This window comes from Pinus tabuliformis, chromosome 3_2 (assembly GCF_031772625.1).
Source record: "Pinus tabuliformis cultivar Carrire ecotype Pingquan chromosome 3_2, CPIR1, whole genome shotgun sequence".
Classification (NCBI taxonomy): Eukaryota; Viridiplantae; Streptophyta; class Pinopsida; order Pinales; family Pinaceae; genus Pinus; species Pinus tabuliformis.
Genome location: NC_142302.1, coordinates 1,242,907,374 through 1,242,979,462, shown reverse-complemented (window position 1 = coordinate 1,242,979,462; position 72,089 = coordinate 1,242,907,374). Strand labels below are relative to the sequence as shown.

Sequence of the window (72,089 nt, the reverse complement as noted above, 5' to 3'; positions counted from 1 at the left end):
TAATTTATTGTTCATGTGGGACATTGCAAAAAAATATTATGTTAGAATAATTACATGTCAGAAAAGGATACCGTATCCATCCTCCCTCTCATTGAGGTAGTAACTACAAGCCTAAGCTTGTCTCATACAACAACATTGTCTCAACATAAGGAGATATCTCAGTTCCAACATCATACATGATTTTTATCCAATCAAACCCCACTCTTTATTGTCGCAATGTATTACTGTCATATTCAGAAACTACTCCAACAACTCTCCAAATAGCTTCCTCAGCTAAATTTCCCAACTACTAGCCATGCTAGAAACAATGTACTCAACCTCAGTTGTTCTTAAATCTAGAAACTTATATTTCATGCTCATATTATGGCAAATCCCAAGATAAATCATCACCCAGATGTGCTCTTTTTTTCAATAATGCTGTCCAGCCCAATCAACATTAGTCCATCAATGCAATCGTGCATCTCATGTAGTATATCTTAGACCAAAAATGATCGTCTCTTGCTAATATCTCAAAAAGTGCTTGTTGGCAACCCAATGTGTATGAAGCGACTTAATCATGAATTGACTCAAGTCATTCTCTGCACATGGGTGTTACAAGGAACATCAACACTTATTCAGTTGTCGGTTGCCAATTCAGGTTCAATAATAACTTTGCATAACTTCTTGAAATTTAATTCTATCGGGGTGTCCAAGGATTTGTATTCCATAACTTTACGACATGTTTTCTTTTTCGAAACTTCTATTCTTTGAAATTATTGCATCATGCCAAGTTCTCCCATCTCAATCTCAGAGGCCAACTCCCTCTTACTTTGATCATCAGAGGCTTGCTACCTACCAAGAATAGATCATCGACATATAAAACCAAAATCAAAGGCATACCCTGGAGCACTTTTGAAGTAGAGGTTCCAATCGACACATCTTCTAAGCTTCACCAGGTAACTATCAATGTGGACATGCCTGGCTCATGATGCTATACTATACAATGTTTTCTGCAAACACAATACTAACCAAACCAATATGCTCAGCCTCAAACAAATTAACACTGTGAAATCAAAATCAACTAGGATTGTTTATCAAACCTTAAATGCCAAACCAAAACTAATATAAAAGAGATGAAATTTCTTGCCAGTATCATTGTCAAACTCTTCAGTCCATGATCCAGGAAGATATCGCACCCAAATATTAGGTTACAACCTTATCTATTGCCATATCAACAATTTTCATTAGGAAATATCCAACTTCATCAGGCCATGCACATAATCATAGTATGAATTATTTTTATCCCTATATGTGAATGCATTCACCAAGGATAAGTCATATAAGTTTTATCCATTCATTGTGAGATCATTGCATATTGAATCATAATTGTTTACACTTAAACCAATGCGTCAAGTGCCAACCAGTGCAATAGTTGAGGATTTTTATCATTAAGCAGCAGTGAGAAATTATAAGTAAAATAAATATCGCCAAACTGGCGAATCTATCTAAGAGAACTAGTAGAAAAAATTATCTGAGGGATTTTACCCTCTCTTCGATCAATCTCGGCACTGTCTGACCTCTGAAAAGTTATCCCTCCAAGCGGTCTACGTAGGCTTTGTGTCACCCTAGCGCTGCCTGCCACACGAACTACCTAAAATGACTGTCGATCTAGTCATCATGCCTTCTGCTAACTGGGAAAATGCTTCTCCAACCCTCTGGAAAATATTTCTGGCCTTTGGAACTAAAAATTTCTTCCCCTTTAATTGGATTGAACTTCTCTTCTTAAGCAATTGTGTAGTCCCTATGTTGCTTCCTTGAAGAAAATCTCGACCTCCTCTTTCTAACTCTCCGAAACTGGAAAAAATCCTCTTGACTCACTGCTTCTGCCCCTCTCTGTCTCTGCTTCCCTTCTCTAGATCAAACTCCTCTAGTAACTATTGCTACTCTCTAGAGAAATCGAACTACCCAAGGAAATCGATCTCAAGTGTGTTCCTCCATCTATCCATAGACTTCTTATAATCTCATTATGGGATTCCAACGACCAAGATTAAAACTTGATCAATGACTGAGATTATTTACTAGTTGATCCGTGTGAATTTCTAGAGAAATCTCATCTTTCTCAATTAATTATTGTTAATAATAATTTCCCTAAGTCGAACTTAGGAAAAAATTAATTACTGATTAATTAACTTAATTAAGGCATCTCTAGGTGGATTTTCATAAAACCTTTTCTGGGTTTTGGAGTCCTAGTGTTTCTTACACTCTCTGACAACTGTCGAGACTAGAACAACATTTGATGCTATAAAAAATAACACTCCCTCTTAGTGAAGATGGTGTTCTAGTGTTGCATTGCTCCAACACCCTATCTCTGCAACATCCTCCATACGTTGCTGATCACTGGCCACTATGACTGGTACCTCTGCCTACCAACTACTGCAAAACTTTGATGTTGCATATGTGTTGTTGCTGACACTGCTATACTATTTCCAAATCTGCATCTTCACTACAAATCCCTTTCATATGTTGTTGCTGCTACTGAAACTATTGAGAAGCATCTGAAATACTGAATCAACTGTGTCTTTGTGTGCATCTGTCTCCTAAGCATTTGACTGCTACTAGCCTATGCATTGTCCACTGAGGAATCTGTGTTGTTTTTTACTTTGCTACTAAGCTTCATGCTTTGCTATCAACTCTGCTTTGCACTCCTCAGCACCTGACTGCAACTAGTCTGTAACTGTCACTCTGGAATCTCACTGCATTAATTGACACTAATTCATCCTACCACTGAAAATTGTGGGCCCCTGTAACAAAGTGATAATCCACGAGGAATCCGCCTCAATGGACCTTGCCCAAACCTCTACGCTACTCTGGGACTATAACTCCATATCAGCCCACCTCACTCCTAGAGGTATATTTGCAAACATGCCAAAATCTTCCTCCAGCCTGGAGGACAACTTGTCTATCTCTACAGATGTTTTCGCCTAGTCCAACTTCTCCTCCTTATCCTTCTTCCTTTGAGTACACTAAGTACTATAGTGGCCAAAATCCCCACACTTGAAGCACTTGACCTTATATAGGTCGTCATTTTCCTTCTTCTCCCCATGTCCTTGGGTGAGACTCTTTGATGCAAGGGCCACATTTTTTTTCTCCTTCTCATCCTTCAAACCCATATTGTTGCTTTCGCTAATGGAGGTCTTCACTAGAGCTCACCTCATCTCCTCCTGCTATAGGTCTGATCGCATCCTGTCACACCCTAGTAATGTATCTCATCCAAAAATTCCTTGCACAAAGATTTCTCATTCCTCGAAGACATTGTTCAGAGCCAAACACACAAGCTTTGTAGGTTGAGGTGCTTCCCCAACAGCTACAAGCTAATCCTAAATTTCCTTAATTCTGGTGAGAAAGGGATCAATGCCTTCAGCCTTATGCATCCTAAGGTTTCTCAGCTTCTCCTTCAGGAACATCTTCCGTCGCTCAGAAGGATTTTGATATAGATGAGCGACAACATCCCACATCTCCTTGGAAATATTCTTGCCAGATATATGTGATGCTATATATTATCCCAAAATCCATCCAGGATTATCCGCTTGGCCTTTTCCATCTCTTTCTTGTACTCTCGAATCTGATATGCATCGGCCGGTACTGCCACAACATTTTTTGCATATGTCTTCAAGGCAAATTCATCTAGCAAGAAGGACATCTCGGCCTTCCAGATGACGTGGTTGGAGGCTCCCTCCAACCTATCCTAATATCTAATCTCAGTTGTGGCCATCTCTGAAACTGTATTGGAAATATCCCTCTTTCACATTCTCAGTTGTTGAATCTTCTATTCACACTCCCTTATGAAGTGAGAAAATTTGCTTGCAACTACTACTGATTGCAACCGGAAATTTGGATTTCTAGACTAGAAACCCTCTGAGAGAAATTCCCTCTGTGTGTGCACTTTCGCTTCCACACAACGTTGATTTTTCTCTAGCAATTGTTGCAAAACCCTTCTGCGCCTAAACAAGGAATCTTCTTAGTGAAAATCTGAGCCACTAGTGCTCCCGTTGAATGCAGGAATCACTCAATCTGGCAAGCCATTTTTTGCTCCAACCCTGCATTGAAAAATCAAACTGCTTAAGGAACTCACACTATTTGGCTAGGCACTACGCAACCCCGAGAAAATTTGTCCTTCTGCTCCCTTTGAACAATGATTTTTCTTCTTTTGCTTTAGATCTTCCTTGTCTAATCAAAATCGCTCTGATACCATGTGAAAAATTCACTATTGGAATTTTATTGCAGCAACTAGCATTAATTCTTCTAACTGTAAATTAATTTAACAGTTTATTGCTACAAGAACAACGAATTAATCACACCGCAATATTCACAAATAAAAATATTGCAGAAGATAAATTGAAATTTGAGAAAATACTAGTGCACACACACAAAAATATAACATTGTTATTTTTGGACAAAATTCCCTAAAAAAATTCAATGTGGGAAAAACAGTGCAACAACTGAGGGTTTTTATTACTAAGCAGCAGTGAGAAATTCTGAGTACAATAAATATAGTCAAACTAGCGAATCTATCCAAGAGAAATATTGGCAAAAATTATCTGAGGGATTTTACCCTCTCTCTGAGAAATCCCAATAGTGTAACCTCTGAAAAGCTAGCTATCCAAGTGGTTTGTGCAGGCTCTGCGTCACATTAGTGTTGCCTTCCACACAATCGACTGCCAATATAACCGTCCTACCTGCTACTGACTGGGAAAATGCTTCTTCGGCCCTCTAGAAAATCTTCCCGGCCTCTGGAACTGAAAACGTCTTCCCCTTCAGCTAGATCAAACTGCTCTTCTAAAGCCACTGCAAAAGAGAAAACAAGAATCAATCCAATCCATCAAAATAGAAATCCAAATAGAATAATAAATCAAATAGAAGAAAGAATAACAACAAGAAATTAGATTATATCAGTGATCCAGGTCCGGGTGTGACGAAGGATCCTTCCAAGATCTTTTACTTTCGTGATGTGTTAAATTGCGTTTTTAAACGAACATAAATGAATACATTTGCATACTGTAAAGAAGAGGAACATGTCAATCATCAACACATGAAAACATAAGCCGTTGATAACAAAGTTCGTCTAGGAGGGACTATGTCTCTGGGCCCCAGTGTCAAGATGTTGTAGGCTGTTGCATTAAGTGTTGTCAATAGTGATGATGTACATAGAGGTGATGTTGCTATCATACAAGGAAATATCCCTCATGAAGGAGTGGCTCCAAGAGATGTTCCACTACAGGAACTCTTAGTCAAAAGGCTCCTATCAGTATGACACAAACTCATGCATGATGAACATCCCGTCAACATGGCATAAAAGGGATCTCAATGCAAACATGCATGACAACATCCTGAGTATCCCTTCAACATACAACAAAGGGACCTCAAAACATAACATGACAAATCATGACAACAAGTACATCACATAGACAATTTCGCATCACATCAAGTAGGAATCATGAAAACAAGTAATAAATAAGATCCCTCATCAACATCAAACAAGGATCCATGCAGCACAATGCATAGCAAAATAAGTACATGAACACACTGCATTTACCTCACAACCAAGGGCCATCTGAAGAAGCGGATGTCAAACTGCTGAAGTTGTTCGTGCCATTGATTTCACAACATCAATCGCATGGAAATGACTGCTCGCACATAAATGTTGACACCTGCATTTCACTTAGAAAATTTGCTGAATAATAGAATGAGAAAATGAAAAATCTGAATGCACCATCAGATTTGTGACGTCGAATAGTGCAAAATCGACTGTCAAATTTTTGAATTCTGAGAAATTGAGAATCTAGGGCTCAAGGAATCTTTTAGATTCCCCCTAGATTCCTCAAAGATTCTGCTCCATGGGTGAACTGGAAATCTGCAACTCAAAAGGCGACTCTGACCTTGCCATTGCGATCCCTACAGAAAACCATGAAAAATGACTATAAACTTGACTATATTCCAACATGGAGAAAAATTACCTCCTCAAGAAAATTTCAAGGATCATGGTTCCGCTCCCTGATTCTGCAGCAGTCATGGTTCCACTTGCATACTGAGAAATGGCCAAAAAATTCAAAACTATGATGGAGAAATGGATAGCGCCATTGCATTTGTGGCGTCGAGAAGTGCTGAAACCATATAAAATTTGTCAAAATCTGACAAAGTGAAAATTTCACCCCTCCTGCAAAATGATGCCTCGAACTGTGTGCTAAGATTCTGCCTCCTCTATCTCAAAATCCGTGCCCACTCATCGTTCCTCCATCTGTCCCCAGGTGCACTGAAAATACTGGGTTTATATAAAATTTCTATGGACAGACTTAACAAGGAAGTGGTTTAGGTGGCTTGGTATGATCTTTGTAGAAATTTGAATAATATAACACTTATTCACAGAGATTATCCTGATTATACACTATTTGCGGAATGCATGCATAATACATAAGCTCCTCTACCATTGATCATTAATTTTGTGGAATTAAAAACAATCGCATGCGCACATTGAAACATCAATCACACATATCAACACAGTATGTAATGGGGAAAGCATACAGCTGAAAACCCCCAACTATCTGTATATTATAATGATAGAGAACATGTAAAAATACATAGTACAATACTCCTCACAAGTACTCAGTACTATCTCCACATGCTACACACAAACTAGCTCAGATCTGAACAAGTCACGGTTCAAATCTCCTCCACTGTTTGCCTGCCTCTACTGCGCAATCCAAGTTGAGAATAGATCAGATCCAAGTTCGAATTCCCTTTGGCTTGTACTGCACAATCCTCATTGGCAATCTCAATCAATGATTGTGCAAATCTCATGCACAGCTATAGTCACAATTGATAGTAGTCTCACCATTTCACCCACCTCTAACACTTGTCTCCACTAAACTGTCCATGCACTGAGTTGACTGATGTATTCTTTAGTTGATTTATGAGTTAATAATTAGTGAGTTAATTAATAATTAATTCACATCACTCATCACTAGTGTATTTGGTGGTTAGACTAAATACAACTAGTTCAACTAAGTCAAACTGAACACAACTCCATCAACTCCTCAATCAACTCCACCAAACTCAATCACTTGAGTTCTAACTTAAGTCCATCATGCAATAGCTCAACTAACCCATAGGAAAAGCATATTTCCTTCTGGCAGTTGCATGTGCCACATCCGTAGCTCGAACTGAAGTGCTGCAAGAGGATAAGATAATGTTTATAGTCCAAATATTATTAAGAGCTAATAATATTCGACTGTTCTATTTTTTGACTGGCAGTATAAAAATAGACTCCGCCCATATGTCTAAAAATAGAGGTCCATCTATTTTTACCAACATGACCAATCATCCATAAATAGCATCCTGCAACTCATGGACCATGATCCATATGTCTAAAAATAGACTTTGTGCCAAAAATAGCCTGCGGGCCCACTTAGTGAAGGCGACTTATTTTCACTAAGCTCCATCATCTTGTTGCATTTTCAACACTCCCTCTCAACAAGATATGGATTATCTGCAACCCTTATCCTGCCTCTGTGGTATTCGAATTTGCTCCTGGTGAGCGCCTTCGTCAAGATATCAGCATCCTCCGTGGGAATGTATGAAAGTAAAATGGTTCTCCGCTGCACACAATCTCTGATATGATGGTACCTGATGTTGATGTGCTTGGATCTATCATGAAATACTAGATTAGCCGAGAGTTTAATGCAACTCTAGTTATCACAAGAAATCACAATAGGCTCCAAGTGTGACCCGAACAACCCGACCAGGATCTTCCTCATCCATATAGCCTCGCATGCAGCCAAACTTGCTGCCATATACTCGACCTCTGCTAAACTGAGTGCCACGGATCTCTGCTTCCTGCTGTACCAAGAAACTGCTGTCGACCTGATACTGAAGATCCCTCCAGATGTGCTCTTCTTGTCCGTTGGGCTCCCTGCCCAATCTACATCCGTGGAGCCACATAGCTTCACCTCATCCTCCTATCTGTACCACAATCCATATCCCGATGTGCCTATGAGATAACACAATACATGCTTGCCTGCCTTCCAAAAGAGCTTGGTTGGCTTAACCATAGCTTGTGAAAGCTGGTTAACAGCATAGCATATATCGGGTCGTGTATTGACCAGATACATAAGCGACCCCACCAATCGTCGATAAACAGTGGCATCCACTACCTCCGCTGAAGTAGCATCCTCCTTCCTCCAACCTCCAGGAAGAGGAGTATCAACAGGCTTGCAGCCATGCATGTTGAACTTCTCCAGTATCTCCCAGGCATACTTACCCTGAGAAACAAATATTCCATTACTGCGCTGCCAAATTTCCAATCCCAGGAAATAATGAAGGAGGCCCAAGTCCTTCATCTCAAACTCTCTAGCAAGATCCTGCTTGCATGAAAGTATCAACGGCTCATCTCCCGTCAAAATCAAATCATCTACATAAAGTACAATGATCAGCAACTTAGCCTCCGGTCTTGGGACAATCTCCCATGAACTGTTTCTGACAATCGAATCATACTCTTACACCATGGCATCTACCCATGTGGGATCCTCCACAGCTTCCTCGAAAGAGGATGGATCAGTCACGAAACATTTGCTCACAACAGCCATGTATCCAGTGTACCGATCAGGTGACTGTCTCTGTCTGCGTTGTGTTGTAGGTGGTCCTACAACCTTCTCTGCATCTTGAGCCAGTCGCTCAGCTTCTGTAGTGCGCTTTCGCCCTCTAATGGTTGGCGTTGCAAGAGTGGTCTCTTCCACTCCATGAACTTCATCTTGTGGCTGATCCACATCCTGAAGCTCATCCTTAGGAACTAATAGCTCCTCATCTGCATGCAATTGTGCCTCCCTCTCAAGTGAACACTTCATGGCTTTCTCCTCCTGAAATTTGATATCCCGTCGCACAACAGTCTTGCGACTGTCTGGAAAATACACACGATAGTTGTGGGGCGTATCAGTGTACCCCACAAATATCCCAACCTCTGCGGTCGGCTCCAGCTTCTTCCTGGCATCCTTCATCACATGCATGTAAACAGGAGAACCACAAATCCTCAAATGGGAAATATCAGGCCTCTTACCAGAATAAGCCTCCTCGGGTGTGCTCATGCCAAGTATCTTGTGAGGACAACGGTTCTGCACATATACTGCAGTATTGCATGCCTCCGCCCACAAGTGAAGGGGTAGGCCCTAATCATGCAACATTGCCCGTGCAACACCCATGATCGTTCTGTTCTTCCGCTCAGCAACCCCGTTCCGTTGTGGGTTATGGGGAGCTATGAGCTCTCTTCGAATCCCTTCTGCGCCGTAGAAGTCCTTGAACTCGCTAGAGATGAATTCACCACCATTGTCACTCCTAAGAGCATTCACCTTCTTCCCCGATTCCTTCTTGACCAGTGCTTTGAACTCACAGAACTTTGAGTATGTCTCGCTCTTCTTCTGCATGAAGAAGATCCAGCACTTTCGAGAGAAATCATCAACAAAGATCACATAGTACTTGTGCTTTGCTGTCGAAGCTACTGAGAAAGGTCCACACACGTCTGTGTGAATTCTCTCAAGGATTTTCGTGGCGCGACTATCCTTCTCGTGAAAGGTGGCTTTCACAAATTTTCCCAAAGTACACCCCTTACACTGATCTGACTACGCAAGAGTGCCTTTAGGAAGCCTAGTATAAATCTGTTGTAGTATCTTCAAGGCTCCATGGTGAAGGTGGCCCAATCTCCGGTGCCACAGCTCGCCATCATCCCGGCTCACCAATCCTTCTACCTTGCATGCCATTGCTGCGCAGCCATCTACATGCAATTGATAAAGGTTCTTGACTCGAACCCCTATCTTCCGGGTTTCTCCAGTTGTCTTACTGCGCAGGAAAGCCTTTCCCTCGCTGAAGACAACATCATATCCCTTGTCTTCTAACATCGCCACAGAGATAAGATTCTTCTTCAATCCTGGAACATGCATCACTTCCTTCAATACGAAGGGTTTACCAGACTCCCTCTCAAAGGAAATGGTACCGATACCGGTCGCACTGTATCTACCATCATCGCCCATCTCGATGTGCACTCCAAGATCTTTCTCATCCAGATCAGAAAACAAATCTCAATCTCATGTCATGTGAAAATATGCACCACTGTCCAAGAACCATATCGATCCCATCATACTTGATACCAAGCATGCGATCAGCGAAAAATCCAGCTCAAACTGCAAGGCTAAGGCCTCTCCCACTGCAGATCCAGCGACTTGCTTATTTTTCTTCTTCTGCGGACAATTTGTGGCATAATGTCCGTGCTAGTGACAGTGAAAGCACTTCACCTTAGACATGTCCTGCTTCTTGCCTTTCGCACCGAAATGAGAAGCTTTCTTGTTCTACTCCTTCTTTGCTTTGGCAGCCAAAGCGCAATTTTCTTCATCAGATGCCTTTGATGAAGATCCGTCCCTGGTATTCCGCCTGAACTCCTCTTGCACAAGATCAGACCAAAGTCTCTCCCATCCTGGAAATTTCTCCTTACCATTGACAGAGTCCTGATAGGAATGCCAACTCTTCAGAAGACCAAGGAGAGCCAAGCTCACTAAGTCCTCATCATCGACAGTCACCCCCACACTTCCCAGCTCATCCCGGCATTGGGTGAACTTTGTGAGATACTTGGGCATACTGTCTCCTTTCTCACACTTAATGTTTCTGAGTTTATCCTTGAGCACCAACATCCTCTAGTCACTCTTGCTTTGGAATAAATCTGTCAACGCTTTCCACATCAAGTATGGAGAAACCTTTCCATGCAGGCTGGATACAATGTGATCCTTCACGCCCTCCAACAGAATCCTTTGACACTTTGTTGTATTCTTTTGCCAAGCCTCAACTTGAGCAGCATCAGTAGGCTTTGGGACCTCAGCATCTATGAACTCCTTCAACCCATTTTCATCTAACACTGCCTCCATCCTATCTTTCCATGCAATATAATTCGAGCTGCCTTCAAGGGCATACTCCAATCGCAATCCGTTGAAAGACATTTCAACTTCGACACCAAGAAAACACTGCTGCAAATTCGAATTCCACCAGCTCAAAACTCAATCGCTTCTGATCTAAAATTCGTGAGAACAAAGTATTTCTCGTACAGAGATTGACTGTATGGGAATTTACCGGATATCTCACCTTCCAAAAGAAGGATGAATCCACAGGCTACCTGGCACGATTACAGACTCTGCCTAAAGAAATAAAATGTAATCACTTTCTGAATAATAGATCTGATGATCAACTTCGCTCTGATACCATGTAGACATTTGAATAATATAACACTTATTCATAGAGATTATCCTGATTATACACTATTTGCGGAATGCATGCATAATACATAACCTCCTCTACCATTGATCATCAATTTTGCGGAATTAAAAACAATCGCATGCGCACATTGAAACATCAATCACACATATCAACACAGTATGTAATGGGGAAAGCATACAGTTGAAAACCCCCTACTATCTGTATATCATAATGATAGAGAACATGTAACAATACATAGTACAATACTTCTCACAAGTACTCAGTACTATCTCCACATGCTACACACAAACTAGCTCAGATCTGAACAAGTCACGGGTTCAAATCTCCTCCACTGTTTGCCTGCCTCTACTGCACAATCCAAGTTGAGAATAGATCAGATCCAAGTTCGAATTCCCTTTGGCTTGTACTGTGCAATCCTCATTGGCAATCTCAATCAATGATTGTGAAAATTTCATGCACAGCTATAGTCACAACTAATAATAGTCTCACCCTTTCACCCACATCTAACACTTGTCTCCACTGAATTGTCCATGCACTGAGTTAACTGATGTATTCTTTAGTTGATTTATGAGTTAATAATTAGTGAATTAATTAATAATTAATTCACATCACTCATCACTAGTGTATTTGGAAGTTAGACTAAATACAACTAGTTCAACTAAGTCAAACTGAACACAACTCCATCAACTCCTCGATCAACTCCACCAAACTCAATCACTTGAGTTCTAACTGAAGTCCATCATGCAATAGCTCAACTAAACCATAGGAAAAGCGTATTTCCTTCTGGCAGTTGCATGTGCCACATTCGTAGCTTGAACCAAAGTGCTGCAAGAGGATAAGATAATGTTTATAGTCCAAATATTATTAAGAGCTAATAATATTCGACTATTCTATTTTTTGACTGGCAGTCTAAAAATAGACTCCGCCCATATGTCTAAAAATAGAGGTCCATATGTTTTTACCAACATGACCAATCATCCATAAATAGCATCCTGCAACTCATAGACCATGATCCATATGTCTAAAAATAGACATAGTCTAAAAATAGACTTTGCGCCAAAAATAGCCTACGGGCCCACTTAGTGAAGGCAACTTCTTTTCACTATGCTCCATCATCTTGTTGCATTTTCAACAATCTTCGAGTCATAAGGAGGAGGTTGGGTGTTCAAACCTAGACCCCTCCATTTTAATACATTTCTTGTTTAAAAAAAATTGCATTGATGTGTTTTTTGGGCGGGTTCGGGTTTGCATTGGGCGGCCCGCCCCTTGACTCCCGCGGCGATTTGTATTATTGGTTGGCGCGGTGCATATGCATTGTACATTGTTTTCATTTAAGGTGGTTCGTTGGGCCACCCGTGGTGCGGGCCAACCACATGGCCGGGCGAGTTCGATTCCTGCCGACCCATGTATATGGCATATGTATGTTGTGTAATGGAGCTGTGTGGGGTGGTGGAGGTGGTGGCCCACCACCTCCCTTATATTATATTATTTTATTTTTTTTAATTTTAAATAAATAGGCCCTTTTTAAAAATTCAGATTTTAGGCCGAAGGAGATAAACTAATGAGGCGACAATTTCGCCCGGAATCTAGTCGGAGTTGGCCGGATTCTGTCTGCCGGAAAAGTTCAAATTGTGGCCTCCTTAAGCCTGCCCAGTCAGCAAAAGTCAACACAAACTTGACTGCCTCTATCTCCTTCATCTGGACTCAGATTGATGAACTGTTCGCACCACCGTGATCAAGATGACGAGATATACGCTCTGGTTCTGGTTTGAGCATAATCCAACACTTTGATTTTTGAGCTTTCTTGAGTCCTCTTTGTCCTGTGTGTGTCTCTGGAGCCACCTGGATCAATCCTCCCCACTGAGGAGCTTTTGGTCCTCCAAAAGCATGAAAAACAATCTGCAACCTTTCTGTACCTTGTCTGCATCACAAGCGTCCTGAAAGGCCTCGTTCCATCTCCTTCACCTTTGTTCTTCGGAGCCTTAAGCGATGAGCCGACACCTGCAACCTCTACAACCTGTAGTACATTGTTTTGCAATTTACATGCTTGATTTTCATGACCAACTAATGATCCAAGCGTCCCACACTTGCCACAAGTTTATAACACATACTCGGTTGTCAAGTTTACATCAAGATGGACACAATACCCGAGCTACGAAAACAAGGCCAACATATCATTGTTGCTTCAACAAGTGATGGAAAACTAATCATCATTGCAACACATGATTTACAAACATAGGGCCAAACACTATTGTTTCGACAAGTGATGGAAACACAACATCACTTTCAAAGTTTAACATGAAACCCAAAATAATATCAAACATCATTGTTGTTGAACAAGCGATGGAAACATATCATCGCTTTTACATTTTAAAATGCAACAAATGATTTACAAAAGCATGACCATGAAATGCTAACATATCTAGAAACCATTTCTCACTTATCACGGTGAATGGGTCACCTCCTTGTGGCACATTTGATGGTCAAACAACTATTTCATCTAGTTCATGTATCAACACTTTTTCTTTAAGTTGCTACTCTGGATGGAGCCTCCAACATGTGGCTCTTTGATGACCACTTCTGTCGCAATGACTGCAATAGGTTTTCTTCCTCCAGATCTGCTTAACATGTTTCTTTACATGTTGTTGAGAGGGTCCTTCATGCCTCATCCTTTTGTGTGCTGCCATTCTTTTTCAACACTTAGAAAATGTATGGTTATGTAATCCACAAAAGGTACATGTTTTTCGATGCCATGTTTTACGTTCATCATTAAAAACATGATTGTAATCGAAATGAACATTCAAAAATCGAAACTGGTTATACCTTTCCTTGCCATTTTTGGTGTAAGTATGGCGATGAGAGCGTGCCTTATCCTTTGGTGTATCTCAAGCTTGAAAATTGAGGTCTCTGCACAACCTCCAATGGTTGAGTTATGCCTTGTTACTAACACCAAGTTCCTTTTCCTCCTCATGCCTCGTCCTGGTAAGGAGCCTCATGTTTTTCCCTGTAATTGGGATCTCCACATCTCCAACATAAATCATACTATGTGACGACGAAACTGAAAAGAAATCAACATATTTTAGCTCCTCTGTTGATTTGGAAAGCACTGATGAGGGTTGCTCATCATCTGTTGGTGGTGGTTCGCTAACTGTCGTGGTGCATTCCCCAACTTCCTTTCTGACATACCCAAGTCCTGCCTGACGGGGTAATTCTTCTACTTTGATGGGGTTGACAATGCCTTGGCCATTAACGCCCAAGCCTTTTCCTTCATACCCCATTTTCTTCAATAGTTTAGAGCCAATTCCTGTGGTATGATTTTCAAAAACAACGAAATCATCATCAGGAAACATACATGAAGATGGAGAACTACTTTTTACCTCACATGGGTCATGCTACAGTTTTTCCAAGGCCTCGTCCTTTGCTTGCAGCTGTTGTAGCAAACTTTGTTTTTCCTCTTTCTCTTCATGTAGAAGCATCTTCAATTCAACGTTCTTTGTTTGAAGATTTTGGTTGTTGTGCTTCAGTTCTTCCAGGGCCTCTTCCGTGGCTTGCAACTGAAGCTGCAATCACTCCTTTTCCTCTGTCTCTTTTGTAGAGTTTCATACATTATCTCTACCCTTTTGGAAATTTTGAGCATGGTCTCGTACATCGCTTTTTCATCCTCTGTCATTGCACGTTCCATTGTTCACGCTGCAATTCACATACACATAAAGACCGCTCTGATACCACTTGATCCAGGTCCGAGTGTGACGAAGGACCCTTCCAAGATCTTTTACTTTCGTGATGTGTTAAATTGCATTTTTAAACGAACATAAATTAATACATATGCATACTGTAAAGAAGAGGAACATGTCAATCATCAACACATGAAAACATAAGTCGTTGATAACGGAGTTCGTCTAGGAGGGATTACATCTCCGGGCCCCGGTGTCAAGATGGTGTAGGCAGTGTTGTCAATAGTGATGATGTACATAGAGGTGATGTCACTATCATACAAGGAAAATGCCCTCACGCAGGAGTGGCTCCAAGAGATGTTTCACTACCGGAATTCTCAATCAAAAGGCTCCTATCAGTATGACACAAACTCATGCATGATGAGCATCCCGCCAACATGGCATAAAAGGGATCTCAATGCAAACATGCATGAAAACAACCTGAGTATCCCATCAACATACAACAAAGGGACCTCAAAACATAACATGACAAATCATGACAACAAGTACATCACATAGACGATTCCGTGTCACATCAAGAAAGAATCATGAAAACAAGTAATAAACGAGATCCCTCATCAACATCAAACAGGGATCTGTGCAGCACAATGCATAGAAAAAGAAGTACATGAACACATTGCATATACCTCACAACCAAGGACCATCTGAAGAAGTGGATGTCAAGCTACTGAAGTTGTTCGTGCCATCGATCTCACAGCATCAATTGCATGGAAATGACTGCTCGCACATAAATGTTGACATCTGCATTTCACTTTGAAAAGTGGCTGAATAATAGAATGAGAAAATTAAAAATATGAATGCACCATTAGATTTGTGATGTTGAATAGTGAAAAATCAACTGTCCAATTTTTGAATTCTGAGAAATTGAGAGTATGGGGCTCAAGGAATCTTTTGGATTCCTCAAAGATTCTACTCCATGGGTGAATTGGAAATCTGCAACTCAAAAGGTGACTCTGACCTCGCCATTGCGATCCCTGCAGAAAACCATGAAAAACGACTATAAACTTGACTATATTCCGACATGGAGAAAAATTACCTCCTCAGGAAAATTTCAAGGATCATGGTTCCGCTCCCTGTTTCTGCAGCAGTCATGGTTCCACCTGTGTACTGAGAAATGGCCGAAAAATGTAGAACTATGATGGATAAACAAACAACGCCATTGCGTTCGTGGTGTCGAGAAGTGCTATAACCATATAAAATTTGTCAAAATCTGACAAAGTGAAAATTTCACCCCTCCTGCAAAACGCTGCCTCGAACTGCGTGCCAAGATTCTGCCTCCTCTGTCTCGAAATCCATGCCCACTCCTAGTTCCTCCATCTGTCCCCAGGTGCATTGATAATACTGGGTTTATATAATATTTCGATGGACGGACTTTAACAGGAAGTGGTTTAGGTGGCTTGGTATGATCTTCGAGTTATAAGGAGGAGGTCGGGTGGTCAAACCCCGACCCCTCCATTTTAATACATTTCTTGTTTTAAAAAAAGCCGCATTGATGCGTTTTTTGGGCGGGGTCGGGTCTGCATTGGGCAGCTCACCCCTTAACTCCCGTGGTAATTTGTATTATTGGTTGGCGCGGTGCATATGCATTGTACATGGTTTGCATTTAAGGTGGTTCATTGGGCCGACCACGTGGCCAGGCGGGTTCGATTCCTGTCGGCCTATGTATATGGCATATGCATGTTGTGTAATGGAGTTGCATGGGGTGGTGGGGGTGGTGGCCCACCACCTCCCTTATATTATATTATTATTATTTTTAAATTTTAAATAAATATGCCCTTTTTAAAAATTCAAATTTTAGGCCGAAGGAGACAAACTAACGAGGCAACAATTTCACCCAGAATCTGGTCAGAGTTGGTCGGATTCTGTCCGCCGGAAAAGTTCAAATTGTGGCCTCCTTAAGCCTACCCAGTGAGCAAAAGTCAACACAACTTTGATTGCCTCTATCTCCTTCATCCAGACTCAGATTGACAAACTGTTTGCACCACCGCGATCGGGATGACAAGATCTACGCTCTGGTCGTGGTTTGAGCATAATCCAAACACTTTTATTTTTGAGCTTTCCTGAGATCCAGGTTCGGGTGTGACAAATGAGCCACCTGGATCAATCAACCATTAGACCAACTATCAAAGCCAGACAAGAAAATTGACAAGTTTCCGTTGAGGCCATCAAAGCCATTAGATAAGTCGCTAAACCGTTGCTTAGAAGTTAATAAAATTACTTGTTAGGTGGGGGATTTGACCACATGAGGAAAGTGGGAAATTACAAAGTTCAAACCTCACATATCAGTAGACACCTCTCCTAAAAATGGGCCTTAGTTTGCGTTGCTTCCTAGAGAAAATATCGACCTCCTCTTTCTAACTCTCTAGAAATGGAAAAATTCCTCCAGACTCACTACTTCTACCCCTCTATCTCTGCTTCCATTCTTTGGCTCGAACTCTTCTAGCAACTGTTGCTGCTCTCTAGAGAAATCAAACTGCCCAAGGAAATCGATCTCAAGTGTGTTCCTCCATATACCCATCGACTTCTTTTAAGCTCACTATGGGACTCCAACAACCAAGATTAAAAATTAATCAATGGCTGAGATTATTTCCTAGTCGGTCCATGTGAGTTTCCAGAGAAATATCACCTTCCTCAATTAATTACTGATTAATTAACTTAAATAAGGCATATCTAGGTGGATTTTCCTAAAACCTTTTCTAGGTTCTGGAGTCCTAGTGTTTTTTACCCTCTCTGACAACTATGAAGACTAGAACACCATTCGATGCTACAAAATCTAACATTCTGAGTATCAACCAAATACGCGATCAGGGACATGATCTCATCTTTCATTCCAAGGATTGTGAGATAAGGAGATCATCTTCAGGAAAATTGGTAGGAAGAGGAGTAAGAACAATAGATAATGTATACATTCTCAGTGAAATTCAAGAAGAGAGATGTTACATGAGTCAAGCAAATGAAAGTTGGTTGTGGCACAAGCGTTTGGGACACCTAAGCTTTGATAACTTGGTGAAGATTAGCAAAACTCAAGTAGTAAGAGATATCCCCAAAATCTGAAACCAAAAAATGCTATTTGTGCACCATGTCAACATGGAAAGCAAACCAAGACCAACTTCAAATCAAAGGAATGTTTGACATCAAAGCCTTTGGAAATCATTCATGCATATCTATGTGGTCCAACCAAAACTCCAACTCTACAAGGAGAAAGGTACTTTATTTTATTTATAGATGATTATAATAGAATGGTGTGGGTATTTTTCATAAGATATAATTCAGAAGCACTAGATTGTTTTAAAACTTTCAAAGCAATGGTTGAAAATTAAAGTGAGTTGAAGATCAAATGCTTAAGAACAGATAGAGATGGAGAATTTACCTCAGGAGAATTCAATGAATTTTGTGAAAAATATAGAATCAAGAGGGAACTTTCTATTGTCAGGACTCCACAGTAAAATGGAGTAGTAAAAAGAAAGAGTATATATGTACAAGCTACAAGAACAATGTTGTTGGAAGTTGACTTACAAGATAAATTCTGAAGGGAGTCACTTAGGGAAATAATCTATATCATGAACGTAGCTCAACTCTGAGTAAACAATGACAAAAAATCATATAAATTATGGAAAGGAAGGTTTGCCTCTATGAAACACCATATAAATTATGGAAAGGAAGGCTTGCTTCTGTGAAACATGATAATATTTTGAAGCAAATGTTTTATGAAGATTAATGATGATTCACTAGGAAAATTTTACTCATGTATTGACGAAGGAATTTTCCTTGGATACTCATTAAGAAGCAAGGCATATAAAGGCTACAACAATCGTTTGCGAAAGATAGTTGAAATCATTGATGTAAAGATAGCTAAGGATCTTCCTGAAAAAATAGTTATTCAAACCAATGAAGAAGACCCTATTCTTTCAGATCCAAAGGAAGGTATTGCAAAAGAAGAGGAGTCAGAAAATCAAAAGGAGGAACCATCTCAAACACCATCCAAGTTAAAGTTTGTACAACAACATCATCTAGAAGACCAAATATTTGGAGATGTGGATGGAGGAATACAAACCCAAACAAAGATGACAAACACACCAAAAAGGAGTGATATCACCTTACTATCCCTAGTTGAACCAAAGGATTTCACCCTAGGAAAGATCCATGATCCAGGTCCGGGTGTGACAAAGGACCCTTCCAAGACCTTTTACTTTCTGATGTGTTAAATTGCATTTTTAAAAATAACAAAGTGAATACATCTGCATGCTGTAAAGAAGAGGAACATGACAATCATCAATACATGAAAACATAAGCCGTTGATAACGGAGTTCGTCCAGGAGGGACTACGTCTCTGAGCCCCGGTGTCAAGATGGTGTAGGCTGCTGCATTAAGTGCTATCATTAGTCATGATGTACATAGAGGTGATGTCGTTATCATACAAGGAAAAATGCCCTCATGCAGGAGTGGATCCAAGAGATGTTCCGCTACAGGAACTCTCAGTCAAAAGGACTCCTGTCAGTATGACACAAACTCACGCATGATGATAACGAGCATCCCGCCAAAATGGCATAAAAGGGATCTCAATGAAAACATACATGGCGACAACATGAGTATCCCATCAACATGACGACAAAGGGATCTCAAAAAAAACATGACGAATCATGACAAAAAGTACATCACTCAAATCATCAAGCAGGAATCATGAAAACGAGTAAGAAACAAGATCCCTCATCAAACATCAAACAACGATCTGTGCAACACAATGCATAGAAAAATAAGTACATGAACACACTGCATATACCTCACATCCAGGGGCCATCTGAAAAATAGGATGTCAAACTGCTGAAGTTGTTCGTGCCATCGACCTCACGGCGTCGAATCACATGGAAATGACTGCTCGCACGTCAAATGCTGACACCTGCACTACACTTAGAAAAGTGGCTGAAAAATGAAATGTGAAAATGGAAAATCTGAACACACAATCAGATTTGTGGCGTCGAATAGTGCAAAATCGACTGTTAAATTTCTGAATTCTGAGAAAATGAAAATCATTTGGCTCAAGGAATCTTTTAGATTCCCCTAGATTCCTTAAAGATTCCCTCCTCCGGGTCCTATGCAAATCTGCTACTCAGATCAGGAAACTGACTACGCCATCGAGTTCGTGTCACCGAGAGGTGTAGGATCGACATAAAATTTGTCCAATTTGGACACTGCAAAAATTTCACCCTCTTGGAAATTTTGCTCAGTGATGGTTCCACTTGCATTAAAAATTAATTAAAAAATATTTCCTCTAATTCCATCCCTGCTCCTAGTTCCTCCATCTGCCTCTTGGGCGCACTGAGCAAACGCTGGGTTTATATTAATTCTTGGGCAGATTTAACCAAGAAGTAGTTTGGCATGATGGTAATAAAGGCAATTTGTTGAGGAGGGGTCAGGTGGTCAAACCCCACCCCTTCCTTTTTAATACATTATGGTTTTATTAATGTTTTAAACCGAAATGTATTTGGGGGTCGGGTCCGCATTGAGTGGCCCGCCCCATACCCTTTGTAACAACACTTGAATGGCGTTATTTAATGGGTGCATACAAGTTGGTTTAACACATTAATGGGGGGTGCTCGTTGGTTGGGTCATATCACATGGGGCCGCCTGGTGGGGTCCAGCCCACATGGGACAGGCGGGTTCGATCCCCACTGGCCTCACATAAATGTGATGTGTTGTTTGGTGGGGTGTTGGCTGGGTCCATTGGAGGTGGCCCGTGCCCACCCCAATCTTAGTTAACATGTGATACGGTGTGGGTTGGAGGGCTCGACGGGGTGATGGCCGCCGAGCCACTTTTAATTAAATTTTGTTAAGGGCGGTTGGGCCAGCGGAGGTCATGGCCCGTCGGCCTTTTAACAATATATTTTTTTTGTTATGTAGTTTTAGGGTGGCGGGGGTGGTGGCCCGCCACCTCGTTTATAATTTTTTTACTTTTATTAAAATAGATGTGTTTCTCAAATCTTTAGAAAATAAGGGATATTGGGAAAATTAACGAGGCCACAATTTCGACCATCTTCAGGAGCTAGGTTTCATGCTACGGGGTCGTTCAAATTGTAGGACACTTAAACCTGGCCCACAACCCAACTTTGCACAGAACTTTGACTGGCTCGTTCTCCCTCATATGAGCTTGGATTGATGAACCATTCACATCGCCACGATCAGGAACACGATGTCTACGCTCAGGTCCTGGTTCGAAATCATTCTAATCATTTTGATTTTCAGGCTTTCATAAGCCCTCTTTGTCCTGTGTGTCTCTGGAGCCACCTGGATCAATCCTCCCCACTCAGGATATTTTGTTCCTCCAAGAGCATGAAAAGTAACCTGCAACTTCTTTTTACCTTGTTTGCATCACAAGCATCCTAAAAGGTCTCACTACCATCTCCTTCACCTTTGTTCTTTGGAGCCCTAAGCAATGAGACGAAACCTGCAACCTTTGCAACCTGTAGTACATTTTTTTACAAATTACATGCTTGACTTTCATGACCAACTAATGACCCAAGCATCCCGTACTTGCCACGAGTTTATAACACATACTCGGTGGTCAAGTTGACATCAAGATGGACACAATACCCCAGCTACGAAAACAAGGTCAACATATCATTGTTGCTTCAACAAGTAATTCAAAACATTTCATTGCAACACACGATTTACAAATATAAGGCCAAACACTATTTTTGCTTTCGACAAGTGATGGAAACACAACATCACTTTCACAGTTTATCATGCTACTCAAAATAATACCAAACATCATTGTTGCTGAACAAGTGATGGAAAACACATCATCACTTTTACATTTTAAATTGCAAAAAATGATTTACAAAAGCACAACCATGAAACACTAACATATCTAGAAACCATTTTTCACTTATCAATGTGAATGGGTCGCCTCCCTGTGGCGGTTTTGCTTGTCGAACTACTACTTCACCTGGTTCATGCACCGATGCTTTGTCTTTAAGGCGCTGCTCTGGATGGAGCCTCCAACATGTGGCTCTTTTATGGCGACTTCTGTTGCAATGACTGCAATACATCTTCTTCCTCCAGACCTGCTTAACATGTTTCTTTACCTGCTGTTGAGAGGGTCTTTCACACCTCATCCTTTTGTGTGTTTCCATTCTTTTTCAACACTTAGAAAATGTATGGTTATGTAATCCACAAAAGGTAGATGTTTTCCGATGCCAAGTTTTACAATCATCATTAGAAACATGATTATAATTGAAATGAACATTCGAATATCGAAACTAGCTATACCTTTCCTTGCCATCTCTGGTGTAAGTATGGCGATGAGAGCTTGCCTCAGCTCTTTCCCTGCAATGGCCACTACCATGGGATGATGGTGATGTGTTCCCATCATTCCCTTTCCTCGATGATTTTGATGATGTCTCGGAAGAATCTGACACCTTCAAGCATTCTCCTTCGGTGTATCCCAAACCTACCAATCGAGGTCTTTGCACAACCTCCAATGGTTGAGTTATGCCTTGGTTATTAACACCAAGGTCCTTTTGCTCCTTGCACCTCATCTTGGTAAGGAGCCTCATGTTTTCCCTTGTAATTGGGATCTCCAATTCTCCAACAGAAACCATACTACGTGAAGATGAAACCGAAAGGAAACCAACATATTTTACCTCCTTTGTCGATTTGGAAAGAACTGATGAGGGCTACTCATCATCTGTTGTTGGTGGTTCACTAACTGTCGTGGCGCATTCCCCAGCTTCCTTTTAGACATACCCAAGTCCTGTTTGACAAGGTAATTCTTTTACTTTGATGGGGTTGACAATGCCTTGGCCATTAACACCCAAGCATTTTCCTTCATAACCCATTTTCTTCAACAGTTTGGATCCAATTCCAGTGGTATGATTTTCAAAAATAGGGAAATCATCATCAAGGCACATACATGAATTTAGAGAATTATATTTTACCTCACATGAGTCACGCTGCAGCTTTTCCGAGACCTTGTCCTTAGCTTGCAGCTCTTGTAGAAAACTTTGTTTTGCCTCTTTCTTTTCATGTAGACGCATCTTCAATTCAACGTTCTCTATTTGAAGATTATGTTTGTTGTGCTTCAGTTCTTCCAGGGCCTCTTCCGTGGCTTGCAGCTAAAGTTGCAATCGCTCCTTTTCCTCTGTGTCTTTTTGTAGAGTTTCATATATTATTTCCACCATTTTGGAAATTTTGAGCATGGTCTCGTACATCGCTTTCTCATCCTCTGTCGCTTCACATTCCATTGTTCACGCTTGCAATTCACATCCACGCAAAGACCGCTTTGATACCACTTGATCCAGGTTTGGGTGTGACAAAGGACCATTCCAAGACCTTTTACTTTCGTGATGTGTTAAATCCCATTTTTAAAAAGAACATAAGTGAATACATCTGCATGTTGTAAAGAATAGGAACATGACAATCATCAACACATGAAAACATAAGCCGTTCATAATGGAGTTTGTCCAGGAGGGACTACGTCTCCGGGCCTTGATGTCAAGATGGTGTAGGCCATTGCATTAAGTGTTGTCAATAGTGATGATGTACATAGATGTGATGTTGTTATCATACAAGGAAAAATGCCCTCACACAGGAGTGGATCTAAGGGATGTTCCGCTACAGGAACTCTCAGTCAAAAGGACTCCTATCAGTATGACACAAACTCATGCATGATGATAACGAGCATCCTGCCAACATGGCATAAAAGTGATGCAGGAGCATCTGGACTTAGCCAGCAATGTGAAGGTTTGTTCACATGTTGTGGCTAAATGAGTTGAATTTCATTGACCTGAGTGGTCAAAAGTTAGTTTTGGTCGAGAGGGTTGGATCTCTCGAAAATGATCTGTAATTCATTATTGTAATAGTTAGGAAATTGTCTTATTTTAGACTAAGGGATAAATTTGTTAGCATAGGTGTGTAATAGAGCTTGAAAATAGAGATTTGACTGTTAGATTGATTAAAAATAGAGATCGAGTTGTTCGTACAGTTAGAATAGGATTTGATTCATAAAAAGAAGAAAATGTAATGAAGAAGGATTAGCTGAGATGATTGAGGATTGAGCGAGAGGCGAGAGTTGAGTGAGAGAGAGGGTTTTGAGATTGAAACAGAGGTCTGTTAATTTGTTGTAATCGAGCCAAGAGGGTCGAGACTCTGTAACTATTATTTTATTGAAGAAATTGATTCAGTGTGCGACTATGTGTCAATTTTGTTGAAAACTCTTGTTTACCTCTGTGTATTTGCGTTCTGAAGCGCATCCAGGTATTTTCTCTATTTTTCATATTTTAATTATAATCTCAATGTTTATGGGTTAATCGCAGTCATTAATATTAATAATGGGGGTAGAAGAGCACAAAAAGGTTGATCGTGGTTGAAGGCCCGTGCTCCATCCTAACCATCGATCTAAAGTTCAACTGCTTACGTCATAGGCAACAGCGAGGTTAGGCCTGTTTGATAATCTGTGTGTTGGTTGTAGACCCATAGGCCATAGGATCTGATTGATTATGTTATCCAATGGATATCGGGGTTTAAAGTGATAGGAGTTTATGTCTAAACCCGGACCCGAATTTCTATAGATCAAGGTTTATAAACCATATCAGCTTCGTGAGGCAGGTAAGTGTCGCGCAAGTTTCTTGTGCGATATCACTGTCAACCGTTGGATGACTCCTGAATAGCTGACCATTGGATTATATCGCATTGCATCGTTCATGAGTGAATGAACCTTGGCCGGGAGAAATTTCAATTTGCGATGTCATTGCCGACCGTTAGATCTGGGGAGAGGAGATCAATGACACAGAGTGAAGCGCCTGTCTTCTAAAGGGAAATTCAATGCGAGAAGTCAACATGGGACCAGTTGTTGTTCAATTGTTGTTCAGTTGTTGTTCAATTACTGTTCAATTATTTTTTAGTTGTTGTTCAATTGTTGTTCAGTCATTGTTCAATTGATGTTCAGTTGATGTTCAATTGATGTTCAATTGTTGTTCAGTTGTTGTTCAATCGCTGTTCAGTTGCTGTTCAATTGACCTCCTGCATCAAAAAGGGATCTCAATGCAAACATACATGGTGACAACATGAATATCCCATCAACATGACGACAAAGGGATCTCAAACAAAACATGACGAATCATGACAAAAAGTACATCACTCAAATAATTCCGCATCACATCAAGCAGGAATCGTGTAAACGAGTAAGAAACAAGATCCCTCATCAAACATCAAACAAGGATCTGTGTAGCACAATGCATAGCAAAATAAGTACATGAACACATTGCATATACCTCACATCCAGGTGCCATATGAAGAAGAGGATGTCAAAGTACTGAAGTTGTTCATGCCATCCATCTCACGACGTCGAATCGCATGGAAATGATTGCTCGCATGTCAAATGTTGACACCTGCACTCCACTTAGAAAAGTGGCTGAAAAATGAAATGAGAAAATGGAAAATCTGAACGAACCATCATATTTGTGGCATTGAATAGTGCAAAATCGACTGTCAAATTTCTGAATTCTGAGAAAATGAAAATCTGGGGCTCAAGGAATCTTTTAGATTCCCCCTAGATTCTTTAAAGATTCCCTCCTCCGGGTCCTCTGCAAATTGGTTGCTCAGATCAGGAAACTGACTACGCCATCGGGTTCGTGTCACCGAGAGGTGTAGGATCGACATAAAATTTGTCCAATTTGGACACTGCAAAAATTTCAACCTCTTGGAAAGTTTGCTCAGTCATGGTTCCCCCTGCATTAAAAATTAATTAAAAAATATTTCCTCGAATTCCATGCCCGCTCCTAGTTCCTCCATCTGCCTCCTGAGCGCACTGAGCAAATGCTAGGTTTATATTAATTCTTGGGCGGATTTAACCAAGAAGTAGTTTGGCATGATGGTAATAAAGGCAATTTGTTGAGGAGGGGTCGGGCAGTGAAACCCCGCCCCTCCCTTTTTTAATACATTATGGTTTTTTAATGTTTTAAACCGAAATTTATTTGGGGTCGGGTTGGCATTGGGCGGCCCGCCCCATACCCTCCGTAACAACACTTGAATGGCACTATTTAATGGGCGCATATGAGTTGGTTTAACACATTAATGGGGGGTGCTTGTTGGTTGGGCCGTATCACATGGGACTGCCCGATGGGGGCCGGCCCACGTCGAACCTGCCGGCCTCACATAAATGCAATGTGTTGTTTGGTGGGGTGTGGGTTGGGTCCACCGGAGGTGGCCTGTGCCCACCCCAATATTAGTTAATATGTGATACGGTGTGGGTTGGATGGCTCGGCGGGGTGATGGCTGCCAAGCCACTTTTAATTAAATTTTATTAAGGGCGGTTGGGCCGGCAGGGGTCATGGCCCGTAAACCTTTTAACACTATTTTTTTTTTGTTATGTAGTTTTGCGGTGGCAGGGGTAGTGGCCCGCCACCTCGTTTATAATTTTTTTGACTTTTATTAAAATAGATGTGTCTATCAAATCTTTAGAAAATAAGGGATATTGGGCAAATTAACGAGGCCACAATTTCGACCGTTTTCGGGAGCTAGGTTTCATGCCCTGGGGTCGGTCAAATTGTAGGACACTTAAACCTGGCCCACAACCCAACTTTGACCAGAACTTTGACTGGCTCGTTCTCCCTCATACGAGCTCGGATTGACGAACTGTTCACATTGCCGCAATCAGGACGACGAGATCTACGCTCTGGTCCTGGTTTGAAATCATTCTGATCATTTTGATTTTCAGGCTTTCATAAGCCCTCTTTGTCCTATGTGTGTCCCTGGAGCCACTTGGATCAATCCACATTGGATAAAGGCAATGGAAGAAGAGATGAACCAAATTGAAAAAAATGGAACATGGGAACTAGTACCTCATCCAAAGGATAAGAATGTCATAAGAACCAAGAGCGTGTATAAGAACAAAATTAATGAAGATGGACAAGTTATCATAAATAAGGAAAGATTGTTGTGCAAGGGATACACTCAAATTGAAGGAATTGATTGTGAAGATAATTTCACTCTTGTTGCCATATTAGAGGTTATAAGGGTGTTTTTAGCATTTGCTTGTTCTAAAGGCTTCAAAGTCTATCAAATGAATGTGAAATCAACCTTTCTAAATGGAGATCTTAATGAAGTATACATGGAACAACCATAAAGGTTTTACTTGTCAGAAATAAAGACTTTGTTTGCAAATTAAAGAAGGCATTGTATGGATTAAAACGAGTTCCAAGAGCTTGGTATGCTAGAGTGGATCAATATATTCAACAATATGAATTCAAAAGAGGAGTTGTAGGAAGCAATCTTTACATGAAGATGGACACAGACAATCTGTTGATCACACTAATATACATAGATAATCTTTTTTTTGGAGCAACAATGATGAGATGGGTCACAAATTTGCCCAAGAAATGTCAAAAGAATTCAAAATGCTAATAATTGGAGAGTTGTCTTTCTTTCTTGGACTTCAAGTAACTCAAATCGGTCATGGAATGTTCATAACATAAACAAAGTACCTCAAGGAGATGCGATTTTGGATGGAAGAATGTGTTGTTGTAAGAACACCTATGATTATAGGTTGCAAGCTGAGTAAGGACGATGAATCTCCTATAATAGATGCAACTCTATACAAATCAATGATTGGAGGGTTTTTATATTTGACAACTTTATGACCAATCATCACGCAAGCATCAAGAATGGTGGCAAGATTCCAATCAATCCCTAAGGAATCACACATCCAAGCAATGAAAAAAATAGTTAGATATCTAAAGGGGACCCCTGATTTGGACTATAGTACCCTAAGAGCACAAATCTTACCTTTACAACATATACCAATGCAACTTGCGCAGGAAGCATTGATGATAGAAATTGCACTAGAGGAAATGCATTCTTCTTAAGAGATTGTCTTGTATCTTGGTTAAGCAAGAAACAATCATCTATATCTCTCTCCACAACTGACGCCATGTATATAGAAGCAACAAATTGTTGTACACAAATCTATGGATGAAGGAAACATTGAAGGATGTCAAAATATAAACAAATCAACCTATCACCATCTATTATGACAACACTAGTGCAATCAATCTCTAAGAAAATCCATTCATGCATTCAAAAAAAAACAAAATCCACTTTGTCTAAGAACAAGTTGCAGAGCAGAACATCAAAATGGAATATGTCAACACTAAGGAATGAATTGCGGACATCTTCACAAAACCCCTACCTCGAGAAGCATTTGAATGTCTTCGTCAAAAGATGGGGGTTATCTCTCTTGCATCACACTAGACTATCCCTTTGCTATTGATGTAAAAGGGGGAGCAACATAATGACAGGGGTAGTAGCACAATGACAAAGGGAGTAGCACAATGAGAAATGTTTCCATCAACAACAAAGGGGTAGATTGTTGGAGAAATTAATTGTTATTGATGTCAAAGGGATTCCATCCAAGGAAGAAATTGCATAGGCTTAAAGAGGACTTTAAGCCCTTTTCAACAAGTACTTGCCTCTTAACTCCTGGTTGAAGAGAATTTGATTTTTTAAGTAAAAAACCATTTATTTCAACCTTTGTCAAGTCAGCATACCTAAGCACATGTCCGCCCCTCACCCCGCTCCCGCCCCCAATAGACTTGTCAGTGCAATGTCATGAGGTTGTACTAGTATATATTCAAGTCATTCAACCACCATCTTGGTGAAGCAAACAAAAAGGAGGAGCTGAGGCTATTCGAGAATGAAAAAGGAAGTCTAATGGTTCATATCTCATGAACCCTATGGCAATGTGAAGGAACATTGATTCACCCTCTTAGTATTTCCAACAATTTCACACACCATTATATACATCGCAACACATACAAATATCATATTTTCAATACTATAATATAAGGGTGAGAGTGATCATATTGTTGTAATGAATGAATTAGCTAAATCAATATAAGTAACAAGCAACGAATTTTTTATATATAAAATACTAAATAAAAATCAAGTTATTTTTAAATATATTATTTTATATCATAATATATAATAAAAAAATATAAATTAACTTGTAAAATTCTTTTATTCTTGCCATCTCTATTAGTAATTTTACTTAAATTTCTGCACAAAAATTAATGTAATTAATATACGAGAGTCTTTTGTTTATAATCCTACCCTACACAAAAATTAATGTACAACAGTCTTTTGTTTATAATCCTACCCTACACAAAAATTAATGTACGATAGTCTTTTGTTTATAATCCTACCCTACACAACTTAAGTCTTTTGTTTATAACCCTACACTACACAACTTAAGTCCCTACACAAAAATTAAATGTACGATAGTATTTTGCTTATAACCCTGCCCTATACAACTTAAGTCTCTACACACAAATTAATATATGATAGTCCTGTGTTTATAACCCTACCTTGCACAGTAATTTGATTACTTAAATCTTTACACCACAATTTACACAATTCAAATCTTTACACAACACAATTTGACTATTACAGATGTAGATACCCTATCCAGGCCCTATCCCTTCTGGGGATAAGCAGGGAGTTTAAACCTATAACATTTCAAAAGGAAATACACTTTTAACCACTAGAGACATGTAGCAGTTAAAAACATTATTCTTCTTTTATTGAATATTAAACTTTTACAAACATGTAAAAGTAACATTTCTGATAATCATAAAAATTTATGAACGTATGAAGTAATCTTCATGAAAATTGTATGTTAAGTGTTAAAATGATCAACAAATGTACATTTTCACCCCTACCACTTATTCAAGTATTACACTGCTATTAAAGTAGAATGAAAGATGATACTGGAGATGTATATTTCTGCACACAATCACCATTTGTCGTATGCAAAATACAAAAAACAAATACACAACTTCACCCTTATCATCATATGAAAATGCAATCATCCACTCTAAAAAGAGAATGAAAATGCAATGAAGATGTATATTTCTGCACACACTCAATCACCCTAAAACAAATATACACCTTTCACCCTTATCATCCACTCTCCAGAGAGAATGAAAATATGATGGCATGAAGACCCGTTATCATCCACTCTCCAAACAGCTCTTCAAAAGGTAAGGTAAAGGGAGACCCCTTTATCATCCACTCTCCAAAAATTAAAAGACAATGAAGATGCGATGATATGAAGATGGAAGGTCTGCATTGAATAATTACAACACATTTCCACAATGGTCACAAATGATCGATATTGGACGGACGCCCACAATAATTACCAACACACTTCCAGAGTGACGGGACGGTGAAAGTATGAAAAAAATATTGTAAACATTTTGCCCATAACTTTGACACATTATTTTCAAAATATGCTTAGCACATACTATACCTATGGGATAACACCAAGTAATTACTATAAAAAAAATGGCCTATAGTATAAAGAATCGCATATCGTTACAACTATTTCAAGTATACTCTCACTATTGCTCCGCTCCAACTATTTCAAGCATAATCTCACTATTACCACACTTCCTCTTTATTACAGTCATGTCCCATAACACCATGTAATTACTAATAAATAAGCAATAGCCTATAGCTGCAACTATATCTACGTATATTCTCACTATTATCCCACTTCCTCTTAATTACAGTCATCCATTTAAATAATTCAGCATATAATGATGTCCTTCACAGTGAAGGGATATAATAAGAATACCAAAGATTATCACCAAAAAACCTTAAATTCAATCATCCCTCTCCAAAGACCTAGCACAAGCATAACACCTTACATAGGAAAATTTGATGGTCATGTCAAATTTCAGAAATGCCAAGACCAACAACGAGTACTGAAATATCATCATGGCTCTCTCGGTCTAATGCAGCTTGAACGAGTGCCTTTGCAGCTGCTTTTGCACTAGACTCTTTTCTTGCTATTTTCACTGCTTCCTGGCTGTTCATAACGTGCCATAAACCATCGCTAGCAATTATGAAAAATTCATCATCAGCTGTTAATTCACCTTCCCATATGTCAGGCTCTACTGTTATATGTGCCTTGAGGTTATAATCACCAAATGCTCTCGACATTGCAAGCTTTCTGTCAACACGGTAAACGCCGCCCAGAAACTGCTTGCTCACCTCTCCTCCTTTTGATTCAACCTGCACAGTTATGAGTGCTCTTATGAATGTCATCCTCAGAGACGAGATGCATAAATGTATCCTTTCACCGGTAAGGTGTCAACCAGGATCTCATTTGCACTGTGATCTGCCCCACCTAAAGGCATGTGTTTCAAAAGACGAGGCCAGGAGCACATCCCGGCAATTTTGGTCAAATAGCTACACCTCAGACCTTCAACCTAAGGTGAAAAAGTCCTCAAACGTTCAACATAACGTTTAGGAAGTCCTCTCTATGCAGTGCAATCCCCAGACATGTTTTTTCTCAAAGCACTTCAAAAAATAAAGAGCAAATACATATAATATATATGCTCCGAACAAAAACTCAAGTGTACCAACCATTTGGCGTTCTCTGGGCTTTTGTGGTTCATGATCCACAGATATGTCCACTGCAGCACCATCACGGGAAAGAACTGCCCTTGAATCTCCCACATTTGCAACAATGAGTCTCCTTCCTTTGTCCAATAGAAATGCTGTCGTTGCTGTAGATCCTGCTCTCCAAATTCTGCGTGCTTCACCCATATCCAATATCCTGCAACCATCATTACATTGTCCGAGCCTAAGTAAAAAGCATGAAAGCATTGATCCTTACAAAATCCTTTGAACAAAACAAATTTAGACAATAAAACCTTTGGTCAATAGCCATGTATGACTCCCTGATTGTCTGTTTTGGATCAGTGCAGAAACTACGATGATCCAATACGCTATCAAATAAATTTTGCTGAAGATATTCTGCTACCTCTGATCCTCCGTGCCCATCAAAAATAGCAAACAGTCCAATCCTGCCTTCATTCCCAAAAGGCTTAATTGTTCCCACATGGTAATCTTCTATTGGATGTGGTCGAGTTCCTTCAGCTTGAGCATGGCCATACTCAACACCAAGCCGACCACTATGCCCTCCGCCACTCCATGTACATCGATCCTTTAATTGATTAAGCATTGGACTTCTATACTTTTCTGGAACAAAGATCAATTCCAAGAACACTCGCTTTTATCATGTCCATAAAATAGTTATTTTGTATACTAGCTTCACGCCTCACTACAAACTAACACAAGGATCCCAGGAAAACCACCTCATGAAATGATAAGATACAACCTTTCGTATATGAGATGACACTAAACATTATAATATTCAGAGCTTTTCGGATACAAAATGCCATCATAGAATTGGAAGCACGCTACCATTGATTATCTATAATTAACTAACTGAAAACTAAATATGGATTTTGTCAAATCTGCTATTTACTCAGAATTGAAAAATAATAAACATAACAAATAGCTTATACATATAAAGAATGCAGCCCACCTCAGGAAGACTATACTCACCATACATTATCACATACGAGTTGCGAACATACCAAGACTATGTTCAGAGCTTTTCTGCATGCTACTATCGAATTATCTATAATTAACTAACTCACTGGAAACTAAATATGGATTTTGTGAAATCTGCCATTTACTCTGCATTGAAAAAAAATAAACATAACAAACAGCTTATACATGTAAAGAGTGCACCCACCTCAAGAAGACTATACTAAGCATACCTTATCAGGTACGAGTTCCAAACATCACAACACTAAAATGTTCAGAGCTTTTCAGATCCAAATTGCCATCAAAGAATTGGAAGCATGCTATTATTGAATTATCTATTAATTAAACTCACTGAAAACCAAATATGGATTACGTCAAATCTGCCATTTACTCTATTGAAAAATAATAAACATAACAAACATCTTATACATATAAAGGGTGCAGTCACCTCAAGAAGACTTTACTCAGCCTACCTTATCAGATACGAGTTCCGATAAATATACAAGTTCAATATAAAGAAACAACTATCTCACAACATTAATCGAAATATAAAATACATTTTTTAAAATTAGAACTAAACAATAATGTCGGCCCTTTTGACTGGACAAGTCCTTAACTATAAATGGTTGGAAATTATAAAAATGGAAAAAGTTCCTATTGGACTACCTAAAAATTAGGGACACTTTTATTAGTACAATTATGAATTTGAGTAACATACCCACAACTATCACAACTACTACTGCAGCAGAATGTCACAGTGTGTGCATAGCAATTTTAAATATAAGTGAACAAACCAAATAGCTACTCTACCACCATACTCTCAATTGGATCCCTCACTACTTTCTTTAAGTAGTGAGGATTCCAGGTGTCTAGCTTTGTTCTCGAAGGAGGTATTAGATCCTAGGGGCAATTCTACAAGGTTCACCAGTTTAAACACTATGGATTTCCCTTTTCCTCAAGTTCGAAGAGTTGGGCAAGGACACCAAGGTGACACCGTGACAGCGAAGGTGATAGTGAGTAGCTTGCATGGTAGTTGCCTCAACTTGAAACAGTGAGTAGCTTGCATGGTAGTTGCCTCAACTTGAAACAGTGAGTAGCTTGCATGGTAGTTGCCTCAACATAAGACCTGTTATGGTTAGAACTTTTTTCGAGCAGTAACAACTTCAATCAAAAAATTTCACCAACAATATCAGCCCATCCAATCCAATCCATCCATCGACCATGATATATGTGATGTAAAAAAAGTCGCTTTTATTGATATTATCATTCCAATAGCCTTTGGTAATAAGGCTTTTATGAACATGCATTTATACATTTCGTAAGGAACTTAAGAAATAAACCTCAGCTCCCCTCTGTTCTTCTATCAAGCACCTGGGACTAATTCTGGGTTATTAGACTACCATCTGTAAATGCATACTTCAACAGATCCAGCTGCTTATAGTTTCTAGGTTGGACACTGCCAAGTAGTGAAAAGACCCTCCATGACCTACAACTGTCCTCGAAACTTTACATCACATCCCTGTTGCAAATTCTGGGTAAGATGCCTGCATCTTCCATGTCATATATTTTTCTTTTCTGGCTGGAAAATGTACATGAATCAGATCTTCACCTGGAGGCAAATGCTGTGATTGAGGGTTTAGTTGCAGGAATGAGTGCCCCTTTTTCGACTGTGTAATGCTCCTTAACTATAGCTGGCAAACCATTAAAAACAGAGTTCCCTTGCTCTGAATCATACCATTGAAGAGAAATATAGAAGGCTGCCCATGACTGTGTACAGGAGTTTAGCATGCTCCTCCTTAACTGTAGCTGGCAAACCCTTAAAATAATAAAAACAGAGTTTCCTTGCTCTGAATCATACCATTGGAAAGAAATATAGAAGGCTGCCCATAACAGCCATGAATTGGTGGTCTAAGATCAGCATAGCAAACAGCCATGGCTGATCTGATGTACCTCCTCGGGATTGCTGAAATGGCACAGTCTAAGAACATAGTTGTATGATCATCAAACTGAGAAATATAACAACCAATCATATATAAAAGCCAGCCACCAAAAAGATGTGACATAGGAACACAAGCTATTAAATTAATGCAATCCAAAAAACCCCTCCAAGTTTCCAAGAGTAACAAATGTTGTCATAATGCTTTAATTTCCTGATGCCAAGAAAACGAAACCAATAGGGGGTGCTTCACTAGAAATGGTGGACAACGAGAAAAGTGAGTTTCCTCCTACAAGAGACCATCCCCTCAACCAATAAAAAATCCATGGAGTAATGAATGCTGTCACAATGCTTTAATTTCCTGATGCCAGGGGGGGACTTCACTAGAAATGGTGGACAACAAATAAAGTGAGTATCCTACAACACACCATCCCCTCAGCCAATCAAAATAAAAATCAATATGTATCATGCTGCAAACCCATCCCTTGTGATGAAGATCAAAAGTGGAACAAAACCTATCCCTGGACTTCAAGAATGTTCCAAGGAACCCTAGCGCCTTAAGACAAAGAGAGATGAAGTACACATAAGATTGAATGAGAAGGCGAGTAAAAGAGAGACTAACGGACCACCACACCTACATGTCCACTACCTCAACCCAAACATTCTCAAGTCAAGTGTAAGACTCTATGGAAATGGCCAAACAACCTATGTTGTTGAGGGCCCAACACATTTCTCTAGAATGCCCAATGCACCTCTAATGCAAGGCATCCTCAAAGCAAGCAACCTCCCTCCATATGCTGACTACATTAAGAAGTCATCAAACTCAATGCTCCAGGGAAAAATGTCATACAAGGATCCATCCAGGTCTAGCAACTCAAGAGTAAGCCACCCCAATGTGTAAGTCCATCATGGGACACCAAGGGTCAACAATACACCATGCACCACACATCTCATGAAGCACCCCAACCATGGTGTAACCACTTTCGAAGTAACCCAAAAAGCTAATAGGTTATGGATGCTCATAGGCATTGGAGCAACACTTGAGGTTATATTCTATATAGCTAATAGGCTATGGATGCTCATAGGCATCAAAACTACACTTGAGGTTATATTCTATTTCATGCTCGGAGAAAAAAATTCACCGAGAATCTGAAAAGACCTTGTAATCATGATCATCAATGGATCATCGATACATGTTAAGGTTAATGAATCTCATCAATATTCTTCATTGGCATGGTGGAAGAGGGGTTAAATTCTTCAAGCTGATTGGTTAGAATGATCATTGATTCCAGTGAAAGGAAGGCCTTTTGTGATCACACTAATGTTTTAATCCTCAATTTTCATGAAAAGTAGATGAATCCGTCTTCGCTATAAGTTCATAACACAATGGTTTCTATTTGTGGTTCTAGGTTTTGTTCAGTATGTTGCAATTTATTGAGGGCCTCAACTCATCCCAAGTACTATGACTTGGGTGTTGTTTTTGGGTAGCATCGGATGTGCTCTAGCTCCGAAATTTTGTGGAGGGGCTAGAACATATGAGATCTCCAAGACCCATAAATCGTTTGGAAAAATTCCACCCGGACGAGGAGTTATTAAAATAATTAATATTTTTAATGGGTTCCTAAGTCTAAACTTAGGAAAATAAAAATATTAATGGGTATTAATAAGAATATGGGTGAGAAAATTCTAAGTGACAAGGATCAAGTTTGTTTTAATCTTAGTCGTTGATTAGGGACTTAATCTCAGCCATTGATTCATCAACAGGAAAAGTATAAGAGGAGGCTTGAGGGTCCGTTGGAAATACACTTGACAGATCAGATAGTTCAATTTTTTTGGGGCGAGGTTTGCTGAGAAAATCGAACAAGTGATCTGTTGCAGTAGAGGGGTAGGGATAGTTGAGTTTGGAGGATCTTCTTCAGGACCTTGAATACACAACAAAGAGAGGCAGAGAGACGCCAGAAGAGGCAACGTAGTCCAAGGGAAGCTGATGTTGGGCCAGGAGGGCCCATGCTTTGCTTGACGCAGAGCCAGTGCAAGGGAGAAGTTGCCCTCTTGCAGAAGTCTGAATTTAGCAGGGGAGCAGGAGGATCAGCCAAGAAGGCTGACGTCAAAGCTCCAGGAGGCAGAGGAGGCAGCGCAGTGCTAACGCAGAGTCCTAGTGTGCTCCACGCAGGGCCACGCAACTACTGCAAAGGGGTAGCACAATTGTAGCCGGGGACAGTTAATCCAATTGTTGGATCGGAGAGATTTTGCGGGTGAAGTGAGGTAATCTCACTTAGGTTTCTGCTAGTATTTTTATCTCTGTAACCGGATAGCCGAGAGGGCATCCAGAGTTGTATTTAGAACTAATGCTTAATAATAGAAATCCCTCAAAGCTATTGCACCGGTTTTCCTGCATTGGGTTTTTCCGGGGACGTTTGTCCAAAAATAATAGTGTCCCTTGTGTATTTGTCTCATAGCTATTTCAGTTTATGATCTGTATGTATGTGTATTCTACAATAGTGATTTCATCGTTGTTTAAATAATTAAATAACTTGTTGAATGTAAAAACAAGTAGGAGATGATAAACCAATGATTGTAGTAGGATTTCTGATGTGTAGATTCAGAAATTTTCACATGGTATCAGAGGATTGCAGATCCTAGGACACTGTAGACATTAGCTGGGGGATCCAGAGAATTTGCTGCAGAGAAGCAGTTGTCCCTAGTCACAACGTCGTTTCAGAGGTAGAGGAGCAACTGAAGGAGTGACACAAGGCCAGAAAAGTGATGCATAGGCTCATGGAGTGCCTGCGTCAACATTTTGAGCTTGCAAAGGGTGACGCAGAACCCAAGAGGAGCTCACGCAGTTATTGCATCAGCTCACTGGGCCAACACAAAGCCTGAGAGGTTTGAATCAGTCAGTTGGCGAGGCTGAAGGGGCGGAGTAGATTCAATCTAAGCTGGTGGGAAGCTGTTACTGTTGGTGCAAAACAATGTCTGTGCAGACAAAGCCAAGGTAGAGGGAGTCCCTACCTTGACAAATTTCTAGTCAAAGAAATCTAGATCCGAGTTGCAGCAGTAAAGGAGGATTGGAGAGGAGTGATTCAACATTTGGCAGGAGGATTTCCGTGAAGGAAATCAGGGCTCAGAGGGAGTCTAGAGGAGCTTGTTCCTTAGAGGGTTTACTTGTGCCGAAGAAATCCAGATCCAAGTCTTGCTGGATTAGCAACAGGAGAGGGAGAAGAGAACCAACCCTACATTTTTTAGCAGAGATGTGGTCAATGGATTGAGGGATCAGGACAGATTGGATGGAGCATCCAATTTTGTCATTTGGAAGGCCAAGATCTTGGCAATTCTAGACAAACATCGCATCAAGGACTATGCCTTGAAAGTAGTTGTTGTTCCGGTCAGCATTGATCCGTTAAATAAGTACGAGGAGGTCCAGGCGGAGGCCAAGTGCATGATCCTAGATGGGGTCAAAGATCATGTAGTACCATACATTGCAGAGAAGGAAACAACAAGGGAGATGTGGGAGGCGCTAACCACCTTATACCAGGGCACTTCTATCCAACGAAAGATGCTATTAGAAAATCAGCTGAGACAATATCAGATGCAGAAGGGAGAAGAGATCGATCCCTTCCTCCTCATGTTGCAAGGGATTCACGACCAATTGACTTCTGTGGGGTCTACACTAGATCCTGAGTTCATGGTCAGGACTGCCCTGAATGTAGTCACCAAGGACTGGGAGTCATTTGTCCAAAGTATCTTGGGTAGAGCGACTCTCCCCAGTTGGGAGGAGATGTGGGTAGCTCTTCGACAAGAAGAGATCAGGAGGTTGACCAAGGTAGGGAGTAGCAGTAGAGGAGCCCGGGTCAAGAAGGAGGAGGAGGAGGATGCAACTCTCACATCATTAGGACAACAAGGGCAGCAGAAGAGAAAGAAGAAAGATATTTCCAAGGTCAGATGCTTCAAGTGCGGGGAACTTGGACATTTCGCAACTCAGTGCCCTCAAAAGAAGGCAAGGAGGAGGCTTTTGACTCAAAGGCTACTCCAGTAAAAGTTGATAGGCAAGGCGAGGATGACGATTGTGCCATGAGTGCTCATGCGCCTCTGGAGAAGAGGTGGGGCGACATGGAGTTGTAGTCTAGAGGACTGCATGTTCGAGCATGATCCTTGAGGTGCCCAAACTCTTGGATCACATACGGCTACAGGAGCCCTTAACGACAGTAGCAAAATGACAAGTGTTGGTTGGAGCGAGGTGTGATGGAGCGACAGTGGCAGAGCTAGAGTGCCAAAGTCTGAAGCGGCGCAGTGGATGTTGTAGCAGTGCGAGAGGCACAAAGCTGTTTTGCAGCGGAGCAGTAGCAGTAGAGGGTTAGCACAGATTAGCAGCAAAGGTAACTTCAGCATCACAAGGCATCCATATTGACCAGCATGTTAGTTTTTGGGTGAAGTTTCAGCTGCTTACTTCTCAACAACTGAGTTGCAGTGCAACAATAGCAATGGCAGTGCTATGGGCAACATGAGGCAACATTTTGAGAGGGAGTTGTAGTACAAATGTAGCAGTGGCAGTGGCAGAGTCATGGGTAGCAGTACAGGAAGCAACAGTGCAGTGGATGAAGGGCATCAGGCCAAGCATCAGCAGCACAAAGAACCGATGCAGTGGATCAATGTAGTACTTCTGTTGAGAAGTGTTACGAGAGCACATTCCTTGCTAAGAGGGAGTGTTGATTTTGGGTAGCATCGGATGTGCTCTAACTCCGAATTTTGTGGAGGGGCTAGAACACATGAGATCTCCAAGACCCAGAAATCGTTTGGAGAAATTCCACCCGGATGAGGAGTTATTAAAATAATTAATATTTTTAATGAGTTCCTAAGTCTAAACTTAGGAAAATAAAAATATTAATGGGTACTAATAAGAATATGGGTGAGAAACTTTTCAGTGGTGAGGATCAAGTTTGTTTTAATCTTAGCCATTGATTAGGGACTTAATCTCGGCCGTTGATTCATCAAAAGGAAAAGTATAAGAGGAGGCTTGAGGGTCAGTTGGAGATACACTTGAGAGATCAGTGAATTCAATTTTTTTGGGGCAAGGTTTGCTGAGAAAATCGAACAAGTGATTTGTTGCAATAGAGGGGCATGGATAGTTGAGGTTGGAGGATCTTCCCGGGACCTCGAATACACAGTAGAGACGCCAGAGGAGGCAACGCAGTCCAAGGGAAGTTGATGTTGGGCTAGGAGGGCCCATGCTTTGCTTGACGTAGAGCTAGCATAGGGGAGAATTTTCCCTCTTGCAGAAGTCTGAATTCAACCGGGGAGCAGTAGGATCAGTCGAGAAGGCTGGCATCAGAGCTCCAGGAGGCAAAGGAGGCAGCGTAGTGCTAACGCAAAGTCCTAGTGTGCTCCACACAGCTACTGCAAAGGAGCAGCGTAGTTGTAGCCAGGGATAGTCAGTGCAGTTGCCGGATCAGAGAGATTTTGCCAGGTGAAGTGAGGTAATCTCACTTAATTTTCTGCCAGTATTTTTATCTTTGTAACTGGATAGCTGAGAGGGCATCCAGAGTTCTATTCAGAAATACTGCTTAATAATAGAAAACCCTCAAAGTCGTTGCATCGGTTCTCTCGCATTGGGTTTTTCCGGGGACGTTTGTCCAAAAATAACAGTGTGCCTTGTGTATTTGTCTCAAAGCTATTTCAATTTATGATCTGTGTGTATTTGTAGTCTGCAATAGTGTTTTCATCGTTGTTTAAATAATTAAATAACTTGTTGAATGTAAAAACAAGTACGAGACAATAAACCAGTGATTGCAATAGGATATTTGATGTGTAGATTCAAAAATTTTCACATTGGGAATCCCTCCAAAAATAATCAAGCCTCATTAGCCATGGTTTGCTATGCTTTGTACTATAATCTTTTCTTTTGATACAATCGATGCTTTTGGATGGGTTCATGTTCTTTAATTAGTTTTCCTAAGAGGGTGCCTTCCTCTCATGAGAAATTTTGATTTCCAATCTACTAGTGTTGATTTCTCTAATCATATTTATTTACGTGGGTCATTCATTATGGTGTTGCTTACTCTTTGGTATTATTGCTTAGTTCAATATTTTTGATTGCTTAGTTGAGTTGTTCCTCACTTGTTGCTTCATATCATCCATCTTTTCTTTAGACGAGGATGGTTGAGTAGTTGGCTAATATTTTGGCTTCCAAGGATGTAGCACCATTTTTATCCGGTTGAGCAATTCTACATGATCGTGGGCTCTTGCATTATCTAAAGTGTTGAAGCTATTTGAAATGCTTCTACATGACCCTGGGCTCTTAAGCAATTCTACAAGATCGTGGGCTCTTGCATTATATAAAGTGTTGACGTTATTTGGAATGTTTCTACATGACCCTAGGATCTTGCTTAATTCTACATGACCCTAGGATCTTGCTTTAATTCTACATGACCCTAGGCTCTTGCTTTAATTCTACATGACCCTAGGCTCTTGCATTATATTATCTAAAGTGTTGACACTATTTGAAATGTTTCTGCATAACCTGGGCACTTGCATTATCTAAAGTGTTGAAGCTATTTGAAATGTATTGCAAACTTTGTTTTAGTTTTTTGTTGGATGACTAGGGAAGAATGAAAAATTGAAAGAGAGGAACCCACAATGCACACTTGGAAAATAACTATGGTCTACCATCAAGTATCAAAAATTGCTTAGGCAAAAATTGCAACTCTGTCCACACTACAAATCTTTGGATTGTTTCCACCAATGGAAGATAATATTGAAAAAGAGATGATTTTATTAAAGTCCATTGAATGACCACAAAAGTAGTTCAATGTTTCATCAATGTAAATAAAAGCTCCTATGGTTACGCTATCAAACAAAAAATGATTAAGTATATAGCTAGGTGAAAGAGACAAAATGAAATGTAGAAGTGCAAACAAAACAAAGACATCTAACACATAATGGAGCCAGAAGTAGAGACAAATGGAAGGGGCGGGGAAGGATACTTCTCAATCTAGATCATCAATCTTGAGAGTGCCCAATGTTGAGGGGGAGCTTTCTACACAACCTTGGGAGGAATTCTGGGTGGAGTCATAGACCGAGAAAGGTGAACCCTCCTAACAATCAAAAAGCCAGGAATGATGTAATGTCCCAAATGAAATAAATTTGAAAAAAGCACTTCACATAAAATTATCATGCACTTAACAGAAGATTGCCATGAAGAACCCAAACACCAGAAATTTGATAGAAACAATAAACCCACAAATTGCATGAAAATCTCATTAAAAGATCACAATGTGAGGAATAATGAGAAGATCACAACCCTCACCCAACCCTCACTGGATCACCTGAGGGTTTCAGTCATGGAGCTACTACTGAAGTATAGAACTGGGTTCTCAAACATCTCCATAAAAACAATATACAAATATAAGATGTCTCCAAATGACCTCCTCCTCTTTTATAAATCTAATGGATAGATCTCCAAGCCTCTAGAAGCATCTTATTTTATTATTTTATTATTATTCTAGGAGCTCCTCCATTGACTTTATCTTAAGTGACCTTTTAATTTTATTTTATTTTACTTAAGTCACTTTTCGTCTATTTCCTCTGAATTAATTATTTTTCCTAATTTAAATGACTAATTAAAGTCATTTAATTAAGGAAAATGGTAAATCGCCAACCATACTCTCTTCAGCCATTGGAAGTCACTTCTCAGCGTCCCATCCTGTAGATCTTCTCATTCTAGTTCCAACGAACTATTACACTGAGGTGTTCCATCATTAATCTCCCCGAAATGCCACCTCGAGCATAATTAATTAAGTTAGGCCCCATAATAATGCTAATTTTTTAAAGTTATCGAAATGCGACAAAACAAAAGACGATCTGTGCGGATGATGAAATATGCCAAGAGAATGCCACCAGATCCCATAAAAACTCCTCAAAACTCCATCGAAACCCCTGATGACATAAACCTGCTCCACTGACCTGGCCATCACCTGCCCTGGAAATCCACTCTGGTTGTACCATGGAGGAAAATACAAATGGGGACATTACAGTCCTCCCACCCCAAGATTGCTTTCCCTCAAGCAATCCAAATATGTGGACCAATCTGGTGGCCCAATGCAACTGAGACCTAATGCCAGGATCCCATACAAACCATTGGATGATGCACTGCTCCTGTGTCAACCCACCATGAATGGACCCCTCAATGCTCGAATCCCAGACCAATCTCCGACTGAACCTGCCATCAACAAATCCCACTAGATCCCAATGCCACCAAGATGGAGCATCAATGCTCCACGACTCATGTTGTCCTATAGCTCCGGTTGTGAATGCAGACCTACTGATTACGTACCAACTCATCACCTCTCTCCAGTCCAACCCCTGACTCAATCCACCGCTAATCCAACTCTATGAATGGGAAGGAATGTTGAAGAGTCATCGACCTGTATCCCACTGCCAACTAGAGCATGTAGTCTCTGACATGTCTGGGGTCCCTTCTCTACTACGCCCATGACTAAGGATATCACACCATCAATAGGATACCAACACATGATCTCTCACCAATCCATTCTGTGGGAAGGATCGAATGCATAGGCATCTGTATAGGTGATAAGTCCCCTATGCTACACTGTGCTCCACTCATGCAACCTCGCCTCGTTAGTCAACAATATCCATAGAGAAAGCCCTGCCTCTCTCCCTGTAATTGGTACAAGTGGCCAAACTGTGCTACAAACCCTATCTATGTACTCTTGGGGAGGGCTGCTGCTTGAAAATGCTACAGCTCAGTTGGCTGCCACTACATTTGTTTGCATATCGTCAATGGATAGACCCAAAGATGGATGCACTACCATCCTCCTCGCTTGATAGGAAACTCCACGCTCCTCCAGTCCACCAATCTCCTGCCAAACTGTCCAGTCATACTCCATCACCTCCTGAGGACAAGTGTCAGCGAATACTGTCACCTTGCTAGCTGTCTGTACATATGTCTGCTCCTCATCAATGGTTGACCCCAAGGGTGGTTGCCCATCCTCCTCCATCACAAGCTCAATATGAACCTCCAACTGGAACTCCCCAAAGGGCTCATCATGCATATTGTGCACATCCTCCTCCTTAGCTGACTCATGCTCCATCATATGTTGCTCATGCTGACTCATCACTGGTGACACACTATCTTGAATGTCTCTCATGCTCCATCATATGTTGCTAATGCTGACTCATCACTGGTGACACACTATCTTGAATGTCTCTCATAGGGTCCACTGACTACTCATCGCAAAAATCTGGTCTGTTGTCAACAACTCTACATGACTCGTGCCCCTAGGAAGCATCCTTGTATGAACCCATGGGCTTGTCCAAAGAAGAATCCTCACCCAGATGACTAGAAGGAATCTCCCTCTGCTCTACCTCTGTCATCTCCTCAGTGTCACTCAAGCATGAGTGGTCAGCACCCCAAGGTCCCTTGCAGATGAAGCAAAGTCCCTTCCTCCTCAGCTCATTCCTACTGCATGATCCGTCAAACTTGAGTAGCTCCTCCCTAGTCAACTGTCTCCTGAATAGCCCTGTTGTCGCATAGATTGTCACGACAACCCTAAGACCGAGGGCTGTCACCCTGATCCCCGATCTCTCCGTTTAACCCTGTCTCCTGCGGCTAAGGGGGGTAGACCCTATGGGACAATGGATGACCAACTGTGGAGCAGTTGGGTTGGGAGACATGAGGGGAAACAAGCACTTAATTGATTTTATTAAGTTAATAGACCAGTGCCTTATGGAGTTAATGACTGAATGATTATTTATCAAATGCTTGTAGAAATATGAGCTCATTAACAATCATTTACCATCAAATAACTCAAACAAAAATTAACTTTTACCAAATGCGAGATAATCGATAAATGCTCAATGGCTTAACAATGTTCCAGCAATTAAAATTTGAAAGAATAAATGCTTTAAATAACCATGTAGTTCTAAATGCTAGCCAGAGATCACATTCATATAGCTAATCTTTAAATGATCATTTAAGCATGTTTAACCACATGAAAATGATAAATATTAATCCCACATCAAAAATCTATTAGCCTTAGCGAAATACACCAAAATTTGGAAACGTGACAAAAAATGCTAAGACTAAATGTGACACAAAAATATTTCAGGAAAAACAACTTTTTATGATTTATATATATATATATATATATATAGTTATTTATTTATTCTTTTTTTTTTTATAAAATAAAACTAAACTTTGAAAAAAAATTCTAAGTGTCAAAACCAAAGCCTGAATACGCAAAATTTAAATGTAACTAAACCCAAAACTAACACCTAAAAATAAAACTAGAACTTAAACTAATTGAAATAAGAGGTAAATGAAAATCTAACTCTAAAATTATATAACAAGATGAAAACCGTTTTTTTTTTTTTTTTTTTTTATTTTTTTTTTATGATATTGAAACAAAAACCAAAACTAAAAAAAAAAATCTAAACTAAACCAAGCTTAAATGAAATTTATTTATCCTAAATTAAACTAAATAAAAGTAATATCGAACCTAAGATAAAATTCAATGAAACTAAAAGTATACGTATGCTAACCCTAAGCTAAATAATACTAACGCATAAATAAAAAAAGTGTCAACGTATGATTGTTTTTTGCAAGTTGGAATACTCTTTGCCGCTGTCCTGTTTCCTCCTTCTGCCGACAATGGTAGATCATGCGATGAGGGAGATTGCGCTTGGAGAGGAAAGAGGAGACCGAGCTGCGAGCTGAGGACGCAAGTTCTGGAGTGAAGCAGGCACTGGAGCAGCGTGGTTAGAGGAAAAATGCGAGTTTTTTGCAGGTATGGCAGGGGCAGCACACTGGTTGGAGGTAGAGAAGGTGGATGCAGTTGCAGTAGAGAGGATGAAGAAGAACGCAATAGGTATGAGTTGCGTACAGGCAGCGTGGAGCTCCAGTAGATGGGCAGCGTAAAAGAAAAAGTGGAGCTACGTAGGGAGGACGCAGGGATTGGAGGAGATTAAGTTGTGCGTTGAGGAAAAATGCAGTGTGATGGCTTCAGGATATGCGTGGTTTTGGCAGCAATGGCTACGGATGGAGCAGTGATAGAAGCTGTGTAGTGAAGATGCTGCTTTAAAGGGCTGCATATAGGCAACAAAATTACACACAGCAAGGAGGAGACAACACTCGGATGGAGGGGGCAGTGCTGAGTGATGTGACTGCCCAGATTTGCCTCAAAAAAAATTCAAAATGCCCCTGTAACACAAAGAAACCCTGAGAAATACCAAGGAGCTGATCAAACTCTCAGAAATCTTCAGAAAACCCTGCAACCTGTGATGGAAATATAAACAGCCAGAGAATATATATGTAAAAAACTAAAACCCTACAAACCAACTACAATTATTTACAACTTTGTGACTCTACAACAGCCAGATTTGTCAGTAATCCATAATGATATTTTCAGAATTTCAGGTTTACTATGAGATACTTCAGAAATCTCTCATGCATTCAAAAAATAAACTTAAATGATAGACCCAGAATCGAAACTGGCTGGGCTCTACAAGAAAATGCTTTGCGGGAGTTGGTTGGTTCAGCTGAGAACTTCCCCAAACGCCCACTGATCTTCTCAATAAGGATTTCCTGCACAACTCACTTTAACCATCAATAAAGAGGGAAAAAACAATACTAAATTCCAGATCTAATGGAGATACCTGCCATTATTTCAGAAATTCTATTACCATTCAAACCCTAGTAAGTGAACAAGATACATGTGTTGAACATCACTCTACATCAAGATATTACCAATGGTTGAAAACAGAATTATCCAGAAAATAAAGCAGCTTACAACACTTCAGGAGAGTAACACCAGCAAGATTTCAACCCCAAAGTCTTTCTTTATTGCACAAGAAAAAGTTTACAAGAGAGTTTTTTCAGCACAAGACTCACAGATCCAATGATCTCAAATGACCCCTAGCACCCTATTTAAAGGAAAAATTTCCAACGACTAGTTCGAGTGATCCATGTCAAAATGATCTCGACCGTCGATGAGAATCAAGATATCTGATCCATGTCAAAATGATCTTGACCGTCGATGAGAATCAAGATATCTTTCAATCTCATCCGTCGAAATTTTAATAAACTAAAAATTAAAATTTTGCATTTGTTTTCTCAAAATTTCGACTTATTTTTTTTATTATTATTATTATATATAAATTATTATTATTTTATTTTTAGTTATTTTTAATTTTATTTATTTATTTTTTTTCTAATTTTTTGTTATTATTTATATCTTTTATTTTTTATTTTTTATTTTTGGATCCTCGAACTTAGCCTTTGGAAAAATCACCTAGGACCTAGGACTTAGGACTTATGAGGGGATTAAAACATTTTCTAACCCTCAAGACACTTTACATCATGACTTTCACAATTTTACATCTCAAGGGGGAAAACCCTTTTGACATAGACCCTCATAGACCACCCAGTTCTGCGACCACATATAATCTAGCAGATTAACACACTAGGATTCCCCTAAGATTCTAATGACAAAATTCGTTCCGGCTTTGGGGTTAGGCTAAAGGAAAACTCTGCCGATCATGGATCGGTGAGACAAAAAACCTCCCGGAACGTAGATTATCACTAGAAGATTAGGTCTACCTAGGCAATTTACATACATGACTCAGATCTGCTAAGATTATTTACAATTTACACATGCAGACTGGGTTTACAACATAACATAATCAAGCTGATGATGGAAGTCGAATGGCATGGACACATCGATCAAGCGCTATCCCCTTTTGCGAAAAAAGGGGGTGTACTGCTATGGGTAGTTGACACATAGTGGTCAACAAGCCCAATGTTTTGCTCAACCAACCTTTCTGCTAGCTCATATGCAGCAGGTGAGACCAACTACTCTCTCCTCCAAACAGACAACAATCGAGACTGCAACTCCTAACAAATGGCATCACGGCCTCTCATACATGATGACAAGATGGACTGCATATGTGCTATGACTGTGTGAGGATGATGTTTCCTAATGTCAAAGAAGCATTGGAAAATTTGTAGGATCAAACCATCACACTCTAGATCAAACATGATTTCATAAGTCCTAGTCATAGCCATAACTTCTAAAATCTCAAGCTTCTTCCCAAAGGTAGAACATGCACTGTTGTCTAAATCCTAAAAAGTATCCACTATCAGCTTACAAACTCTCCCCATAGCATCATCATTGTAAGGAGCTATAAGGACGGTTAGTCTCATGATGTTACGAAGACAAGATACAGTTGGAAGGCTAACCCCTTCACAAGGTTCCTCCAAGAACTCGTGTTGTATGAGAGCAAGCATAGCAGGTTTTAGAACCCAAATTAGTTTCTTCCCTTCTAACTGGCTCACTTTGGAAAGGAGTGTATCTAGTTCATCAAATTTGAAAAGAATTTTCCATGTGACCCTCATGTGCTTCAAATCTGTCCCAGGAGCAAAAATCTTGTGTCCTATTTCCTGCCCCTTCTACACATCCTTTGGTTGTTCTCTCTAAAGAATTGCATAAACCCCCTTTGAGTTTGTTGTACATTAATGATGGCAAGTACATTAGGTTGCTTTAAACATGAATTGACTAACAGACTTTCCCAACTCACAACACAACTGCTAGCATTCAGAATTTGATCTCCACTAAGTCAGCCTAGTACTCACTAGACTCTGACATGTAAGACAACCATGCAATGATTATGGATACAAGCTCTCTGCTTAGCAAATTATCACATACTACTACCTCTTCTTCATACATTTCGTATCCAAACCCCATACATGCATTCTGACCAACATGGAAACTCAGCAATAGCATACAATGATTCTCAAGGCATCAATATTATCTACACCCGCATACAACAATGTCGAGCTTACAACGACTCAAAACCCTACTCTCAGCCTCGGGCAGTAATACAACGATATACTGGCAACAATTTCTCTTACACATAAATGGACATTACAACAAACTAACACACCAAACCTCTAAAGACTCAATCATACACTCTCATTCTGGTAACTACAATCCATGCCAGTCATGCACAAAATTATGTTAACAAATTGAGGGCAAAGCGAATAATGAGTGTTTGCTTGATAGAAAAATGATAAGTTAGAAACCTGGAGTTGTAGAATGACCCCACTTTTTGCTGCTATGCTATTCTGGTCTATGCGTACTCCAACAACAAGTAACTTTGTCCAATGGCCACGCAATCAAGCCTATTTCATTGACTCGGCCATCTAATCCAATTTCACAATGAAAAATTGACACCCCCAGAAAGAAATTATGTTGTAATGCAAATTTAGTTTTGATGCTTCCAGCAGCTAACTCGATTGACACCACTTCCGCCCAAAAGTCGCACTCCTCAGTGCACAGAGATATGACGCCTCCAACATTCAGTGCAAAAACTCCCACAAACTGTCTAGGTGCACCCAGAAACTGTGACACAGGTCCAATAATTTCTCCCCAACGTGTGAAGGCTCAAAAGATTGGTAGATTTGTAGTCTTGGTGTGTATAATTCTTCTTTGCATAGAAGGTGACTGTAGGACTCGGTAACAGTATGAATTCTGTGTGCCCAGATTGCGTTCCAGCTGAGAATATAGACTGTGTCCAACATTGCCCACCTTTTTACTACCCACACACTTGTCTTCCCACAACAATGAAACTCACAGTACTGGCTCCAAAACTCATGTCGACTCGGTCCCAACAACTCGACCATGCTACAAGGTCTTGGTCAAAAGATGGTTCCAGCAGTTTATCGGCTCGACTCTGCTCCCAGATGATTCCCTTGGTCTTTTGGTTTCCACCGCAAAGTTGATTTTGGCCTTAACAGTGACACGGTGCACTCAAATTATATGATTTCAACTAACAGTGCCCCTTGTGAGCAACTCTCAGTCTTCAAGAAATTGCACCACAACGCTGACTTCTTCCAACAATCACTGGAGATAAATGCATACGCTCAACACACTCAATACAGGTCACCACACTTCACTCGAAGTCGCAACCCGATTCAGCGTGGTCCTCTACCGTCTTCTCACGCAAACTTGCCAGTCTTTCCTGCGCTACGTTCTCCATGCTTTTGTATATGCCAATGGTGTTGGAGGCTACGTAATTCTCTTTTCATGACCACATGAAGTAATTCACAATCACAACCATTGCTTCTTGAGAAGGAGGCTTGATCTGCACCACACACTACCTAGTGGATGAAGAGCGGGTGCCTCGATTGCGCCACTCAGCTGAGAAGTCCGTCAATGTTGTTTTCCTCCAGCGGTGGTTCCTAATGCCATGCCGATTACATGAGCAGTGGATCAATTTACAAACTTGACAACTCGATCCACCCACGCGTTCCTCAGCAAATGGATTTGTTCCCCCCTTCAGTGATAGTCGATTCGGTCTTATGGGCAATACACGTGGTTTCCAGTGAACACTTACGCTCAGTCCACAACCCTTCCAAGTCTGGTGCACAATATTATTCGATCTCGGTTGCTACTATGAAAATGCCCACGACACTCCAAAATTAAAGGCTTTCAGCCACTGAAAAAATCGATCCTAGGGCAATTTGGTCCTCCAATAGTGAACTCTGCCCTTTAGATTTTCAAGCAGATCTTGATCCCCAACTATTGAATTCGACTTTCTAGATAAGAAATTGATCTCTAAGTATTGATGGAAAACCCAGAAATTCGATCTTCAAAAGAGATAATTGGCTCCTTTTTGACCAAGGGTTTGTTTTAGAAAATCCTTGCTCACATTCCCGTAGTGGATCTGGTTCAACAAATTTGGCACTTTACAAAATCACTGCGAATAATCTCGAAACCCTCTAACCATAATAGTTGTAACTGAAAACCCGCAGACTGAGCCAAAAACAAAGCTACGATACCAATGTAATGTCCCAATTGAAATAAATTTGGAGCAAGCACTTCATATAAAATTATCATGCACTTAACAGAAGATTGCCATGAAAAACCCAAACACTAGAAATTTGACAAAAATAATAAACCCACAAATTCCATGAAAATCTCATTAAAAGATCACAATGTGAGGAGCAATGAGAAGATCACAACGTGAGGAACAATGAGAAATGAGGCAACAATAACAAAATCCAGCTTTATTATATATAGAGAAATATGCGCCAATACAATAGCATGAAACAACCCTCCAATATATGCTATAATGTTGACGTCGGCCTCCAAACTGAAACAAGAAATCAAACAAAATCCAAATTTATTATATATAGAGAAATATGTGCCAATACAATATCTAGAAACAACCCTCCAATATATGCTATAATTTTGATGTCGGCCTCCAAACTGAAACAAGAAATCAATCACTACACCTATGGATTCTGAATGAATCCACCAAGGGGAGAGATGGCTTTTCACCCAACTCTCACTAAATCACCCAAGGGTTTTGTCCTGGGGCTACTGCTGAAGTAGAGAATCGGGTTCTCAAACCTCTCCACAAAAACAATACACAAATACAAGATGTCTCCAAATGACCTTCTCCTCATCTTTTATAGATCTGATGGATAGATCTCCAAGCCTCTAGAAGCATCTTATTTTATTATTATTCTAGAAGATCCTTCATTGACTTTATCTTAAGTGACCTTTTAATTTAATTTTATTTTACTTAAGTCACTTTTGGCCCATTTCCTCTAATTAATTATTTTTCCTTAATTAAATGACTAATTAAAGTCATTTTAATTAAGGAAAATGGTATATCACCCACCATATTCTCTTCAGCCATTGGAAGTCACTTCTCAGCATCCCATCCTGTAGATCTTCTCATTCTGCTTCCAATGAGCTATTACACAGAGGTGTTCCATCAATTAATCTCCCTGGAATGCCACCTCGAGCATAATTAATTAAGTTAGGCCCCATAATAATGCTAATTATTTAAAGTTGTCGGAATGCAACGGAACGAAAGACAAACTATGCGGATGATGAAATATGCCAAGAGAATGCCACCAGATCCCATAAAAACTCCTCAAAACTCCCGCTGACATAAACCTGCTCCACTGACCTAGCCATCACCTGCCTTGGGAATCCACTCTGGTTGTACCATGGAGGAAAATACAAATGGGGACATTAGAAACGAGAATCTTAGAATGGATGATTGGTTGCTTCACAGATCCTGGAAAGTAGTCCTCTATGGAGAGGGACTTTGGCTCTGGCAACCCCTAGAGCTAGTTTCATTGTTGGTCTTGTTACCCCTCATATTGCATGCTTACTCTTGTGCAGGTTGGTGGGATCATTTTGGCCTTCCAAAAGTTGGGATATTGGTGGAGGTTGTGTTAGTTTCTGTAGCATTGGATGTGTTGTAGCCTCGAAATTTGGTGGAGAGGCTAGAATGCATGAGATCTCCAAAACCCAGAGATCGTTTTTGGAAATTCCACCTAGAGATGACTTAATTAGATTATTAGCCTAGTTTTTAATGTTTCCTAAGTCTAAACTTAGGAAAACTAGTTAATTAATCATAATTAATTAAGTCAAGGTGAGAATTCTCTAGAAACTCACATGAATCGACCCAGAAATGATCTGAGCCATTGATTAAGATTCAATCTTGGTCATTGGAGTCCCAACGGGAAGATATAAGAAGGGATCGATGTGGTGATGGAGGATACACCAATGCAGATACTCAATTGCCTAGGTAGTTCGATTTTCTCAGTAGCAGAGACTTAGCAGAGAATATAGAGCCACAGTGTGTGAGTAACAGGTAGCAGAGGAGGTCAACAGCATTTCCAAAGGAAGTATTCCAGTTCTGGGAGAGGCAGTGAGAGGGAATGTGAAATTCCCAGAGGGTCTGTGCAAGCACTATGCGGAAGTTGATGCAGAAGCATCTGTGTGTGGCTGGGGAGGTAGTTCTAGGGACAGAAATTAGTTGTGGGGTGAGGGAAAATTCTCACAATAAATTTTCCAATAAATTTTCTCAAATTAGATCGCTAGTAGAGCATCTAAATTATTGTAATAATTTTTCCAATATTTTTTCTCGGATTAGATCGCAAGTAGAGCATCTAAATTTTTGTACTCAAATTTGTTGCTGAAGAATAATAGTTGAACCCTAATTTGTTGTACACGTTTTCCCGCATTGGGTTTTTCCGGGGACAGTTGTGCAAAAACAACTGTGTTAAATTTTTGTGTGGGCTAGAATTTCTTAGTCTCCCATATTTTATTTTCTGCAGTATTTTTATGGTGAAAACTGCAATAGCGATTTATTCATTATTTGTCGTAGCAAATAAATTGCATAATTAAATTTACAGTTAGGAGAATAATTTCCAGTTATTGCAATCAATGAAATTTTCACATCGTATCAGAGTGTGAGTGATCAATAAGGAAGCTCATAAGCGAAGGAAAGAATTTTGCTGCTCAGAGGGAGCGGCAGGCCGAAATTCTTAGAGGTAGCGTAGTGCTAAAATAGGCAGGCCAAATTGATTGGGCAAGAAATCGATTTTCAGGGTTGCAAAAAACTCGAGTTGCCCAGGTTAGTAATTCCAACAATCAGAGGGAGCAACAACTGCTTGGGATTTTGCTAAGAAGATTCCTTAGTTGAACACAAAGGGTTTTGCAGCAGTTTGGAGTTGCAGAATCAGCATCAGGTGGAAAGAGGAATAACACAAAGTAAATTCTTCAGTATGACAATGGACAAAATTGATATTCAGGAGGCTTTAGATTTGTCTTCCAGGTTGGAGGACGAATTTGCTTGCTTGTCAAAATCAACTTCACAGGGTGTCTGGTATATAGACAGTGGAGCGTCAACTCACATGACTGGGGTTAGAGAATATTTCTCTAGCTACAAGGAGCAGCAGATGGACTTTCATATTACGGTGAGAAACAAAATGAAGTGTACTCCGGTAGGGAGAGGTACCATCGATTTTCAAAGCCAGTCAGGAGCAAACACCAATGTTACAAATGTATTGCATGTGCCAGGATTGGGTGTGAACCTGATTTCAGTATCCCAGTTACAAGATAAGGGATCGTAGGGAAGAAAGTGTTTGTCAAACACTCACGCTGGGAGAGGGTAAGACAAATTGGAGTTCGAAGCAACAAATTGTACAGGTTGTAGCTCAACTCTCCAAGCAGTTGGCACTAATAGGCAGTGACAGTAGCAGTGGGAAGCAACTGAATGAGGTATGGCATATGAGAACGGGACATCTACACCATGTAACACTAAAGATGCTCAGGGAAACAGTAATAGGGGTTCCAAAACTTGGCACAGAACATGATGATGTGTGCAGAGGATGCGTACTTGGGAAGTATGCTAAGCCAATATTCCCAAGAAGTGACAACAGAGTAGATGGCGTGTTAGGACTTATACATTCAGATATTTATGGCCCTATGTCCACTAGAGCTCTCAATGGTGTCGAATACTTCGTCACCTTTATTGATGACCATTCTTCTTGAAGATCAAAGATGAGGCCTTTGGTCGTTTTAGAGTTTAAGGCTCTCGTGGAGAATATGACAGGGAAGAACATCAAGGTGTTTTGCTCAGATAATGGAGGAGAATATTTTGGTAAAGACTTCATAGATTTTTGCGTGAAGGAAGGCATCAGAAGAGAATGGACAACTCCGTATAATCCACAGCAGAATGGGGTAGCAGAGCAGAAAAACAGAACCATAGTTGGGGCCGCCAAATCCATGTTATATGACCAGGAAATGCCCAAGTTTCTATGGGTAGAAGCATGTAACACGACAATGTATATTGAGAATAGGAATCCTCGTAGAGCATTGGGGAAGAAAATGCCAGAAGTGGTCTTCACAGGGAAGAAGCTAGAAGTTAGTCATTTTAGGATCTTTGGCCACGTTGCTTATTGCCATGTGCCAGATGAGAAGCGCACCAAATTGGATCAAACTACAGAGAAGGGGTTTCTCGTTGGGTATAGTGAGACCTCCAAGGAATACAAGATTTACATTCCTAGCAATATGAAGATTGTAGTAGTACAGGATGTAAAGTTCATGGAAGATAGAGCTTTCAAGAGATCTCATGAGATGCCTGCAGGTGATCAAACTCCACTAGCTAAAGCTCCATTGGTCCAGCAGCAGGGGTAGCGAGTGGGACAGTCACAAGAATCCACTACAGTAACTAGTACTAGCATTTCCTTAAGAGCAACGAGTCTAGTGAGATCTCAGGAAACTCACAATTGCAACCTTCACCAAAAATAAAATATGTTGCGAAAATAAAATGGAAGCTGAGAAAATAATGCACACACAATAAAATCGACACCAATATTTTTGGACTAATAGTCCCCAGAAAAAACCCCGAAGGGAAAACTGGTGCAGCAGATGAGGGTTTATTTTATTATTATGCAGCAGTAAAAATCTAAGTACAATATCTGGATGCCCAACTGGAAATCCTCCAGCAAATAATCTCGCCAAAACAATTAGGAGAAAAATTCTCCCTTTACAAAATAATACTGACTCCTTCTGGCCTGCTCGCACTGCCTCTTGGTTGCTTGCACTACTGGCCTGCATAGTTCGTACGACCTCTGGAACTGCTCCAAATTGGGCCGTCTAGCCTCCTCCTGCCACTAGAAAAATTTGCTCTGCCTTCCGGAATGTGTTTCCGGCCTCCAACAACTAATCCAAACCCTTCCTAGCAATTCGCTCAAGTAGACTGGCTAACTCGCACCACCTGGGTGACTTTCTCTGCAGAATAATTTGGCCACCTTTCTACTGACTCTCCGGCACTGGAAAACCCTTCGGAACTATCTGATGCTACTCCTCAAACACTAATGCTCTCCTTCTCTGGCTCGAACTCACTTCCTTGTTGAATCTCTGCAACTAGATAGCTCGATCTTCCAAGAAACTCGCTCCCCTCTTGCGTCTCTATCTGTCTATCTCCATCCCATTGTTCTGCTCTTATAATCTCTTGTTGGAGCTTCAACGACCATGATTAAATCCGCATCAATGGCTAAGATCATCTTAGACTCAATCCGTACGAGTCCCTAGAGCATTCTCGATCATTCTTAATTAATTCCCATAAGTTAACCAGTTTTCCTAAGTTAGACTTAAGGAAATATTTAAATGATGGCTAATTAATTTAATAAAGGCATTTCGCAAGCTTATCTCGCAAAACCTTTGCTGGGTTTTGGAGACCTCATGTTCCTTAGTCTCTTAGACACAAATTGAGATTAGAACACTTAACCGATGTTACCAAAAACTAATACTCCCTCTTAGCAAGGAAGGTGTTCTCTCTCTACTCCAACATCTCTATTCCTTTGTAGTCGAACTACACTGCTGGTGTCCGACCTCTGCAACTATTTGATATTGTCCACAAATCCACTGCACAATTATCTTATTCATCTATTAACCCTGTAGTTGAATCACTCTACATCAACACTGCTACTGACACTACATCGTGCCTCTCTACACTACTGCCAATACTCCCTGCACTGCAACTGATCTCACGTTGTTGTTGTTGTTGCTGCTGCTGCTGCAACTACTGCAACTGAGAACTAATCTCTCTTGATCTCCCTCTGAATAAGGACTAGGAAACTTCTTTTCCTTCCAGCAAAGCCTCTCCTCTACAACTCGCACTCCTACCTGCATGTCGAACAGGACTGCATAGTTATGCTACGGGAAATTCAATCTTGTATTCGAAAACCCTTTCCGGTAATACCTCAACCTCCTACTGCTCACTAAAGCTACTCGCTCTTCCTCAAGATCGCTTCCCAACACTGGCACATGATCTGTAGCCTCACCACACGGACGGACTGACCGTCTTTAGCTAGAATTATGCCTTGCTCTTTACAACTAGACAATTCATATTGCCTCTCTCGGATACATCTGCTGGAATTAGCTCGGCCTCCTTTCCTTCTGAAAACTGGAAACATGTTTGGATGGAAGTTGGAACTGCACTTGCTCCCTGCAACTAAGTAATTCGCACTACCTGTGTCAATGAAACTAGCTCTGCAACTATCTCTCAAGTACTGACTACAAATAGCTCTACAACTGTCTTCTGATTGACTAATTGCACCTACTGACATTGTACCTGTTGTTATGATATTGCACTCGCACTCCTTCCTGCGTGTCGAAAAGGACTGCATAGTTATGCCATGGGAAATTCAATCTTGTCTTCGAAAACCCTTTCCGGTGATAACTCGGCCTCCTAATGCTCACTGAGGCTACACACTCTTCCTCAGGATCGCTTCCCAACACTGGCACATGATCTGTAGCCTCGCAACACGGACCGACTATCTCTAGCTAGAATTATGCCTTGCTCTCTACAACTGGACAATTCACACTGCCTCTCATGGCTTCATCTGTTGGAATTAGCTCGGCCTCCTTTCCTCCTGAAAACTAGAAACCTCTCTGGCTGGAACTGCACGTGCTCCCTGCAACTAGGCAATTCGCACTTCCTGTGTCAATGGAACTAGCCCTGCAACTGTCTCTTAAGTATTGACTACAACTAGCTCTACAACTGTCTTGTGAATGACTGATTGCACCTGCTAACAATGAACCTATTGTTATGATATTGCACTCGCACTCCTGCCTGCATGCTAAATAGGACTGCATAGTTATGCTACAGGAAATTCAATCTTGTCTTCGAAAACCCTTTCCGATAATAACTCAACCTCTGGATGCTCACTAAAGTTACTCGCTCTTCCTCGGGATCGCTTCCCAACACTAGCACATGATCTATAGCCTCGCAACACGGATCGACTAACTATCTCTAGTTAGAATTATGCCTTGCTCTCTGCAACTGGACAATTCACACTGCCTCTCTCGACTTTATCTGTTGGAATTAGCTTAGCCTTCTTTCCTCTTGAAAACTGGAAACCTCTCTGGCTGGAACTACACCTGCTCCCTACAACACTGCCTGTGTCAATGCAACTAGCACTGCAACTGTCTCTTGAGTACTGACTGCAACTAGCTCTACAACTGTCTTCTGAATGACTAATTGCACCTGCTGACACTGAACCTGTTGTTATGATACTGTGGGCCCTCGTAGCAAAGGTGATGATGGTCTTGCTGCAACAACTGGAATTGATCTAACTGATCTCCTTGTTGCATCTGCATTGAACCCTATCCATCTTGACACGCGGAAGTATCAAGCTCCACCTCCACTTGGATCTGGTGTCCCACTATCTCCTATCAAGCCTTGTCCCTTACTCCCTTACTGGAAAATTGCTTCACTTTGCAACTTGCACTTGACAACTCGCACTTCCTTCGACACCTATCCCAGGAAACTGGAAGTCGATCTACTGCCCAGGTCTACATTCCGACTAATTAGCACAACCTCCTCTAGCAATCTCGTATGGCCATATCTAGAAAGCTGCAAAATCTGCGAAACTCAAATAACTAGAGAATAAAAACTGGAAATATCCTTCTCCTTCCTGCTTGGCCTCTCTTTTGATGCTCGTACTTCCTTATGAATGTGTAGATCTACCTCAGGATGTCTTCCTTTGACTAATATATTGCCTTCAGTTGCTCATTGAGACTACTCGCTTTGCCTTCTTGATGTCCTTCTTTGGACACTAGCACATGAACTACAATCTCTGCAACTCGAACTGGCTATTCTGGAAAATTCACACTGGCAAATTACTTTGCCTACTATGGCCCTCTCCAACTAGAAATCTCGGATCTCCTCTTGAAAAATGGATCTAGAAACCCTCTGAGAAATTCTGGAAATTCCTTCTTCAGCGTGTTTTTCTCTTCTTATCCTTGCACAAATTTGTAGCTCAAACCCTCGTTGCAAAATCACTGCGCCCAAATCTGTTCAGCGAACTGACTAATCTACTCACCAAAACCCTCTATTCAGCAAATCCATTGCTTGCAAATTCTGCTTCTGAGGCTATTTGAATTTTCCTCCACCTCGAACTGGAAATCAAACCCCACTGTCTCTGCAATTTGCACTTCTAGTTGGTCTACGCTGATCTAGAGAAATTGTGCCCAGATCTGAAGCTGCACCATTTTTCTCCTCTCGCTTCTGAGCTTCTAATCTGATCTTCAATGATCTGATACCATGTTAAAATTCCTTGATTGCAATTAACTGGTAATTTATCTCCTAATTATTCCGCAGTTTATTTGTTATTACAACAAATATCGATAAAATCACAATTGCAATCTTCACCAAAAATAAAATACACTGCAAAAAATAAAATGGAAGCTGAGAAAATAATGCACACAATAAAATCGACACCAATATTTTTGGACCAATAGTCCCCGGAAAAACCCTGAAGGGAAACCGGTGCAAAATTTGGATGCCCAACTGGCAATCCTCCAGCAAATAATCTCGCCAAAATAATCTTAGAGCATTCTCGATCGTCCTTAATTAATTCCCATTAATTAACCAGTTTTCCTAGTTAGACTTATGAAAATTTAAATAATGACTAATTAATTTTAGGCGTTTCGCAAGCTTATCTCACGAAACCTTTCTTGGGTTTTGGAAATCTCGTGTTCCTTAGTCTCTTAGACACAAATTGAGACTAGAACACCTATCTGATGCTACCAAAAACTAACACTCATTAGCAACTTGGATAGCATTCATAATCCTTACAGTTCCCCTAATGTTACCTTAGGAGATAATATAACAAACGATGGGAAGGGGTTGCATATTGGAGGTTGCCCAAGGATTCCAAGGATATGAATTGTCTTTTTTTGGGCATATTTTCCTATCAATTTTGCTCGAAATCTAGTAAGGAACTATTGGAATCATAAATTTGAGTTGTGGATGTGCACAAGTTGAGTGCAACAAGTGTTTTTCTAGGCGTTTAATCCATTAATGCATTCAAAGAGCATTTTAAATAATAAAAATTCACAATATCACCCAAAATTGCATCACAGAATTATGTTGAAAATTGAAATGTTTCCTCTATCGCATGTTTGTGTCTGTGTTGTGCATGGTTGGCTACTTAGGTGTAGAAGTGTTGAAAATAGGTACAACCGGACATCCAACCTGTTGTCAATTAGTTTAAGTGTAGTCTCACTATTTGACATTTTTTCCTTTTCGGGCATATTTTCCTTTCAACCAAAATCTAGTAGGGAACTATTGTAATCATAAATTTGAGTTGTGTAATGTGCACAATCCAAGTGCAACAGGGGTTTTTAAGACGTTTAATCCATTTGTGCATTCAAAAATGAATTTTAAATAACAAAAAAAAATCATAATATCGCCCAAAACTGTATCACTAAATTTCATTGGAAATTGAAATGTTTCCACTATCTCACAGTTGTAAGTGTGTTGTGCATAATAAAGGGAGCTACCAACTTTAGCTGTGTACAATCTCTTTCTCATGATTTAAGAGTATTAAAATTGGAGATACTTTTAAAAAATTTGACACCTTTTGAAATACTAGTAATTGAGGGGTTCTAATATTTGTATTTCCAATGTTCTATGCAATGCTAATAACATTCTCACGTTCAGCAGTCCCTAGGATTGGCAATAAATTTTGCACCGAGAAGCAAAGGAGTATTAATGTGAAATGATAAACTGCCGATAATGTTAGTACCAGAGCAATGGAAGCGAGGTGCAGACTACAACCTCGGTGTACATGGGGTATCTATCAGCTCTTCATATGCCCCATTTAATGGGGAGGATGCATTGATTATAGATACTAGCACAAACAAATATAAAACCAGGTCTAATCTACACCTCGAGGTTATGAAGCTTGAGGATGAACATATCAGGAGTCCACATAAATGGTGAATATTGAAACTCAAGATATTTATCCCCCTAGGTTTGAAAACTTAAAGTGCATAGAAGACCCCGGTTGATAAGGATTTCTGCTAGTATAGTAGAGACGTGAAACCAATATTTTGGTCCCCTGAAACATAAATCATTAATCCCACCAACAAATGTGTATAAACACAGACGACAGCAATTTCTTACAAGAAATATAAGCATTTTTTAAATTAAAATAGAGACGTGAAACCAACATTTTGGTCCCCTGAAACAGAAATCATTAATCCCACCAACAATTGTGTATAAACACAGAAGATAACAATTTCTTACCAGAAATATAAACATTTTTTAAATTAAAGTAGTCCAGATAGGGCTCTAAAATAATTGGAGATTTCAAATCAAAGGGAAAAAGGGCAGAGATAGAAACCACTTATTAACAGCTACAAAATCCAACCATTTATTCCCGAGTATAAATCTATACAGAAATATATGTATAACATATAACTATTATTTCGGAATAGTTTATGAAATGGAGTAATTGCTCTCTGCCAGCGAATAAAAAGAGTGTAGAGTTACTACCTGTGAAGAAATTAGTAATTTGTGTTTGTATTCAGCCTGCAAGCTCTTTGTGCTAAAATGCAAGAGAGTTCAACCCAAGTGCAGCAACCTTCCAGGCAGACAATAAAACTTGATGTCCAACGAAGTAACGGTGAGGACACCCTGTCGATAACGTGACAGGTCATTCTTTAACCCTCGCCTCGTGGCATCCGCTCGATTTTTCGGATGATTATCTAATTCAAATCTTTTTCTTGAGTTTTCTCTGGTTCGATTGCCAAATAGACGCGTGGAATTCTGCAAACAGATTGACGTCTGTCTTGCGCTCGCTCGATTTTTCGGATGTTTATCTAACTCAAAGCTTTTTCTTCAGTTTTCTCTGGTTCGATTGCCAAATAGACGCGTGGAATTCTTCAAACAGATTGACGTCTGTCTTGCGCTCCCCACGATCGTGTGACCTTGTCCTGCCTCAGTATTAATTTCAGTGTGCCGCCAACATTGTTTCATTCGGCGGCAATATAACCGTTCCTTAATATTTTTGGAATTTACTAAGTTAAAAATAAATGATTATTAATATTTGACCTGGGTTGTTTTCCTTTAACGTTTCTTTTATTTTTTCTCTGTATGAGAATCCTTATAGTGTTTACTGTGGATTCTCAGAGTTTTTCTGACAGCCTAGCTGTTTGCTCAAACTCACAGCATTTGTCTTATTTCATATCTCTTCGTCGTGTTATCCTTTTAAGGAATCCGGGAGGTATGTATGGACAGATTTGGTCATTTTGCTGGTTTCGATGGCGGTTCTGGTTTGCAAATACTCTGTATGATTGTATTTTCAACCAGTCGAGACTGTTTTTTCCCTATTATAAAGTGAAATACCAGTCTTTTAGAAATGCTCAATATATGCTATGTAACTTTTTATTTTTAATAGATGGTTCGCTTTTTTCCCATGAAAAAAATATATATTTAATACTCATTAGAAAAAAATATATATATATTTAATACTCATTAGAAAGATGATTTGAGTGTGGCTATCTTATATCACCACTTTAAACATTATATAAATATCAGAGATATTATCTCAAATTGAAATACCTTGTTTGGTGGTGATATTTCCTCTTTTTTAGTGCAATAATGTTATATAATTTTTAAAATTAATTAAATTAATATTTATGTTATTTTTATAATTAATATTAATAATACTATAAAAAAAAATTTACAAATATTTTAAAATAATACTATTACTAGTTTATAGAGTTTTGAATAAAAGGTAATTAGGCATTTTGTTAAGATACCTTTTCATGTGAAGTTATTCATTTAATTCCATGATATATTGAACATAATGAAGATGAAGTTGTGCAAATCTTACAAAAAAAAAAATAATAATGATATCATTCTTCACTTATTTGCATTATAAATAAATTTTTCGATTAAATATCTATTTCATAGATAATTACGGTTGTGTTAATTTTTTTTTCAATAGAACAAGTTAACAAGTGGAAATTTTTTCGTTAAAAGATTTTTGGAAACCCAATAAAAAAAAATGTACATCAGGCTTGACTTATGGCTTGAGAAACCACAACCCAGGGGCATTTAAGTAGTCAAAATCGCACGCCACACCAACCCTTAACATGAATGGATTTTTGCCCCCAGAGTTGATCCCCAACCTAAGCCACAACAACTCTTAACATGACTAGATTTTTGCCCCCGGAGTTTCAAACTGGTGACCTTCACATCACGGAACGACTTAACAGTACACCCATCACCATATATTCTATGCCCCATGGGCAAAAATCAATAATTTTTTATTAAAAATTATAATTTAATAAAATTATAATTTTTTAATGAGAATTTTAACAATAAAATGTTATCTTATAAAAAGAACTTATAACGTTAAAATTTTAAAACAATAAATAAAGAATTAAGACAGTAAAGACATTTATTTTGGAATAGCGTTGTCATAATTTTAATTTAATTATCAATAATTATTAGATGATACATCTTTAACAACCACATAATATTATAGAATATTCCTAGCAACGTATACAAATCAAAGGTTGAAATTTATCTTCAAAATAATTATGCCCTTTTAATTAACTTGATTAATTAAAAAAAAAATGATATATGAATTACTGTCATATAAAAAGTGAGTTATGTTTTTTCCCCTTGTGGTATTGATAAGACATGGTATTGTAACAAAGCCAATTTATAAACTAAGAATCTCCATGGTATAGTGAGGTATGTTCCATATTTTTTTAAATGTATATATGTCTAACTTATATATTAATTCTTTTTAGCATTAATAATGATAATAATTTAAAATAAAGCTATAATTTGGCTTTGTTTAAATATTATACATTTTGGAGTTTAATGGTTTAAAATCAGTGTTTTATTGCATATATGGATTCAACACCCTGAAAAACGGCTAAGGCACTCAGATTGTAGAGAGTTCACAACTTAAACTTGTGATTCCAACAAATTCTCACCTAATTAAACAAAATGAATAGGGAAACCTTCCAAAACATATAGCAAATAGACTACGGCTTATAATTTACTTAGTTTTATGATTAAAAAAAAAAAAAACATATACTTATTATGGATTGATGCCACAACTTTTATTAGCCACTTAATTTATATTACTGTGCTAATTTTATCTATCTTAAGATCAAATTTATTTTAACCATCAATAATTTAGAGAGATCATATACCTTGATATACAATTTAGAGAGATCATATACCTTGATATACAATTTCTTTTAGCTTTTTATATACAAATGTGTCCACTTCAATCCTAAATATATCAAACTCAAAAGGAAATAAATCCCTCATATATCAAAACTTTACACTCATAACTTAAAAATTATACCTGAAACGATTTAATCCATTCAACATGTATAGATCTAAAAATTATATATATATATATTTGAATTTAAAATTTTAAAATTAAATATAAATTAAATTATTATTTAATTTTAATAAAAGTTATAATATTATATATATTTTTTGGATTTGGAATTGGGCTTTTAATTAATTATTTCAATTATCAATAATTATTAGATGTATGGTAGGAATTTAACCTCCACTAAATAATTTAGAATATTTTTAATATTATTCACAAATTCAAAGTATTTATTCTCTTTTAATTAAATTGATTAATTAGAAGAAGAAAAAATATGGATAAGTGTTATATGAGCTCAGTTATTGTGTTTTGATAAGTTATGGCATTGAGTGATATTGTAACAAAGTCTATTTACAAATTAAGAATATTCATGGTAAAGTCGGGTGGATCTCCATAGTTAAGACTTTGTTATATGTGTGTGTGTGTGTGTGTGTGTGTGTATATGTATGTATGTTTAACTTATATTAATCATTTTTATAATTATTAATAATGATAATTTAATATAACTATTAATAATAATAATTTAAAATAAAGTTATAGTTGTTAATTTTTATGAATTTTTAGATTTTAGTGACTTGAGATGTATTACAAAGTAACTGTTTTGACGTTTATCATGAATTGATGTTTATTAACATTTACCAACCATTTAATCTATATGTTTGCCCCAATTTATATATATTCTCGTGATAAATAAATTATAAACAAATCTAAACCAAAATTTAATATCTATATAGTTGTGCTGACATATTTGATGATGATGATTAAAGTCCACCTAGAACAATAAGGTCTATCAATGTTGAAAATGCAACAAGAAAATCCTAATTTAATTTTGTCCTTGAATTAAATTAGGAATAAAATTGTAATTCCACATCACATGACAACTTGTATTAGTTAACTAAGTTAATTTCACCGAGTTGCCTTTATTTTATTCTTGGTTGATTTTATTTTGAGTTGTACTTAACTAATTCAATTTAACTAAGTTAAAGTTAGTTAAACTAGTTCCAATTGTTGGAGGAACAAGTGGGAGGTCTAGTAGTGTGGTGTTGCATGTAGTGATCAACCAGTTAACTCATGATTCACTCGTAAATAACTCATACATGTCAGATATGAACACCCATTCCATAAATACCGAAACCAGTTGATTCCACCTAGCTTATAGCGCCTTTCGATGAAGCTGCCTCTTTCACTCACCATACAATATCTCCCCAAGGATGCGTAAGCAGGCTCGCGCGTCTCAGTCAGTGATTACTTAGTCAACTCGCAGGTCTACTTTAGCCCAACGAGCCGAACAAACAAGCGTCCCTCCCATTCTTGCCATTTTAGTTTGGCGGAGGTTTTTTTCAAGATTCCCTCCCATTATTGCCATTTTAGTTTGGCGGAGGATGGTTAGCACACTCGACTAATAAGGACCGGAGGCGCTCGACCATAGGACCTTTAGGTACTCGACTATTAAGGAGAGGCAAGGGGTATTAAGGAAGGTGTTCGGTCATAGGTAGGGCATAGGTTCCAAGCAAAACGCAATTATTCTGAAAGTCAATGTCTAGAGTTACCCAATTGAAATTAGAGTTCATGGACAGTGTACTATCAGTTGTATAATCATCTAAATTGTACAGGTGGTGCATGCGGTCAGACGAAGACCTATGAGGATTGCGCAATTCCAATTGATGAATTTCCCTAATTAATAGGGGATAATTCCCAAGGAAACAGCGCAATGAAATAGGGAGTTGGGTAAGCGAGAAAATGGTTAAGTATTGGCCTAGGCTTGTCTAGGAAGTTATGAGACAGATAAAGATAGTGCAAAGGTTACTTGGGCTTGAGAAAAGCATTGTAATCTTCTCATATTTTCTGACTAATGCAATATACAAATAGCATGGGTTTTTAGTTGTGGCTTTCCCTAGGAAATCATTGTGGAATGTGTTGATTGGATTCTTTCTCTTGTATGATTCGTGATTTCATGACCGTTTAATTGTTTCTGTTGATGAGTAGAGTATATTCAAGTTGATTGTTTTAGTAAATTACAATTACCAGTTTGAATCTACAAGGAATTTCTTCATTGTATAAGAGCATAATCACTCTAGAAGAGGAGAATACGAGTTTTTCTTTTGCAGGTGGAATCGAATTTGCAGTATCATTCTTCAAAGTCAGCAGGATGTCATTCTACGGTTTGAGACTAGAATAAGCCCTTAAGGGTAGTTCGAATTATATTGCTTGGAAGGATAGGATGGAGGTAGTGTTGGAAGACAATGGCTTAAAGAAATTCATAGACACTGATCTTCCTAAGCCAATTGATGCTCAAGAGCTGCTAGAGTGGAGAAAATGTGTTGCAAAGATGAGAAGGATTATCCTAAAAGGAGTTTGAGATCATATTGTATCAAACCTCCACGGTAAGGAGACTCCATATGCAATGTGGAAGGCCTTGACATACTTGTTTCAAACAATAGAGACCACAGGAAGTTGGAATTGAAGGACAAGCTCCGAAAAATCATGATGGAGAAGGGTGACATAATACCAAATTACTTGACCAAGTTCACCCAATGTCAACATGAGCTTTGAAGTGTTGGTGTTATAGTTGTTGAAGATGATCTGGTCAACCTAAAACTTCTAGACCTTCCCAAGAGTTGACACAGCTACTAGGATTTGGTAAATGGGAGGGAGAAGTTACCATAGTGGGAGCGTTTGTGGTCTGACTTGGTGCAAGAAGAGATTTCGCAGAACACTAGAGATGGAACCTCATCCAATCATGATGGTGAGGAGAATGGTGCCTTAGATGGAAAGGCAAAGAAAGGGAAATGGAAGCCATCCCATTCCAAATCAAATTCCAGACAGGGTGGCAAGAAGAAGGACTAGTCAAAGATTAAATGTTTTCACTCTCACGAACTGGGACACTATGCCACGAAGTGTTCCTTCAGACACTGTGGCATGGGAAAAAGCTCAAAATTCAAAGTGGTGGAAAGGTGGTGAACTTGACATCAGAACGAAGTGCTCATCACCTTGATTCCAACAGTGCGAATGACACTCCAATCCGAGTTCGGATGAAGGAGATAGAAGCAGTCAAAGTTGGGTTGACTTTTGATGACTTGGAAAGTTTAACAAGGACATAATTTGCACTTTTCCAGCAGACAGAATCCGGCCAACTCCGACCAGATTCCGGGCAAAAACGTGGCCTAGTTAAAAAGACTCCTACGGTCCAAAACCAAATTTTCAAAAACACGCCATTTTGTTTTTATTTAAACAAAAAATATTAAAAAAAGGGGGGTGGCAGGCCACCAACCCCGCCACCCCAACCGAAACTGCATAACAATATAGTTGTTTATGGAGGGGTGGGCCATGACCCCCGGCCCCTCCCCACAGCCCACGGAATGCTGCAATTAACACGGGGTGGGCGGCCATGACCCCGCCACCCCACACCACGGAGCCACAACCCATAACCACTATATGTTAAAAGGAGGGAGTTGGGTAGTGGGTCGGCCCTTGGGGCACAGACCCAACCCACAACGAACCATTTATTGCAACAACCAACACGGAGGTGGGTACGATGGGCGAGTCGCCCAAGGCGAGCCCGACCCAACCATTAAAATATAATTTAAAAAACAAAATCGTTGTATAATGTTATAACAAGGATTTTGTTATGTAAAAAGGAGGAGGCAGTGTTTGACCGTCTGACCTCCTCCCTATTAATTGGATCCCCAACCAACTACTCTACAATGACCTCCTTGAAGAATCCGTCAGTGTTTTTTATTTAAACGCAATTTTTCAGTGCGCTCAGGTAGAGGAGGCAGTGCATGCAGTACCAGGAAAAATTTTGCAGGAGGGCTGGATTTTCACTTTATTAGAATTTGAAAAATTTTATATGGTTTCAACACTTCTCGATGCCACGAACACAATGGCGTTGTCCATTTCTCCATCAGAGTTCTGCATTTTTCGGCCATTTTTCAGTATGGAGGTATAAAACTCCTTTTTGTAACTGATGCTTGTACTCTTCTTTCTCATGCCACTTAATGAATGAAGGCCTCCCCATTGATCGAGCAGGGCCCGAAGACGTAGTCCAAGTCAAATGAACTCCATTATCAAGTCTTGTTGTCTTCTTTCATGCTTTATGTGTTTCTCCTCTTGTCTCATGTGCACATTAAGTTTTCTCTGTTAAGCTACAATTTATGCATGTAATTCTTTAACACATCTATAAGCAAAAGATTTTGGATCAAGTGGTATCAGAGCAGGTCTTTTTAGATGTGAATTGCATGTTTGTATGCTAACAAGAAACAGGCTCCGAAGAGGCGAAGGGAAACTAAATTCTTTCGATCCCGAAGCGGGGCGTGCACATCGAAGGAGAAACATGGCAGATGAAGAGGCTCGTCTTGAAGAGGAGCGCAATTTCCGCAAAACCTTCTATTCAATGGCAGAGAATGTCGATCAGTTGCTTTCAAGGCTGGAGAAAGCAGAAGAGAGAAAACCAAAAGAACAAGGTTCAGCGCATGGAAATGGTGGAGAAGAACCCCCTCCTTCTCCTTCCACGAGTGAAAGTTCTTCTTCCTCTCATCACCATCATCATAGAAATTCAAGGGATGCATCTAAGAAACCTTTCTTTAAATTAGATGTCAAATTTGATCTTCCCATGTTTAACGGTGAAAGTAATGCAGAAAAGCTTAATAACTGGATTAGGTAGATTGAAATCTACTATAGGATTCAGCAGATCGAAGAGGACGAGGCAAAGATTCAACTGGCCTCTCTTCGGCTGAGTAGCACCGCTCTCATTTGGTGGGAGAGCAAATTGTGAAGCAGTAAGAGTGTGGGTAATCTTCTTTCCTCATGGCCTAATTTCATTTCTGCATTAAAGGAACAATTATATCCCTTGGGTTACAAACAAAAAGCCTTAATGGATTGGCAATACTTAAGGCAAGGTAGAGGTCAAGATGTTCAAAGCTTTATAGAGGAATTTAGAAAACAGGCACTTAATTTGCGCATTGCACTTGACTCAACTGAAGTAGTAACTAAGTATATTGGATCATTACATAGTTACCTTAAACATTCATTATTATTGTTTGAACCAACTACTATTGACTCCACCAGTGTGAAGGCAATCCATCTTGAGAACAGGGGCAAAAATGAAAGAGATGATCATTTCAAGAAACCACCTTTCAAACCTCCAAATGGAAAATCCAAAGTGAAAGGAAAAGGAAAGGAGAAGAGGATGGCATCAACCAAGAAAGATGAAGGAGAAAGACCTTATTGCAATCACTGCAAAAATGAAGGTCATGACGATGATCATTGTTGGAAACAGTACCTGGAAAAGAGACCAAAGAAGTATGGAGGAAAAGGCAAGCAGAAGACAGTGGCAACTGTGCAGCAAGACCTTGGATCCGATTCGGGAGATGAAGCGTTGATCACAGCAGCAGGAACAAAAGGTACTCTTACACCTCATGTTAATTCTGTATCACATGAAGGCACTAGTTCAATATATGAGTCTCTTCCTAATGAACGAAAGAGAATTGAGCTATTTCATATTAGAGTTATCATAAATCATACAAAAGTGGAAACTCTATTTGATACCGGATCCCAAGCAAACTTAATTTCTGAGTCCTTGGTAAAGAAGCTAGGCTTGGAAACTACACCACATCCAAAACCTTACCCACTTGGATGAATACATGATAAAGCAAAATTGAATGTAACTAAGTAGTGTAAGGTCAAATTTGTGATCGCTTCTAATTTAGTGGATGAGGTAAAACTTGATGTAATACCATTGGGTATCTGTGGCATGGTGTTAGGGAGTCCATATCTATATGATAGAAAGGCAATCTTCTTCCGTCGTGAAAACAAATACCAAATCACAAAAGATGAGGTAGAATATATTGTAAGGGCTTATCAAACTAAAATAAATGCCAGCCTTGTAAATGCAGGACAAATGAAGAGGTTGGTGAATTCTAATAAGGGTTGCATGCTTATGATTTTAAGGGGAAAATATGTAGAATTATCTTATGCTTTCCAAGGATGTGATCATGTGCATAAAAAGGAATTATGTGAATTAATTTCTAACTGTGGTGAGATGTTTCAGGAACCAAAGGGATTACCTCCGAAGAGGGAAATCCAACATGAGATCCATTTGCAGCATGACGCTCCTTTACCGAATATTGGCATGTACAGGATGTCAACCATTGAGATGGAGGAGATAAAAAAGCAGGTGCAGGAACTATTGAACCAAGGGGTCATCAGACCGAGTACTTCTCCATGCGGCTCACCGATTGTCTTAGTGCTGAAGAAAGATGGCACATGGAGGATGTGCGTGGATTATCGTGCACTAAACAAAATCACGGTGAAAAATCGTTACGCTCTTCCCCGCATTGATGACTTATTATATCAGTTAAATAATGCTATCTATTTCACCAAATTGGATTTGCATAGTGGTTATCACCAGGTCTGAATTGCAGAGCAGGATGTGTGGAAAACCGCCTTCAAGACCAAACAGGGGTTGTTCGAATGGATGGTGATGCCATTCGGACTTTGCAACTCTCCAGCCACTTTCATGAGGGTCATGAATGATCTCTTTAGGCCTTTCATTGATGAATTTGTTCTTGTATATCTAGATGATATTCTTGTCTTTAGTAAAAGTTGGAATGAACATGTATGTCATGTGAAGAAAGTGTTTGATGTACTGAAAAACGAAAAATTCTATGTAAAATTGTCAAAGTGTGAGTTTGGGAAAACCTCTTTGGTTTACCTAAGTCATATTGTTGGTCATGGTCAGCGAAAAATTGATCCTTCTAAAGTTGAAGCAATTGTAAATTGGCCCAAACCTACTAGTGTAACCGAGGTTTGTAGCTTTTTGGGTGCAGTACAGTATTGGAAGAGATTTATTGCCAATTTCTCTATTATTGCAGCACCTTTACACGCATTGACAAGTGTAAAGCAAGTCTTTCAATAAGGAGGAAAGCAATAGAAGTCCTTCGAAATATTGAAATAAAATATTAGCACCGCACCGATCTTGGCCTTACCAGATCTCCAACAGCCATTCGAGATCAAGACAGACGCCAATGGATATGCCATGGGAGCTGTACTGATGCAGCAAAAGAAGTTGATATGTTACCATTCAAATAAGTTCTCTCAAGCTGTGATAAACTATCCAACTTATGACAAGGAATTATATGCCTTGGTCCAGAGTGTGAAAAAGTGGAAACACTACCTAATCGGAAAGGAGACCATCATCCATACAGATCATCAGCCCTTGCAGTATCTTCAGTCACAGACCAAGTTGCAACAATCTCGTCATTTCAGGTGGATGGGTTTTCTTCAGCAGTTTCATCTGGTAATAAAGTATAAGAAGGGCACTAGCAACAAAGTGGTTGATATGCTATCTCGCCCTCCTATTTTTGCTTCTATTATTTTGCATAATGCTTCGTTATCTTTTGAAAGTTATGTTGAACAATATGCTAACGATGATGACTTTAAGGAGATTTATGAAAAACTAACCCATGGTTTGCAGATGGAAAACTATCACTTGCAGGGGAAACTGTTGTATCACCTTAGCAAATTATATGTACCCACAAGAGAAAGGGTACATGTAATCCAGGAGGCCCACACCTCCCTTGTGTCTGGTCATTTTGGTATTAAAAAAAATTTGTGTCATGTACAAAGCTTTTGTTTTTGGCCTCATATGAAGAACATTGTGACTCACTATGTAAAGGGTTGTGTGATGTGTTCTGTTTCAAAGCCCTCTAATAGAAAACTCGGGCTCTACACACCACTCCCTATTCCGAGTCGTCCATGGGAAAGTGTATCGATGGATTTTGTAGGAGGTTTGCCTTTGTCTAGAAAAAGTCACGATTATTTGTATGTCAGCATTGACCGTTTTAGTAAGATGTGTATTTTAATGCCTTGTAAAAAGCAGATCACTGCAGAGCAGACTGCTTATCTTTTCTTTCAGCATGTTTGGGTCCATTTTGGGCTACCCACATCGATTGTGTTAGATCGGGACTCTCGCTTTCTCAAAGATTTTTGGACCAGCTTGTGGAAGATGATGGACACCAAGTTGAAAAGAAGCACGACATTTCATCCACAGACTGACGGACAGACAGAGGTTGTCAACCGCACCGTGGTACACTTGTTGCAAGGCTATTGTGGGAAACATCCTAAGTTGTGGGATGAGCATCTTCCATATGTGCAACATTCCTACAACCGAGTAGTGCACTCATCTACGCATCGTTCACCATTTGAGACATGTTTTGGCTACCTGCCAAAAGACCCTTTTGATATGGTCTTTGGAAGGGAAGATGACTCCAGTGGATGTGATGACAGGGACAAAGCGCAGCAGTTCATTCAGTGGATCCAGTTGATTCACCAAGCAGTACAGGAGCAGTTGGAGAAAAGTCAAGCCCGGTACAAGGCTCGACATGACAAACACCGAGTCGACCATCAATTTCAAGTGGGTGACAAAGTGTGGTTCCATATCAGCAAGGACAGGATGAAGGGAGAAGGGAAGAAGTTGCAACCAATCTAGTATGGTCCATTCACCATTTTGGAGAAGATTGGAAACAATACCTTTCGTCTCGATTTGAAGGTATACATGCAGATGTACTCTGTAGTGAATGTGGAGAACTTAAAGTTGTATGAGTCACCATTGATTATGGACACCAAGGAGATGGGCACAGTTCCTACAGTTGATGATTTTGCACCAGAGTATCTCGATGAATTACCTGAGGACATCATC

General features: G+C 39.6%; 1 protein-coding gene across 1 annotated transcript; it reads right to left on the bottom strand.

Annotated features, from left to right (window-relative positions):
• Positions 1-30,536: 30,536 nt before the first annotated feature.
• LOC149185236 (putative protein phosphatase 2C 17) lies at positions 30,537-61,324 on the bottom strand. The gene is made up of 4 exons (XM_089417847.1): positions 60,520-61,324; positions 31,730-32,057; positions 31,440-31,632; positions 30,537-31,085 (listed from the first exon to the last, which is right to left on the bottom strand). The coding sequence occupies exons 2-4, from the start codon at positions 32,038-32,040 to the stop codon at positions 30,741-30,743; spliced, it is 849 nt and encodes a 282-aa protein (XP_089273973.1). The 5' UTR covers positions 32,041-32,057; positions 60,520-61,324; the 3' UTR covers positions 30,537-30,740.
• Between the last annotated feature and the right edge of the window lie 10,765 nt (positions 61,325-72,089).

Coding starts and splice junctions, on each gene's coding strand:
- LOC149185236 (XM_089417847.1), bottom strand. CDS start 32,040: ATGCTTAATCAATTAAAGGATCGATGTACATGGAGTGGCGGAGGGCAT. Junction 31,633..31,729: donor TACATGGCTATTGACCAAAG/GTTTTATTGTCT, acceptor TGATGGTTGCAG/GATATTGGATATGGGTGAAG. Junction 31,086..31,439: donor AGCCCAGAGAACGCCAAATG/GTTGGTACACTT, acceptor ATAACTGTGCAG/GTTGAATCAAAAGGAGGAGA.